General features: G+C 43.3%; 1 protein-coding gene across 3 annotated transcripts; it reads left to right on the forward strand.

The window, feature by feature from the left end:
- Positions 1-32,472: 32,472 nt before the first annotated feature.
- Positions 32,473-60,505, forward strand: LOC137325014 (DEP domain-containing protein 1B-like). Of its 3 annotated transcripts, none has more exons than XM_067989714.1 (12): positions 32,473-32,602; positions 36,463-36,728; positions 43,635-43,782; positions 44,733-44,854; positions 45,761-45,891; positions 47,171-47,218; positions 49,073-49,213; positions 49,545-50,624; positions 52,831-53,003; positions 57,940-58,116; positions 58,273-58,458; positions 59,603-60,505. In XM_067989714.1, exons 1-12 carry the CDS (start codon positions 32,555-32,557, stop codon positions 59,759-59,761), a joined length of 2,679 nt encoding a protein of 892 aa, XP_067845815.1. In that variant the 5' UTR covers positions 32,473-32,554; the 3' UTR covers positions 59,762-60,505. The 3 variants fall into 3 exon arrangements, with proteins under 3 accessions (XP_067845815.1, XP_067845816.1, XP_067845817.1); XM_067989715.1 differs by having other exon boundaries at positions 58,333-58,458; XM_067989716.1 differs by lacking the exon at positions 49,545-50,624.
- The last annotated feature ends 1,678 nt before the right edge of the window (positions 60,506-62,183 follow it).

Genomic DNA, 62,183 nt, shown 5'->3' on the forward strand with positions numbered 1-62,183 from the left:
CTCTGGAGTCCCAAAAGGATCTATAATTGGCCCCCTCCTATTTCTCACCTACATGCTGCCCCTCAGTGACCTCATCTGAAAATATGTCAGGTTCCACATGTATTCTGACGACACCCAGCTCTACCTCACCACCACCTCCCTTGACCCCTCCACTGTCTCACATTTATCACACTGCTTGTCCGATGAGCAAAAATTGCCCCCAACTAAATACTGGGAGGACTGAAGCCATTGTCTTCGTTCCCCACCACAAACTTCATTCCCTAGCTACCGACTCCATCCCTCTCCCTGGCCACTGACTGAGGCTGAGCCAGAGTGTTCGCAAACTTGGTATCTTAACTGACCCCGAGATGAGCTTCCGACCACATATCCGCTCCATTACTAAGACCGCCTACTTCCATCTCCGTAACATCATTCATCTCCGTCCCTGCCTCAGCTCATCTGCTGCTGAAACCCTCATCCATGCCTTTGTTACCCCGAGACTTGACTATTCCAATGCTCTCCTGGCCGGCCTCCCATCTTCCACCCTCCATAAACTTGAGCTCATCCAAAATTCTGCTGCCCTTATTCTAACTCGCATCAAATTCTGTTCACCCATCATCTCTGTGCTCACTGACCTACATTGGCTCCCGGTCTGGCAGCGCCTCGATTTTAAAATTCTCACCCTTGTTTTCAAATCCAGGGACTCCATAGCCTCGCCCCTTCCTACCTCTGTAACCCCCTCCAGCCCTACAACCGTCCGAGATCTCTGCATTCCTTCAATTCTTGCCTATCCCTGATTTTAATCGCTCCACCATTGGCAGCCTTGCCTTCAGCTGCCAAGGCCCTAAGCTCTGGAATTCCCTCCCTAAACCTCTCTGCCTTTCTCTCCTCCTTTAAAACGCTCCTTAAAACCTACCTCTTTGATCAAGCTTTTGGTCACCTTTCCTAATAGCTTATGTGGCTCGGTGTCAAATTTTGTTTGATAATGCTCCTGTGAAGCGCTTTGGGACGTTTTACAACATTAAAGGCGCTATATAAATGCAAGTTGTCGTTGTCACCTGGATGACCACATGGGTTCCATCATGAGAACCTATACTCTTGGGAAACAAGCCACCCAGAAAAAGTATTCTCTCATGATGTTGGCATTGAAAAAGTTATGAAATCATCTGCCCTGGCAAACACGGCATTTGTGACCTGATTCCTCATATGTGCTGAATTTGCAGATCTCAATCAAGTCAGCAGTAGGGATGTGGCGCCCCTGGGTAAGGGAAATGGAAAATTGTTCAAAATTCCGGCTCCTGATTGCTATATTGTAATTTGGAAGTGCACATCTGTAAATGTTAGATAATGACAGGATGACACTCGGATATGGTGCCATCCTTAGTCAAATATCCTGCCAACACTCGCTGTCAAGATTTGCACACAAAAATGGCCACTTAGATGCCAGTGCCATGGTTGTACTGAAACAGCTTGGCTGGGGAACAGTGGCTAGTTCTGCTGCACAGATCTTCTGTAATACAACCTACTGTCAGACAGACTTGGCTTTGTCTAGGTACAGATGTCAAAACTGGATACAATTCTTCACCTATGGTCTCAACAACACTTTATAATGTGCCAATACCAGTTACTGGGTATATTCTATGGATCTACTTATATACCCCCAACTTAACTTTCTTTAGCAACTACAGCTTTACATTGTGACTTTCAAAGTCTGGTAATTACTGCATCCAGATCATTTTCTGACACCTTATTTAATGACATACATTTAACTTTAAAATCATATTTGCTATTTTTAGTAGCAAATTGAATTACCTTATATCTAATTCCAAGTTGTAGAAGCCCCTGGTGGGAGCTTGATCCTTGGAAGACTGTGTGCAATATTAGTAGTTCCAAGAGCTCACTGTGAATCTTTAGTGAAATAAGTACATCCCCCACAGAAAGAGCAGAAAACGCAGTGTGTGTGGGTGGACAGACTAAACCGACCTGTAGTGCTAGAATATACATACATATGTAGTTAGTCCTCAAAAATCCCATTCCACATAAATTCACTGATGTTATTGCCACAATAAATCATGCACTGAAATGTATTTTTGATCTGGATTACTAGATAGGTAATTGGTATACGCTGTACATGTATAAGGTTAAAATTATAATCTGGGCAAATTGGGAATCACTGAAATTAACCTGAAGGAAAACACAACGATGAAAAGGAGAAAAAAAACCAAGAATATGTACCATGTTGCATTGGCATAACATTTCAGTAGCTGGCAAGAATATTTCACTACTTAAATTTGGCTACCACGGCCATATTTAAAATAAAGACTCGTATATATTTCCTACATATTAAATATTACTATAACATGTAAATCTATCCTTTTTCTTGTTTGAACATTTTCATTGGTCACACTCGTGTAAAATGTTAACACTAAAATTCAGCAAACCGATCAAAGGATTACAACAGTATCTCCTAATCCCGGACCCATAATCAGCTTTCTGACCACGATTTCTCCCGTAGTCTATTGATCACCCCGATTCTTTTATACATGATGCGCATATACCTGCACCCCCTATTGCTCATATAACATCTACAAAAAATTATGCAGATTTATATATCTAATGTTGGTAAGTAAAAAGCAATTTAAAATTAAACTTTTTGGGTTAAACCCACAATGAACATATTTTATAAATGCTAAACTAGATGAACCCACGTGGTTAATAATTTAAACTGCATCAAGCCTACCGTTTAGCGATGCTCTACATCTTTGTTGAGGCTGCTCCCAAGGTCGCTGCAGAGATGTGACTGACGTGCATTTCCCCCTCCATCCAAGATCATAACGAACCTGATTGAATTGCAATTTTTACTTGGCAATCATACACTTTTGCTACTAATGCTCATTTTATATACACAGCATAGAGCAGGTTTTCCATTTATTTTGCTGGATTTTAGCCTGCGATTAATTTGTTAACACATAAATGCGTTTTATAGGTGTGTTCTCAGGATTGCTGCGATATTATGCGGCTCGCGGGAAAAGATACAACGTTCAACCGGAGTTAGGCTGTCAATCAAGCCATTTATTTACCGAAGTCTTGCCCAACTCGTGCAACGATTGGCGATTTAAAAAAAGCGTCATTCCAATGGAACTCCTCTATGGCTACTTCTAGTGTCATTTGAATGAGTTTTCACATCGCTTCCTAAAATGTAGGGCTTAATGTTTGTACACTTTAGACTTGAATGTATTTAGTGTTGGTGGTGCATGTTTTATTTTTTTTAAGAAGACTTATCTGGATTCAGAACTGATGCCCTAAAGACACCTGTTGCTAAGTCTCACCTCTCGATGGAATTTCAACCAATTGAACGCGTGCAGTCGATTATTTCCTGCAGGATTCCATATATAGTGGTTGCCTTAGTCTTGCAAACATATATTTCTCAAATGGATCACAATTATTAAGAGGTCATTTTATGTTGTATCACAATGAAATAGCGCAATTAATTTGCATCCATCGAATTTTTGATGCTTTGTGTTCTCGCACGGTAACGTTTCCATTCTAGAATGGTTGTGAGGAACAACTTAATCTTGTAACACTTTTTTTGAAAAAAAATGAAAAGGTTGACTTTCTTACAATAGCAGCACTGTTGGCCTATTAAAAAGAACGAGTTTTAAAGAACGCACCTATGTATAAAATGCCTTGCCTTGCGAAGAGTGGAAAGGCGATTTCGGTCTATCTGGCCCTGGAGTTGAAAAACGGAATGCAAAGTTCACTACCTGTAATCCTTCAATTGATTGTCTTACCTATTATTTTTTAACGTTAATTTAATTGGTGGCACTACTACAAGTAAAATCTCTGTGGCCAATGGTCCACCAACGAAAATGTTTTAAATTTATTTCAAGCAGAGTAGCAGACGTGTTATCCTGTCAGGACTGAGTGAATACAGCTACACACTGCTGCCACCTGCAGCCGCACGTAGTTTCAGGGGCTGTTATAGTGAGAAATGTATCAGCGTTAGCTCATGAGTTAGCTCACTGCATGAGTGCTGATATTGTGATTCTGCCGGTTAAAAAATGCATTCCAAGGCATGTGGTTTCTTTAAAGTTGTATGGCCCCATAAATATATTTTATAGTTTAAACTTGCATCACTCCCCAAAAATTGAATAATGTAACTAGTTTGGGTTATTTTTTTAAATTAAGATTAAAAAGTCTGAACTATATGTTGTGTTTAGAAATGGTGATCTCTACTCTGCAGTACTAATTCCTGGGAAATCTAATTGGAATTAGATTTTTGGTGAACAATCCACTCTGATGCTAAACTTTAAAAGGATTAAAGGTCACGTGTGAGGTACATAACATGCCATTGGTTCAGGGAATAGGATGAAATGTAGGACAATACATTAGGCACTATAATGGTACAAGATATTGGTACTGCCAAAATGCTGTTGGTACATTGGAATGGTACAATCCGCAGTCAAAACCACAGTCAGGTTCCCCAATCTCAGTGATCTCACCAGCAGATTCTGAGGAGCAGATTTGGGCACTTAGGCATAAGAAAGGAGAGAAAGGAAAATAGACATCAACTTGGTAGAGTCTTGGTCAGAGCCTTCAGCAGCCCCCATCTGGGGTACTGCGTTCAATTTTGGGCATCGCAATTCAGGAAGGATATATTGGCCTTGCAGGGGTGCAGCGCATATGTTTTGTGACAGAAAGAAGTCAACACCATGATACATTATAGACAAAAATGCTTATTTTTTGTCGCAGCCTCTTGAACTCATGTATGCTATTCCCTTCACCAGCTTTCACTGGTAACTTATTCCACACCTCTACAGCATCAATTTACACTTATATAGTGTAGCTAGACTAATGACTGGGGCTTAGAGGGTTAAATTATGAAGACAGGTTGCATAAACTTGGTTTGTATTCTCTTGAGTACAGGAGATTGAGGTGTGATTTGATCAAAGTGTTTAAAATGTTCAAAGGATTCATTAGAGTAGAGACAGAGACACTATTTCCTCTGATAAGGGAATCAAGAATGAGGGGACGTGATTCTAAAATTAGAACTAGGTCATTTTGGAGGGAAATTAGGAAGCACTTTTTCACACAAAAGGTTGTAGAAATCTGGAATTCTGTTCCCCCTAAAGACTATGGATGCTGGGACAATTGGAGCTTTCAAGACTCAGATCGAAAGGAGCATAGGAACAAGAGTAGGCCATTTAGCCCCTCGAGCCTGTTCCGCCATTCAATGAGATCATGGCTGATCTGTGACCTAACTCTATATACCTGCCTTAGCCCCATATACCTTAATACCTTTGGTTAACAAAAAATCTATCAATCTCAGATTTAAAATTAACAACTGAGATAACATCAACTGCTGTTTGCAGGAGAGTTCCAAACTTCTACCACCCTTTGCGTGTAGAAGTGTTTCCTAGCTTCACTCCTGAAAGTCCTGGCTCTAATTTTTAGGCTATGTCCCCTAGTCCTAGACTCCCCAACCAGCGGAAAGAGTTTCTCTCTATCTACCTATCAGTTCCCCTTAATATCTTGAAAACTTCGATCAAATCACCCCTTAATCTTCTAAATTCCAGGGAATACAACCCTAGTTTGTGTAATCTCCCCTCATAATTTAACTCTTGGAGTCCAGGTATCATTCTAGTAAATCTACGCTGCAATCCCTCCAAGGCCAATATATCCTTCCTAAGGTGCGGTGCCCAGAACTGAACACAGTACTCCAGGTGTGGTCTAACCAAGGCTTTGTATAGCTGTAGCATAACTTCTACCCCCTTGTATTCTAGTCCTCTAGATATAAAAGCCAGCATTCCATTTGCCTTTTTGATTATTTTCTGTGCCTGTCCATGACATTTTAATGATTTATGTACATGGACCTCCAGTGTTTCCAGCTTTTCACCATTTAGAAAATACTCTGATCTATCTTTTTTAGGTCCAAACTGGATGACCTCACACTTGCCAACATTGAAATCCATTTGCCACAGTTTTTCCCATTCACTTAATCTATTATCTCTTTGCTTCCATCTACATAATGTGGAGATGCCGGTGATGGACTGGGGTTGACAATTGTAAACAATTTTACAACACCAAGTTATAGTCCAACAAATTTATTTTAAATTCCACAAGCTTTCGGAGGCTTCCTCCTTCGTCTGGTGAACGGTGTGGAAATGAGATTTTCGAATCCTTCGCATTTTAAAATCACAGAACAATGCCTGGTGATTACTGCCCGTTGCCAAGGCAATCACAGTGAGCAGACAGAAAGGTGTCACCTAAAAAGGCCACCGAATATACAAACCCCCAAAAAAAGAGAGAGAGAGAGAGAAGGAAGACAGTCAATGACCCGTTATATTAAAAACAGATAACATTTGTTCGCTGGTGGGGTTACGTGTAGTGTGACATGAACCCAAGATCCCGGTTGAGGCCGTCCTCATGGGTGCGGAACTTGGCTATCAATTTCTGCTCAACGATTTTGCGTTGTCGTGTGTCTCGAAGGCCGCCTTGGAGTATGCTTACCCGAAGGTCGGTGGCTGAATCCATCTACATAGCTTACAATGCTGCCTATCTTCGTGGCAAACTTGGACATGTGGCTCTCTATCCCATCATTTAAGTCACTAATAAATACAGTGAATAGTTGAGGCCCCAACACAGATACCTGTGGGAAACCACTAGTCACATCCTGCAAATTTGAGTACCTGCCATTATCCCTACTCTCTGTCACCTGCCGCTCAGCCAATTTCCTAACAAGGTCAATAATTTGCCCTCAATTCCATGAGCTTCAACTTTAGCTAACCGTCTCTTAAGAGGGACTTTATCGAATGCCTTCTGGAAGTCCATATAAACAACATCCATAGACATTCTCCTAACCACTACTTTAGTCACCTCTTCAAAAATTTCAATCAGGCTCGTCATCAGCATGACCTACCCTTTACAGATTCATGCTGGCTCTCTCTGATCAGCTGAAAATGTTTAAAGTGTTCAGTCATTCTATCCTTAATTATAGGCTCTAGTAATTTCCCGACAACAAATGTTTGGCTAACTGGTCTATAATTCCCTGGTTTCCCTCTCTCACCTTTCTTAAACAATGGAATGACATGTGCAATTTTCCAATCTAAAGGAATGGTTCCTGAATTGAGAGAACTTTGGAAGATTATAGTTAGGGCATCTGCAATGTTCTCACCAACTTCCTTTAAAATCCTGGGGTGGAAAGCATCTGGTCCTGGGGATTTGTCACTCTTTAGTGCCATTATTTTCTTCATTACTGTTAATAGATTTTTGTTAGGTAAGGGTTTCAAGGTGGGTAAATGGAGTTGAAGGACTGATCAGCCATGATCTAATTGAATTCACTTACTAAATTCCACACTCCCATCACCTTATCATCCCCAAGCTCCATTGGTTCCCAGTGCCCCAGCATGTCAATCTTTGCCTTGCATACAAATATCTTTGGTCTCACCACACCCTAATTTAGTGATCTCCTTCTGTCTTCACATGCACCCTCCTCTCTGAGCTTCTCTTCATTCCTGCTCTTTCTGGTCCATCATTGGCAGCTGCTCTTTTAGCCACCATGCTTCTGTACACTGGAACTCTCTAACCAGTTCTCTCTGCCTTGGGACCTCACTCCCTGATTTCAAAAACCTCTTGAAAACTCTTCTCTTCAATTGTGCTTTTGGATCCCTATCCTAGTCTCTCTTTCTTTTCCCCTTTTCCCATGTTTTGTGTCCACTAAATCATTTTCTTCCTTACTTTAAGCGATCTGAAATGCCTCCCTATAAGAGTAAATTGATGTAGAGGTGTGGAATAAGTTACCAGGGAAAGCTGGTGAAGGGAACATAAGAACATAAGAAATAGGAGCAGGAGTATGCCATATGGCCCCTCGAGCCTCCTCCGCTATTCAATAAGATCATGGCTGATCTTTGACCTCAACTCCACTTTCCCGCCCGATCCCCATATCCCTAGATTCCCTTAGAGTCCAAAAATCTATCTATCTCAGCCTTGAATATATTAATCCACTGAGCATCCACAGCCCTCTGGGGTTGAGAATTCCAAAGATTCACAAGCCACTGAGTGAAGAAATTCCTCCTCAACTCAGTCTTAAATGGCCGACCCCTTATCCTGAGACTATGCCTCCTAGTTCTAGACACTCCAGCCAAGGGAAACAACCTCTCAGCATCTACCCTGTCAAGCCATCTAGCCGTAAATGGTGGTGGACAATTAATCAACTAACGGGAGGAGGAAACTCCGTGAACATCCCCATCCTCAATGATGGCAGAGCCCAGCACGTGAGTGCAAAAGACAAGGCTGAAGCATTTGCAATTATCTTCAGCCAGAAATGACGGGTGGATGATTCATCTCGGCCTCCTCCCGAGATCCCCACCATCACAGAAGCCAGTCTTCAGCCAATTCGATTCACTCCACGTGATATCAAGAAAGAGCTGAGTGCACTGGATACAGCAAAGGGTATGGGCACCGACAATATCCTGGCTGTAGTACCGAAGACTTATGCTCCAGAACTAGTCGCGCCTCTAGCCAAACTGTTCCAGTACAGCTACAACACTGGCATCTACCCAACAAAGAGGAAAATTGCCCAGGTACGTCCTGTCCACAAAAAACAGGACAAATCCAATCCGGCTAATTACCACCCATCAGTCTACTCTCAATTATCAGCAAAGTGATGGAAGGTGTCGTCGACAGTGCTATCAAGCAACACTTACTCACCAATAACCTGCTCACCGATGCTCAGTTTGGGTTCCGCCAGGACCACTCGGCTCCAGACCTCATTACAGCCTTGGTCCAAACATGGACAAAAGAACTGAATTCAAGAGGTGAGGTGAGAGTGACTGCCCTTGACATCAAGGCAGCATTTGACCTAGTGTGGCATCAAGGAGCCCTAGTAAAATTGAATTCAATGGGAATCAGGGGGGAAACTCAAACACAAAGGAAGATGGTAATGGTTGTTGGAGGCCAATCATCTCAGCCCCAGGACATCGCTTTAGGAGTTCCTCAGGGCAGTGTCCTAGGACCAACCATCTTCAGCTGCTTCATCAATTACCTTACCTCCACCATAAGGTCAGAAGTGGGGATGTTTGCTGATGATTGCACGGTGTTCAGCTCCACCCGCAGTTCCTCAGATAATTAAGCATACATGCCCGCATACAGCAAGACCAGGATAACATCCGGGCTTGGGCTGATAAGTGGCAAGTAACAGTCACACCACACAAGTGCCAGGCAATGACCATCTCCAACAAGAACCACAGAAGAATCATAGAAAGGTTACAGCACGGAAGGAGGACATTCAGCCCATCGAGTCCGCGCCGGCTCTATGCAAGAGCAATCCAGCTAGTCCCACTCCCGCGTCCTATCCCCATAGCCCTGCAAATTTTTTACATTCAAGTACTTATCCAGTTCGCTTTTGAAGACCATGATTGAATCTGCTTCCACCACCCCCTCAGGCAATGCATTCCAGATCCTAACCACTCACTGTGTATCCATGTTGCTACTGCCCACTTCATTCCATGGGCCGCAATCTTGATGACAAGCCTACCATGCGGTACTTTATCAAAGGCCTTTTGAAAGTCCATATACACCACATCAACTGCATTGCCCTCATCTACCCTCTCTGTTACCTCATCAAAAAACTCTATCAAGTTAGTCAAACGCGATTTGCCTTTAACAAATCTATATTGGCTTTGCCTAATCAATCCACATTCGTCCAAGTGACTGTTAATTCTGTCCCGGATCATTGTTTCTAAAAGTTTCTCCACCAGTGAGGTTAAACTGACTGGCCTATAGTTTCCGTGTTTATACTTAAACCCTTTTTTGAACAAGGGAGTAACATTTGCAATTCTCCAGTCCTCTGGCAGAACTCCCGTATCTAAGGATGTTTGAAAGATTATGGCCATTACCTCCGCAATTTCCATACGACCATAAGAGATAGGAGCAGGAGTAGGCCATTCGGCCCCTCAAGCCTGATCCGCCATTTAATGAGATCACGGCTGATCTGATTTTTACCGCAACTCCACTTTCCCGCCCTTTCCCCATATCCTTTGCCTTGAATGTATTCAATGACTCAGCCTCCACAGCTTTTTGGGGTAAAGAATTCCAAAGATTCACTACCCTCTGAGAGGAGAAATTCCTCCTCATTTCCATCTTAAATGGGCAACCCCTTATTCTGAGACTTTGCCGCCTAGTTTTAGATTCCCCCATGAGGGGTAACATCCTCTCAGCATCTACCCTATTGAGTTCTCTCAGAATCTTGTATGTTTCAATAAGATCTCCTCTCTTTCTTCTAAACTCCAATGAGTATAGACCCAACCTGTTCAATCTTTCCTCATAAGACAACCCTTCCATACCCGGAATCAACCTAATGAACCTTCTATGAACTGCCTCCAATGCAAATATGTCCTTCCTTAAATAAGGGCACCAGAACTGTACGCAGTATTCCAGGTGTGATCTCAACAGCACCCTGTACAGTTGTAGCATGACTTCCCTGCTTTTATACTCCATCCCCCTAGAAATAAAGGCCAATATTCCATTTGCCTTCCGGATTACCTGCTGCACCTGTATGTTGACTTTTTGTGTTTCATGTACGAGGACACCCAGATCCCTCTGTATCGCAGCATTTTGTAGTACTTCTCCATTCAAATAATATTTTGCTTTATTATTTTTCCTCCCAAAGTGGATGACTTCACATTTTCCCACATTATATTGCATCTGCCAATTTTTTGCCCATTTGCTTAACCTGTCAATATCTCTTTGCAGACACTTTGTGTCCTCATCTCAACTTGCTTTTCCACATATCTTTGTATCATCAGCAAATTTGGCCACAAGACACTCTGTTCCTTCATCCAAGTCATTGATATATACTGTAAATAGTTGAGGCCCCAGCACTGATCCCTGCGGCACCCCACTAGTTACAGATTGCCATTTTGAAAATGACCCTTTTATCCCGACTCTTTGTTTTCTGATAGTTAGCCAATCCTCTACACATGCCAGTATATTATCCCGAACACCATGAGCTCTTATCTTGTGCAGTAATCTTTTATGTGGCGCCTTATCGAATGCCTTTTGGAAATCCAAATATACTGCATTCATTGGTTCCCCTCTATCCACCCTGCTTGTTACTTCCTCAAAGAACTCTAATAAATTTTCAGACATGATTTCCCCTTCATAAAACCATGTTAACTCTCCTTGATTGTATTATGAGTCTCCAAATGTCCTGCTACTACTTCCTTAAGAATGGATTCTAGCATTTTCCCAATGTCAGATGTTAGGCTAACTGGTCTATATTTCCCCCCATACTTCCCTCAGCAACCTAGGATGCATCCCATCTGGACCGGGTGACTTATCGACTTTAAGGACAGATAGCCTTTCTAGTACCTCTTCCTTATCAATTTTTAATGCATCCAGGATCTCAACTATATCTTCCCTTCCTGAGACTCTGGCAGCGTCTTCTTCCTTGGTAAAGATAGATGCAAAATACTCATTTAGTGCCTCGGCCATGCCCTCTGCCTCCATGAGTAGATCTTCGTTATGGTCCCTGATCGGCCCCACCCCTCCTCTTACTACCCGTTTATTATTTATATGCCTGTGGAAGACTTTTGGATTCACTTTTATGTTGGCCACCAGTCTATTCTCATAAGAGAGAGTCTAACCACCTCCCCTTGACAATCAACGGCATTACCATCACTGAATCCCCCACCACCAACATCCTGGGGGTCACCATTGACCAGAAACCTAACTGGACCAGCCACATAAATACTGTGGCTACAAGAGCAGGTCAGAGGCTGGGTATTCTGCAGCGAGTGACTCACCTCCTGATGCCCCAGAGCCTTTCCACCATCTACAAGGCACAAGACAGGCGTGAATTGGAATACTCTCCACTTGCCTGGATGAGTGCAGCTCCAACAACATTCAAGAAGCTCAATACCATCCATGACAAAGCAGCCTGCTTGATTGGCACCCTATCCACCACCTTAAACATTCACTCCCTCCACCACCGGCACACTGTGGCTGCAATGTGTACCATCGACAAGATGCACTGCAGCAACTCGCCAAGGCTTCTTGGACGGCACCTGCCAAACCCGCGACCTCTACCACCTAGAAGGACAAGGGCAGCAGGCACATGGGAACACCACCACTTTTCTTTATTCGTTCATAGGATGTGGGCGTCGCTGGCAAGGCCAGCATTTATTGCCCATCCCTAATTACTCTTGAGAAGGTGGTGGTGAGGCGCTGCAGTCCGCATGGTGAAGGGTCTCCCACAGTGCTGTTAGGTAGGGAGTTCCAGGATTTTGACCCAGCGATGATGAAGGAACGGCGACATATTTCCAGGTAGGGATGGTGTGTGACTTGGAGGGGAATGTGCAGGTGGTGTTGTTCCCATGTGCCTGCTGCCCTTGTCCTTCTAGGTGGTAGAGGTCGCGGGTTTGGGAGGTGCTGTCGAAGAAGCCTTGGCAGGTTGCAGCAGTGCACTGCAGCCAGGGTGCGCCAGTGATGAAGGGAGTGAATGTTTAGGGTGATGGATGGGGTGCCAATCAAGCGGGCTGCTTTGTCCTGGATGGTGTCGAGTTTCTTGAGTGTTATTGGACCTGCACTCATCCAGGCAAGTGGAAAGTATTCCATCACACTCCTGACTTGTGCCTTGTAGATGGTGGAAAGACTCTGGGGAGTCAGGAGGTGAGCCACTTGCCGTAGAATACCCAGCCTCTGACCTGCTCTTGTAGCCACAGTATTTATGTGGTTGGTCCAGTTAAGTTTCTGGTCAATGGTGACCCCCAGGATGTTGATGGTGGGGGATTCGGCAATGGTAATGCCGTTGAATGTCAAGGGGAGGTGGTTAGACTCTCTCTTGTTGGAGATGGTCATTGCCTGGCACTTTTCTGGCGCGAATGTTACTTGCCACTTATCAGCCCAAGCCTAGATGTTGTCCAGGTCTCGCTGCAGGCAGGCACGGACTGCTTCATTATCTGAGGGGTTGCGAATAGAACTGAACACTGTGGAATCATCAGCGAATATCCCCATTTCTGATCTTATGATGGAGGGAAGGTCATTGATGAAGCAGCTGAAGATGGTTGGGCCAAGGACACTGCCCTGAGGAACTCTTGCAGCAATATCCTGGGGCTGAGATGATTGGCCTCCAACAACCACTATCACCTTCCTTTGTGCTAGGTATGACTCCAGCCACTGTAGAGTTTTCCCCCTGATTCCCATTGACTTCAATTTTACTACGGCTCCTTGGTGCCACACTCGGTCAAATGCTGCCTTGATGTCAAGGGCAGTCACTCTCACCTCACCTCTGGAATTCAGCTCTTTTGTCCATGTTTGGACCAGGGCTGTAATGAGGTCTGGAGCTGAGTGGTCCTGGTGGAACCCAAACTGAGCATCGGTCAGCAGGTTATTGGTGAGTAAGTGCCGCTTGATAGCACTGTCGACGACACCTTCCATCACTTTGCTGATGATTGAGAGTAGACTGATGGGGCGGTAATTGGCTGGATTGGATTTGACCTGCTTTTTGTGAACTGGACATACCTGGGCAATTTTCCACATTGTCGGGTAGATGCCAATGCTGTAGCTGTACTGGAACTGTTTGGCTAGCAGTGCAGCTAGTTCTGGAGCACAAGTCTTCAGCACTACAGCCGGGATGTTGTCGGGGCCCATAGTCTTTGTTGTATCCAGTGCACTCAGCCGTTCCCCTCCAAGTCACACACCATACTGACTTGGAAATATATCGCCATTCCTTCATCATCACTTGCTCAAAATCCTGGAACTCCCTACCTAATAGCACTGTAGGAGTACCTTCACCACACAGGCTGCAGGTTCAAGAAGGCGGCTCACCACCACCTTCTCAAGGGCAATTAGGGATGGGCAATAAATGCTGGCCTTGCTAGCTCATTGAAACATATAAGATTCTGAGGGGGCTTTTTTTTTTATTCGTTCATGGGATGTGGGCATGGGATGCCCACATCCCATGAACGAATAAAAAAAAAAGCCCCCTCAGAATCTTATATGTTTCAATTAGATCATCTCTCATTCTTCTAAACTTCAAAGAGTATGGGCCCATTCTACTCAATCTCTCCTCACAGGACAACCCCCTCTCATCCCAGGAGTCAATCTAGTGAACCTTCATTGCACCGCCTCTAAGACAAGTATATCCTTCCTTAGATAAGGAGAACAAAACTGTACACGGTACTCCAAGTGTGGTTTCACCAAAGCCCTGTACAATTGTAGTAAGACTCCCTTACTCTTGTACTGCAAGCCCCTTGCAATAAAGGCTAACATGTCATTTGCCTTCCTAATTGCTTGCTGTACCTGCATGTTGACTTTCTGTGTTTCTTGTACTGGGACACCCAAATCTCTCTGAACGCCAACATTTAATAGTTTCTCACCATCTAAAAAATATTATGTTTTTCTATTCTTCCGACCAAAGTGACTAACTTCACAATTCCGCACATTATACACCATCTGCCACCCTTATCGAATGTCTTTTGAAAATCCAAATATACTATATCCACTGGTTCCCCTGTATCTACCCTGCTAGTTACATCCTCAAAAAACTCTAATAAATTTGTCAAACACGATTTCCCTTTCATAAAACCATGTTGACTCTGCCTAACCATATTGTGGAGATGCCGGTGATGGACTGGGGTTGACAATTGTAAACAATTTTACAACACCAAGTTATGGTCCAGCAATTTTATTTTAAATTCACAAGCTTTCGGAGGCTTCCTCCTTCCTCAGGTGAATGTTGTGGAAATATTATGATTTTCTAAGTGCCCTGTTACCACTTCCTTAATAATGGATTCCAGCATTTTCCTGATGACTGATAGCAGGCTAACTGGCCTGTAGTTCCCTGTTTTCTCTCTCCCTCCTTTCTTGAATAGCGGTGTTATATTTGCTACCTTCCAATCCACTGGGACGGTTCTAGAATCTGGGATGTAACCTATGCATCCATTATCTCTGCAGCCACCACTTTTAGAACCCTAGGATGTAGGCCATCAGGTCCAGGGGATTTGTTGGCTTTTAGTACCATTAGTTTCTCCAGTACTTTTTCTCTACTGATATTAATTACTTTAAGTTCCTCACTCTCATTAGACCCTTGGTTCCCCACTATTTCTGGTATGCTTTTTGCATCTTCTACTGTAAAGACAGATACAAAATATTTGTTTAACATCTCTGCCATTTCCTTATTTCCCATTATAATTTCTCTGTCTCAGCCTCTAAGGGACCAAAGTTTACTTTTGCTACTCTCTTCCGCTTTACATACTTGTAGAAGCTTTTACAGTCTGTTTTTATATTTCTTGTTAGTTTACTCCCATATTTAGAAGGCAGCTCACCACCACCTTCTCAAGGGCAATTAGGGATGGGCAATAAATGCTGGCCTTGCCAGCGACGCCCACATCCCATGAACGAATGAAAAAAAAATTCAATTTTCTCCCTCTTTATCAATTTTTTGGTCATCCTTTGCTGGTTTCTAAAACTCTCCCAATCCTCAGGCTTACTACTCTTCTTCGCAACATTATAAACCTCTTCTTTTAATCTATTATTATCTTTAACTTCTTTAGCTCGCCACGGATGTATCACTTTTCCCGTGGAGTTTTTATTTTTCAATGGAATGTATATTTGTTGAGAATTTTGAACTATTTCTTTAAATGTTGGCCATTGCTTATCTTTTAATCTAATTTCCTAATCTACCTTAGCCAACTCGCCCCTCATACCTATGTAATTGGCTTTATTTAAGTTTCAGACTCTAGTTTTGGACTTATGCATGTCACTCTCAAACTCATTGTGAAATTTTATCATATTATGATCACTCTTCCCCAGAGGATCCTTTACTATGAGATTACTAATTAACCTTGTCTCATTACACAATTCAAGATCTAAAATAGCCTGTTCTCTGGTTACTTCCATGACGTATTGTTCTAGGAAACGGTCTCGAATGCACTCCATGAACTCGTACTCCAGACTACCTTTGCCAATTTGATTCGTCCAGTCTATATGAAGATTAAAGTCCCCCACGATTATTGCATTACCTTTGTTACAAGCTCCTATTATTTGTTGATTAATACTCTGCCTAACAGTATAGCTATTGTCAGGGGGCTTATAAATTACTCCCACCAGTGTTTTCTGCCTCTTATTGTTTCTTCTCTCCACCCATACTGATTCTACCTCCTGATCTTCCGATCCAAATAGCATACATGCGTTCAAGAGGCTGTGAAAAAAATTAAGCATTTTTGTCTTTGATGTATCATGGTGCTGACTTCTTTTCTGTCACAGAACCTATGGGATTAAAAGTTCAGTTATAGAAAATATGCTAGTTTGTTTTGGACAGTAATTGCAAAATAGAGAAGTTGAGTCTGGCCAGGTGTCCCAGGGAACGGCCATACCAGCCCTAATAATTAACAGACAAAATGGGCATGAATAGGAGCACACCCAACATTCCCTTTATTTGTATTGGAGGGGAGAAAAACATAAGTAAGTGATAGCCTAAATAGAATTGTTGAGAATACAAGCTTTTCTAGGGAAAGGTCTGAGGATACGTCTCCAACTCTATTTGGTGCATCTTCCGTACTTTGAAATCTATAATGCACAGCCATTGCATTTTTTAGCTAAAAAGGAAAAGTTTGAAATTTGATCTAATACACCTTTTCATCTGTAGACACCCAGCCTTTTTTTTCCTTACTGGAATATACTTAAGTTGCACCCTTACCATCTCCTGTTTAAATATTTACCATTGTTGAAATATAGTTCTATTTACCAATTTGTTTTCCTTTATTTAATCTGGACAAGTCGCTTTTTATCTCATGATAATTTGCTTTTTTTCCCAATCATACGCCCTTGTCCTTGATTCTTCTTTTATTATTCTTACACTGGATCTAATTATATTCTGGTCACTGATTTCCAAAAGCTTCCTCCCTTTAGTTCACCTACTTGCTCCACTTCATTACAAAGAACCAGGTCAAGTGTTGCTTCCATCCCTGTTGAAATAGCAACACATTGACTGAGAAAACAGACCTGAACACACTGCAAAAAAATCTTCAGCTTTCTCACCACAAAGATTTTCCCTATCCCAGTCTATTTATGGATAATTGAGACCTCATACGATTATAACTCTATTGTCAGTACACTCTAATTTGTACACAAATTTCATTCTAAATTTACTTTCCACTGTTTGGTGGTTTATAATGTACTGCCAGCATGGGGACCAATCCCTTCCTATTCCTCAATTCAATCCAGAGATTCTATTTAAACAATTTCTCTATTTAAATCTTTATGCTCTAGCGCTACAATATTGTCTTTAATTAATATCATTACCCTCCCTCTATTTCTTCCTTTCCTGTCCCTCCTGAAAATGTTATACCCAGGAACATTTAATTGCCAATTCTGACTTAGCTACAGTTACTATTATAATGTCACAATTTTCTATATTCATCATTACTCTAGTTCCCCAATTTTGTTTGTTATACCATAAGCATTAATATACAGTTGACTCCTGTTAATTCAAGATAGTTTTGCTTGAAAAAAAATTGAATTATCCTGTAGTTTTAATCAATCACGAGCACCTTTATTTTTTCCCCACTGAAGGGAGCACAAACCAGGACAGTAATTCACTACTTAGCTTTTTTTGACCTTTTTCCTCCTGTAGAAGGATATGCAGATAGGTTAAATGAAGTAGGGTGGGACCATAAACACCGGTATAGACCTCTAAGCTGCACGCGTGTGCAGCTGCGCAGCAGTCTGTTGTGCACTTAAACATTCCGTCTGCGCACCAAACCAGTGCTTTTGGCCCCTCTCTCACACTGAACATTGCCCGGACCCCTGGCCCTTCTCCAGCTCTACCTCCCCAGTCCCCAGTGCTCCAGCCCCAGGCAGGCTGCTCTGCCTCTGGTGCTCGGGAGTGTCCGAGTGTCCGGAGGTCCGAGTGTCCGATCCCGTGGCGCCGGCCCCAGCCGCCGCATCGTTCACCACGTTGCTAGGAAATGCAGTCAACGAGCAGCTGATTGACTGCGCAGATACCAGACCAGGAAGTAAAATGAAACCGATGCGTTTGTCATAGAGACATAGAAAATAGGAGCAGGAGTAGGCCATTCGGCCCTTTGAGCCTGCTCCGCCATTCAATATGGTCATGGGCTGATCCTCTATCTCAATATCATATTCCCGCTCTCTCCCCATACCCCTTGGTGCCTTCTGTGTCTAGAAATCTATCTATCTCCTTCTTAAATATATTCAATGACTTGGCCTCCACAGCCTTCAGTGGTAGAGAATTCCACAGGTTCACCACCCTCTGAGTGAAGAAATTTCTCCTCATCTCAGTCCTAAATGTCCTACCCTGTATCCTGAGACTGTGACCTCTCGTTCTAGACCCCCCAGCCGGGGAAACATCCTCCCTGCATCCAGTCCGTCTAGCCCTGTCAGAATTTTATATGTTTCAATGAGATCCCCTCTCATTCTTCTGAACTCTGGTGAATACAGGCGACCCAATCTCTGCTCATACGACAGTCCTGCCATCCCAGGAATCAGTCTGGTGAACCTTTGCTGCACTCCCTCTATGGCAATTATATTCTTTGTTAGGTAAGGAGATCTAAACTGTACACAATACTCCTGGTGTGGTCTCACAAGGTCCTGTATAACTGCAGTAAGACATCCTTGCTCCTGTACTCAAAACCTCTTGCAATGAAGGCCAACATACCATTTGCCTTCCCAACTGCACCTGCATGTTTGTTTTCAGTGACTGGTGTACAAGGACACCCAGGTCCCTTTGCACATCAACATTTCCCAATCTATCACCATTTAAATAATACTCTGCCTTTCTGTTTTTCCTTCCGAAGTGGATAACTTCACATTTATCCACGTTATACTGCATCTGCCTTGTATTTGCCCACTCACTCAATTTGTCTAAATCGCCTTGAAGCCTCTTTGCATCCTCCTCACAACTCACAATCCCACCAAGTTTTGTGCCGTCAGCAAATTTGGAAATATTATATTTGGTTCCCTCATCCAAATCACTGATATATATTGTGAATAGCTGGGGCCCAAGCACTGATCCCTGCGGTACCCAACTAGTCACCGTCTGCCACCCCGAAAAAGACCCATTTATTCCTACTCTCTGTTTCCTGTCTGTTAACCAATTTTCAATCCATGCCAGTATATTACCCCCAATCTCATGTGCTTTAATTTTGCACACTAACCTCTTATGTCTTTATCAAAGGCCTTCTGCAAATCCAAATACACCACATCCACTGGTTCTCCCTTATCTATTCTACCAGTTATATCCTCAAAAAACTCCAGTAGATTTGTCAAACATGATTTTCCTTTCATAAATCCATGTTGACTTTGTCTAAACCCGTTATATTTTCGAAGTGTCCTGTTATCACATCCTTTAATATAGACTCTAGCATTTTCCCTACTACTGATGTTAGGCTAACTGGTCTGCAATTCCCTGTTTTCTCTCTCCCTCCTTTTTTAAATAGTGGGGTTACATTTGCCACCCTCCAATCTGCAGGAACTGTTCCATAATCTGTAGAATTTTGGAAGATGACAACCAATGCATCCACTATTTCCATGGCTACCTCTTTTAGTACTCTGGGATGCAAATTATCAGGCCTTGGGGATTTATCGGCTTTCAGTCCCATTAATTTCTCCAGCACTATTTTTTTACTAATACTAATTTCCTTTAATTCCTCCTTCTCACTAGACCTTTGCTTCCCTAGCATTTCTGGGAAGTTATTTGTGTCCTCCTCCGTGAAGACAGAGCCAAAGTATTTGTTTAATTGCTCTGCCATTTCCTTGTTCTCCATTATAAATTCTCCCATTTCTGACTGTAAGGGACCTACATTTGTCTTCACTAATCTTTTTCTTTTTACATACTTGTAGAAGCTTTTACAGTCCACTTTTATGTTCCTTGCAAGTTTACTCTCATACTCTATTTTTCTCCCCTTAATCAATCTCTTGGTCCTTTTTTGCTGAATTCTAAACTGCTCTCAATCCTCAGGCTTGCTACTTTTTCTGGCAACTTTATATGACTGCTCTTTGGATCTAATACTATCCTTAATTTCTTTTGTTAGTCATGGTTGGGCCGCTTCTCCTTTTGTGTTTTTGCGCCAGAAAGGAGTGTATAACTGTTGCAATTCATGCATTCGTTCCTTAAATGTTAGCCATTGCCTATCCACTGTCATGCCTTTTAATGAAGCTCCCCAATCCCCATAGTCAACTCACCCTTCATACCTTCGTAGTTTCCTTTGTTTAGATTTAGGACCCTAGTTTCGGATTGGACTTCTTCACTTTCCATCTTAATGAAGAATTCTATCATGTTATGGTCACTCTTCCCCAAAGGACCCCATGCAACAAGATTATTAATTAACCCCCTCTCATTGCACAATAACCAATCTAGGATAGCCTGTTCCCTAGATGGCTCCTCAACGTACTAGCCTAAAAAACCATCTCGTACCCACTCCAGGAATTCATCCTCCACTTGGAAATATATCGCCCTTCCTTCACCGTCACTGGGTCAAAATCCTGGAACTCCCTACCTGACAGCACTGTGGGAGAACCTTCACCACACAGACTGCAGCGGTTCAAGAAGGCAGCTCACCACCACCTTCTCAAGGGCAATTAGGGATGGGCAATAAATGCTGGCCTTGTCAGCGACATCCCATGAACGAATAAAAAAAAATGTAGATTAAAGTCACCCATGATTACTGTAGTACCCTTGTTACATGCATCTCTAATTTCCTGTTTGATGCCGTCCCCAAATTACCACTACTGTTTGGAGGCCCATAGACAACTCCCACCAGTGTTTTCTGCCCCTTGGTGCTTCTTAACTCCACCCAGACTGATTCTACATTTTGATTTTGTGAGCCAATATCCTTTCTCACTATTGCTCTGATTTCATCCTTTACGAACAACGCCACCCCATCTCCTTTTCCTTTTTGCATGTCCTCCCTAAATATTGAATACCCTTGAATATTCAGCTCCCAGTCTTGGTCAGCTTGCAGCTATGACTCCGTAATCACAATTATATCATATCCGCTTACATCTATTTGCGCTGTTAATTCGTCTACCTTATTACGAATGCTTCGTGCATTCAGATAGTGTCGTTAGATTTGTCTTTTTAACATTTTTAGACATCTTAACATTTTTTTGTACTCTGGCCCTATTTGTCTTATTACCATTTTTTCTTACCCGGACCCAGTGCCCAGTGGCCAATCACAGACCGGACCTATTCACCCAATTAGAGACTGGTCATCTCCACCCATCAGAGACCAGGCATCTCCACCCAATCAGAGACCAGGCATCTCCACCCATTCAGAAACCAGTCATCTCCACCCAATCACAGATGAGAGGCCCATGCATAGAGGCAGCCAAAACTAATGAGACCTGCAAGATGTACAATTGGAATGCAACAATTTGTTAAACCCTGCTGAGGGGTTGATGGAGGGGGAGAGGGGAGAGCTTTAATTAAACTGTTCCCTATCCCCAAATTCACACCGACTGACATTTGAGAGCGGTTTTGTATTTCTGACTCAATTTAAAAATTCTGATTGCACACGATTTATGCATACGTTTGAATCAGAGTCATTAAGCTGATTCAATAAAAAGCTGATTGGAATCGTTCCCATCAGATAATTTTTAACAAAATATAACGAGACTGCTCTGCTCAATCCTAGTGCAACTTAAGAAACCCATTTCATAAACTATATACATTTATCAGCCAATATAACATTAAATTATTACAATTATCCATTATTTTGTACATTTCTTCTGTTTACCCTGAATAATGTTTTCTAAAAAGATGTTCTATTAAAGTTGTGATTTTTTTTTACGATGGCGCACACAGCCTTTATATCGGTGCACGAACCCAAATTCAAATTCATTCCGCACATGGCCGAAAAAAATTAGAGGGAACCCTGCTGAATGGCCATTTTTCCGTGTTGTAAATTCGATGTATTTCTACAAACATGTTTTGTTCATGAAAGCTAGCATTCTGCTTGGTGCAGCTCTTAAAAATGGCCAGTTTCATCAGCATTAGAGATGTCTTTGAACTTATAACAAAATAAAATAACATTTCAGGAATTTTATCACGCACCCAGTTGTCGACGTTTTTTGATGGGAATGCCACTTGTCTCCCCATGTGTGCACCCGAACTTGTCTGAGTGGCAGATTTTGAAGCAGCTGATGCAGAAACAGAGTTGATTTAAAATTCTTCGGCGAATTCATTCACCTTTTTCTAACAAGACAAAATTGGATAGACTAGGAAGCTTAGCTTCTCTTTCCTGCTTGAACCAGGATGAATTCGAATAAGCAACAAATTTCATTAGTCAGGACCAATTTGCAGTGGGAATTTGAATTAACTATTAGTTCAAATTAAGCGGTTCAAATTAAGCAACATTTTCAACAGGAGGCATTTTTTGCACAATTTTCAGTTTGTGTTAACAGATAATTTCAATTAAGCAACTTCGAATTAAAAAGATCAGGCAGTACATAGATTTTAGTTTAGATTCACTTGGTTAGGCAGCTTTTCCTTTTTCCATTCTCATATCCTGATTTAATTTTCTTCTTTATTATTTTGCCCTGTTTAACGTTTTCGAACTTTTCCATTTCCCTATCATCTATACATCTACAGCTTATTTACATTTCCAAAGTACTTTCTTGCTTTCCCCTTCCGCCTGCCATATAAGTTTAAATCCTCCTCCACAGCTCCAGTTAAAGTCTCTAGGAAGATATTGACCATGGGGTCATTCCACTCAGGATTGTAAGCTGAAAATTTAGAATTATGTACACTCCTTCCCAATATTGCTTGCCACCCACCCCACACCAATTGGTGATGCATTTCTTGGGGGAGTGGGGGTATGCTCCCTTACAGAACTTTGAATTGTTACATTAAAAATGGTGCTCTCTGGTTAATTTTAAACACTTTAATACTTCACACTTGATGGATTTGTATCAAAGGAAAATACGAAGTAGCATTTGAGTTTTCAGTAGCTCAAAAGCTACCTCAAGTCAATTCTCCACCCCAACATCTTGCAATTATATAGCACCTTTAACATAGTAAAAGATCACAAGGCGCTTCACATGAGCGTAATCAGACAAAAAAATTGACACTCAGCTAAAGAAGGAGACATTATAACAGGTGACCAAAAGCTTGCTCAAAGAGGCAGGTTTTAAGCAGCATCTTAACGGAGGAGAGGTAGAGAGGCGGAAAGTCTTAGGGAGGGAACTCCAGACCTTAGGGCCTAGACAGTTGATGGCACAGCGGCCAATGGTGGAAGGAAGTCAGGGAAGCACAAAAGGCCAGAATTAGAGGAACACAGAGTTCTCAGAGCATTTTAGGGCTGGAGGGGGTAACACAGATAGGACAGGGCAAGGCTATGCAGGGATTTGAACACAAGGATAAATATTGGGTCGGGCTGCGCCGGCTCAGGTATCTCCTCGCTGGGCTCGATGGAATGGCGGTCGACTAGCGGTCCTGCTCCTTCTGTGCGATAGGGGTCGGTACTATGTTGCGCTAGGCTCTTGTCATGGAGATAGCCATAGCCAGCCTCAACATCAATGGCGGCAGAAACCCCCGCCGTAGATTTGACAAGTTCTCGGTCCTCCGGGTCAGGAAGTATGCGGTGTGCTTTCTGCAAGAAACCCACACTGTTCCGGGAGACGAGGCCACGTGGATCCTGGAATGGGGAGGGGAGGTCTACTTGAGTCACCTCGCCAGCACTTCGAGCGGGGTGGCCATCTTGTTGGCCCCGACCTTTCAGCCGGAGATCTTGGGGGTCAAGGAGCCGGTGCCAGGCCGCTTGCTCCATGTAGCCCTTCGCCACGGGGACGTGTTGCTTCACCTGGTGAACGTGTACGCCCCCCGTTCCGGAGCCGAGCAAGCGAGCTTCTTTCAAGAAGTATCCACTTACCTGAACTCCGTCGACGCTGGCGAGTGCATTGTCCTCGGGGGGGGATTTTAACCGTACCCTCGAGGCGAGGGACCGCTCCGTTCCCCTGCACTGCCGGTTGGCGGCAGAGAAGTTGAGGGACCTGGTCCGGTCCTTCGACTTGGTGGACGTCTGGCAGAATCTCCATCCCGATTCCAGCCAATTCACCTTTGTGAGGGCCGGAGGAGGGAGCTCCAGAATTGACCGCCTGTACGCCTCCTGCGTCCCGTCAGCCTCCATACGGCCGGTGTCGTGCTCGGACCACCACCTGGTGTGGATGGAGCTCGATCTGCTCCGCGCTCGGGCGGGGTCCGCGTACTGGCACTTTAACAACCAGCTGCTGGAGGACGCGTGGTTCCGGGACTCGTTCCATCGATTCTGGACCGACTGGAGAAGGAAGCATGGAGGCTTCTCCTCCTTGAGGCTATGGTGGGACGTGGGCAAGGCTCACGTCCATCTCTTCTGTCAAGATTACGCGAGGGGGTCGACCAAGAGGCAGGAGTCCAAGGTCAGGCGGTTGGAGCAGGAGGTGCTTGGCCTGGAGTCCCGTCTCGGTCAAGCCGCCGAGGATCCGGCCCTGCGGCGGGCATACGAAGAGAAGAAGGGCGCTCTGAAGGACCTGCAACTGGTCGGGTCCCAAGGAGCGTACATGAGGTCACGGTTCCAGCTCCTTCAGGACCTGGACCATGGCTCCCCCTTCTTCTGCTCGCTGGAAAAGAAGCGGGGGGTCCGTAAGCAGCTCCTTACGCTGCTGGCCGACGACGGGTCCCTCGACTCGGACCCGGAGGGAGTCAGAGCCTGGGCACAGTCCTGCTACGGGGCTCTGTTCTCTCCAGATCCGTCCAGCAAGGAAGCTCTCAGATATTTGTGGGAGGACCTGCCGAAGGTCGGCCCGGAGGGCGCCGACCGGCTGGACGCACTGCTAAGTCTGGCGGAGCTGATCGTGTCCTCCACCAGCTCTCTAGGGGAAAATCCCCGGGGCTGGACGGGCTGACCGTGGAGTTCCTCAAGGCCTTCTGGGATGTCCTGGGGGGCGACTACGCGCGGGTCCTGGGGGAAAGTCTGGCGACCGGGGAGATGCCCCTTTCGTGGCGCAGGACGGTCGTCGTCCTGCTGCCAAAGAAGGGGGATCTCCGTCACCTTAAAAACTGGCGCCCGGTCTCCCTCCTCAGCAGGAATTATAAGGTCTTCGCCAAGGCGATGTCTGCTCGCCTTGGCACCGTGCTGGCCCACATGATCCATCCCGACCAGTCCTACATGGTCCCGGGCCTGAGAATCCACAACAACATCCACCTGATCCGGGACCTGATCCACCATTCCCAGAGGGCTGGTCTGTCGGTCACCTTCCTTTCCCTGGATCAGGAGAAGGCGTTCGACAGGGTGGATCACGAGTACTTATTTGGGACTCTGCGCGCTTTTGGGTTCGGGTCGCATTTCAGCGCCCGGATCCGACTCCTGTACGCTGCCGCGGCGTGTCTGATTAAGGTTAACAGATCCTTGACGGCGCCCCTTCGTTTCGGGAGAGGAGTGCGTCAGGGATGCCTCATGTCCGGCCAATTATACACTGTCTGCGTGGAACCTTTCCTGCACCTCTTGCGGAAGAGGTTGTCGGGACTGGCTCTGCGCAAGCCGGGCGCCAACGACGTGCTCCTCATGGTCACGGATCCCGTTGACTTGCGGAGGATGTGCGAGTGCCAAAAGGTGTACTCTGCCGTGTACTCCGCAAGGATCAACTGGGAGAAATGTTCCGGACTCCTGGTGGGTCAGTGGCGGGCGGACTCCCTGCCGGAGGAGCTACGGCCTTTTGCCTGGAGCACCACGCACCTCCGGTACCTGGGAGTCTACCTTAGCCCTGCCGCGGAAGCCTAGCCGGCGAACTGGCAAGAGCTGGAGGCAGAAGTCACCGCTCGACTAGGGCGCTGGACAGGACTGCTCCGAGTGTTATCCTACGGGGGTCGAGTGCTGGTCATAAACCAGCTGGTGGCCGCAATGTTGTGATACCGGTTGGTCACTTTGATCCCTCCTCCTGAGTTTATCGCCAAGATTCAGAAGAAGCTCGTCGACTTCTTCTGGGCCAAAAGGATACACTGAGTTGCTGCTGCGGTCCTGAATCTCCCGCTTAGGGAGGGCAGTCAGGGGCTGGTGCGCATCCGCACCCAGGTGGCGACTTCCGCCTTCAGTCCCTGCAGCGATACCTGTACGTTGAGGATCCTCCTAGATGGTGTGCGCTGGCGACGTATTTCTTCCGCCGGCTGCACGACCTGAACTACGACACGCAGCTCCTGTTTATCATGTTGCCGGGCGGTTGCACGTCTGTGCGGGAGCTGCCTGTCTTTTACCAGGATCTGATCAGGGTCTCGAATATGGTTGCCTCCTGCCAGTACTCTCCCCCGTCGGGGGTGGCGGCCGTCCTGCATGAGCCGCTGCTCAGGAATCCGTTCCTCCGCGGTGTTGGCTTTGGCGGCTCACGGCTGATGGAGCAGATGGCCGTGGCTGGTGAGTAACCAGAGTCAGGGATGTCCTGGATGGCGGAGGGGCGGGCTGGTTGGCGCCATGGGCACTAGCCGCACGGATGTCCTCGTGGTGTGTCGGGGACGCGGCCGCGGCCATCCGGGCGTTGAAATCGGCGCTCGGCCCTGACTCCACTCGGGGTGTGGAGGCGGCTCAAGCGTGTGGAGCTATCCCGTCCGATCTGACTCCCGTTCGGACGGAATTCCTCGTCGGCGCCAGACCCCGAAACCTCCCTCGGGGGGCTGTGCCTCACAACTTGAGCCGTCTCTCGGAAATTCCCTCCGTGCCATTTCACTCTGCGCGGAGGGATTTCCTGTACGGGCTGCTTCTGCACACTCTCCACTTCCTCGCCCTCGTCTCTCACCCAGACACGCCCTGGCGTACCATCCTGCCGTCCGGCGGAGGCGGGGGTCCCCAGTGGAGGGCTCTCTACTCGGGGATCCTCCTGTGTTCCATTGGGGATCTGGGGTGGAGAGTGTTGCACGGAGCAGTCGCGTCCAATAGGTGATTATGCCACTTCACGGACTCCCGGGCCGCCTGCGATTTCTGCGGCCTGGATGAGTCCGTGTTTCATTTGTTCACTGGGTGCGGGAGACTGCAGCCCCTGTTTGATTATTTGGAGGGGCTGCTCCTCAAGTTCTGGCTGCACTTCAGTCCCATGCTCCTGATCTTTGGCCGCCCGGTGAGGAGGGGGGCGGGCAGGTCGGTGGACGTCCTCGTGGGCCTGCTCCTGGGCCTGACCAAGGTGGCCATCCACAGGTCCAGGTTAGGCGTGGCCTGTGGAGGCGGTCGCTCGGACTGTCTGCCTTTCTTCCGCGGAATTCTCCGCGCCCTGGTGGCCCTTGAGATGGAGCACGCGGTGTCTGCCGGTACGCTTGAGGCTTTCCGCGACCGGTGGGCACCACAGGGGCTGGAGTGCATCCTGGACCGGGATGATAAAATTATAATTTGAACTTGTTTTGGTTTTTCTTTTGGATTTTTTGCACATAAACACACCCTAAACCCCCCTTCTAATAAAAGGGGGGCCTAAAAACACAAAAAGAGAGAAAAAAGAAAAACACCCAACAATGTGAAAAATTGCCCAGGTATGTCCTGTCCACAAAAAGCAGGACAAATCCAATCTGGCCAATTACCGCCCCATCAGTCTACTCTTAATCATCAGCAAAGTGATGGAAGGTGTCGTCGACAGTGCTATCAAGCGGCACTTACTCACCAATAACCTGCTCACCGATGCTCAGTTTTGTTTTCCGCCAGGACCACTCGGCTCCAGACCTCATTACAGCCTTGGTCCAAACATGGACAAAAGAGCTGAATTCCAGAGGTGAGGTGAGAGTGACTGCCCTTGACATCAAGGCAGCATTTGATTGAGTGTGGCACCAAGGAGCCCGAGTAAAATTGAAGTCAATGGGAATCAGGGGGAAAACTCTCCAGTGGCTGGAGTCATACCTAGCACAAGGGAAGATTGTAGTGGTTGTTGGAGGCCAATCATCTCAGCCCCAGGACATTGCTGCAGGAGTTCCTCAGGGCAGTGTCCTTGGCCCAACCATCTTCAACTGCTTCATCAATGACCTTCCCTCCATCATGAGGTCAGAAATGAGGATGTTCGCTGATGATTGCAGTGTTCAGTTCCATTCGCAACCCCTCAAATAATGAAGCAGTCCAAGCCCACATGCAGCAAAACCTGGACAACATCCAGGCTTGGGCTCATAAGTGGCAAGTAATATTCGAGCCAGATAAGTGCCAGGCAATGACCATCTCCAACAAGAGTCTAACCACCTCCCCTTGACATTCAACGGCTTTACCATTGCCGAATCCCCCACCATCAACATCCTGGGGGTCACCAATGACCAGAAACTTAAATGGACCAGCCATATAAATACTGTGGCTACAAGAGCAGGTCAGAGGCTGGGTATTCTGTGGCAAGTGACTCACCTCCTGACTCCCCAAAGCCTCACCACCATCTACAAGGCACAAGTCAGGAGTGTGATGGAATACTCTCCACTTGCCTGGATGAGAGCAGCTCCAACAACATTCAAGAAGCTCGACACCATCCAGGACAAAGCAGCCCGCTTGATTGGTACCCCATCCACCACCCTTAACATTCACTCTCTTCACCAACGGCACACCCTGGCTGCAGTGTGTACCATCCACAGGATGCACTGCAGCAACTCGCCAAGGCTTCTTCGACAGCACCTCCCAAACCCGTGACCTCTACCACCTAGAAGGACAAGAGCAGCAGGCACATGGGAACAACACCACCTGCACGTTCCCCTCCAAGTCACACACCATCCCGACTTGGAAATATATCGCCGTTCCTTCATCGTCGCTGGGTCAAAATCCTGGAACTCCCTTCCTAACAGCACTGTTGGAGAACCTTCACCACACAGACTGCAACGGTTCAAGGTGGCGGCTCACCACCACCTTCTCAAGGGCAATTAGGGATGGGCAATAAATGCCGGCCTCGCCAGCGACGCCCACATCCCATAAACAAATAAAGAAAAAATATTATGATTTTGCTTAAATATATGCTTCTCTTAGTTTGATTAGACCTCATCTTCAGATTATTATATTAGTGGTACCTGCTCTGATGATGGGGCAATTGTAGAGCCGTTTTTCTGGTTAGTGACACTGAGGCAACCCAGTGCCACCTTTATTGAGCTAATAAAAAATAATAGTGAACAATTTTACAACACCAAGTTATAGTCCAACAATTTTATTTGAAAATCACAAGCTTTCGGAGGCTTCCTCTTTCCTCAGGTGAATATCAAGAAATCATCGAACCTTTCGCATTTATAAATCACAGAACAATACCTGGTGATTACAGAAAGTCTTTCCAACTGCCCGTTGCCAAGGCAATCAAAGTGTTCAGACAGAGAGGTGGTACCTATAGGGCCACCGAATATACAAACAACCAAAAAGAAAACAGAGAGAGAGAGGCAGAAACATAGAAACATCCGGAAGGAAGAGAAAGACAGCAAATGACCCATTATATTAAAAACAGATAACTTTTGTTCGCTGGTGGGGTTACGTGTAGCGTGACATGAACCCAAGATCCCGGTTGAGGCCGTCCTCATGGGTGCGGAACTTGGCTATCAATTTCTGCCCGACGATTTTGCGTTGTCGTGTGTCTCGAAGGCCGACCAAAGAACACACCCACCAGCTCAACAAACTGATCAAGACCTTCGATCCAGACCTTCAAAGCATCCTACGCGCTCTCATCCCACGTACTCCCCGCGTGGGAGACTTCTACTGCCTCCCAAAGATACATAAAGCCAACACACCCGGACGTCCTATCGTATCAGGCAACGGAACCCTGTGTGAGAACCTCTCTGGATACATCGAGGGCATCCTGAAACCCATCGTACAGGGAACCCCCAGCTTCTGTCGCGACACTACAGACTTCCTACAAAAACTCAGTACCCACGGACCAGTTGAACCAGGAACACTTCTCACCACGATGGACGTCTCGGCACTCTACCCCAGTATCCCCCACGATGACGGCATCGCTGCGACAGCATCAATACTCAACACCAACAACAGCCAATCTCCAGACGCCATCCTACAACTCATCCGCTTCATCCTGGATCACAATGTCTTCACCTTCAATAACCAGTTCTTTACCCAAACACACGGAACAGCCATGGGGACCAAATTCGCACCCCAATACGCCAACATTTTCATGCACAAGTTCGAGCAGGACTTCTTCACTGCACAGGACCTCCAACCAACACTATACACCAGATACATCAATGACATTTTCTTTCTATGGACCCACGGTGAGGAATCACTGAAGAGACTACACAATAACATCAACAAGTTCCATCCCACCATCAAGCTCACCATGGACTACTCCTCAGAATCAGTTTCTTTCTTGGACACACGAATCTCCATCAAAGACGGGCACCTCAGCACCTCACTCTACCACAAGCCCACGGACAACCTCACGATGCTCCACTTTTCCAGCTTCCACCCTAACCACGTCAAAGAGGCCATCCCCTATGGACAGGCCCTGCGAATACACAGGGTCTGCTCAGACGAGGAGGAACGCGATGGACACCTACAGACGCTGAAAGACGCCCTAGTAAGAATGGGATATGACGTTCGACTCATCGATCGACAGTTCTGACGGGCCACAGCGAAAAATCGCATGGACCTCCTCAGAAGACTAACACGGGACGCAACCAACATAGTACCCTTCGTCGTCCAGTACTTCCCCGGAGCGGAGAAACTATGCCATGTTCTCTGCAGCCTTCAACATGTCATCAATGACGACGAACACCTCGCTATGGCCATCCCCACACCTCCACTACTCGCCTTTAAACAGCCACCCAACCTCAAACAGACCATCGTTCGCAGCAAATTACCCAGCTTTCAGGAGAACAGCGTCCACGACACCACACAACCCTGCCACAGTAACCTCTGCAAGACATGCCAGATCATCGACACAGATACCACCATCACACAAGAGGACACCACCCACCAGGTACATGGTTCATACTCCAGTGACTCGGCCAACGTTGTCTACCTCATACGTTGCAGGAAAGGATGCCCCAGAGCATGGTACATTGGCGAGACCATGCAGACGCTGCGACAACGGATGAACGGACACCGCGCAACAATCGCCAGACAGGAGGGTTCCCTCCCAGTCGGGGAACACTTCAGCAGTCAAGGACATTCAGCCACCGACCTTCAGGTAAGCGTACTCCAAGGCGGCCTTCGAGACACACGACAACGCAAAATCGTTGAGCAGAAATTGATAGCCAAGTTCCGCACCCATGAGGATGGCCTCAACCGGGATCTTGGGTTCATGTCACGCTACACGTAACCCCACCAGCGAACAAAAGTTATCTGTTTTTAATATAACGGGTCATTTGCTGTCTTTCTCTTCCTTCTGGATGTTTCTATGTTTCTGCCTCTCTCTCTCTCTCTCTCTGTTTTTTTTTGGTTGTTTGTATATTCGGTGGCCCTGTAGGTAACACCTCTCTGTCTGAACACTTTGATTGCCTTGGCAACGGGCAGTTGGAAAGACTTTTTGTAATCACCAGGTATTGTTTTGTGATTTATAAATGCGAAAGGTTCGAGGATTTCTTGACATTCACCTGAGGAAGGAGGAAGCCTCCGAAAGCTTGTGATTTTCAAATAAAATTGTTGGACTATAACTTGGTGTTGTAAAATTGTTTACAATTGTCAACCCCAGTCCATCACCGGCATCTCCACATCATAATAAAAAATAGGCAGCTAGTGTAATTCTGGTGCTGCATACTACTGGAAGCTTCCGTGAAGGTGGGCACCGCAGGGACTGGGGTGTATACTGGACACTGGTAAAAACATTATTTATATTTATTTTATTATATTTATGTTTATAAGTTTCCTTTTTTATGTTTAAGTTCTTTATTAGTTGTGCCTCTTTAAAAGGGGGGCACTTTTGTTTGGTTTTCGGTTGATGAAACTGGGACAACCCATGGTCTCTTTATTGGTTATCTTAGGAAAGGCATACTATCGGAAGTAATTCCTGAGCTTGCAGTGCCTGGACTCTGGTGAACAGCGGTGGTCGGATGGGAAAAAGTGGAAAGGCAAGTGTTATTTTCATCCACAAACACAGACCACGCCCCCAAAACGCCAATGTTCACATCAAATGCAAATAGTTGGCAAATATGCACTGGATAATAATCAGGAGCGGGAACCCTATCATTTTTCATCTTTCTAGCCCAGGGGTACTGAGACCAATTGTAACAGCTCTGCTGCTCCCTAGCTGAGATAAACTCTGTATAAACAAGTAGTCTTCCACTTACTTGAAAGCAATAAATATTTCCACAAGTGGCTACCTCGACTTGCTCTCTATAAAAAAGTTATTCCCAGAAAATGTAAGTAAAGTACTTACGTTTAGATAATATGTAACTAAAGTATTCGCATTGATTAATAAGTAACATCCGACTTTAGGTCCTTCTGGACCTATCCTACACAGAGAGAAAAAAAACTGTTGATTTCCATATTAGGAGACATCACGTGGTGTTTTCGACCAATGAGCCACAGCGGGGCGCTCGAGCTCGGGATTCAAATTTGCAGCGATGGCGGGGGCTCAGACGTTAGTGACAGAAAGATGGCAGCAGTTTGATTACTAATCAGCAGGAAAGCTTATTTAAAGCTGGAAAATCATGGAAAACCGTATTATCACACCAGGCCCTTACAGGGCTACAAAACTTGTAAGTTATTTTACGTTGGTAGTCGTTTAACCTTGTTCGCAGGAAGGAGATTTTTGAGCTAAGGAAGTCGAATACTAGGAGCTATCAGCTTTTTTTTTGGAGAGGAATGGGGGAGATGAATGTAGATCAGTCTCTTTTAGCTTTGTAGAAAAGGGATGGTGACTCTATAGCAATCATTTTTAAACTTTCCTGTATGGTGAACCTTACAAATGTTGACATATAGTCCCACTGCTAAAAAAATAACGCTCAGGACATATGACCAAATTGGCCGAAGTTTGCAGAGGCCAGTTCCATCTTTAGCTGGCCAGAGTGTCGCTCCTGACATTTCGAGACAGATTTCAACAACAGCTTGCATTTATATAGTGCGTTTAATATAGAAAAATGTCTCCAGGAACTTCATTGAGGCGTAATCAGAAAAATTGGATGCTGAGCCAAAGGAGGAGATATCAGGATGGGTAACCAAAATCTTGGTCAAAGAGATGATTATTAAGGAGGTAGAGAGGTTTAAGGAGGGAATTCAAGAACAAGGGGGCTGGTGAAGGTAGGGCAAAGTGTGTGGGGATGCACAAGAGGCCAAAGTCAGATGAAGAGAGAGTTTATTTAGGCAGTATGGTTGTAGTGCAGGATGAGGTTATGGAGATGGGAAGGCCATGAAGGGATGTAATCATAACGATGAGAATTTTTTAATTGGAGGTGTTGGGAAACGAGAGCTGATGTAGGTTAGCAAGGATAGGGGTAATATGTAGCGGAGGTGGTAGTAGGTGGTCTTTGTGACGGAGAGCTTATGGGATTGAAAGCTCAGCTCTTTGCCGAATAGGATGCTAAGATTGCAAACAATCTGGTTCAGCCTGAGACAGTGACCAGGGAGTCGGGTGGAATTGGTGGTGAGGATACAAAGTTTGTGATGGGGACCAGAGATGATGGCTTTGGTCTTCCCAATTTTTAATGGGAGGCAATTGCAGCTCATCTGTGACTGGATATCAGGTGTCTGACAACACAGAGGTGATGGAGATGTAGAACTGGGTGTTATCAGTGTTGACATGTGGAAGCTGACCCCATGTCTGATGATGTTTCTAAGGGGCAAATGTAGGTAAGGACGAGGAGAAGGCCAAGGATAGATCCTCGAGGGGACTCTGGACATAATGGGGTGGGAATAGAAGCCATTGCTTGAGATGCTCTAGCTAAAATGGGATAGGTAAGCGTTGAACTAAATGAGGACAATGCCACTGAACTGGAAAACAGAGGAAAGATGTTGGAGAATGGTGTGGCAGAGAAGACAAGGCAGAACAATGCACCACAGTCAGAGGGTGTCATTTGTGACTTTGAGTAGGGCTGTTTCGGTGCTTTCATAGAGACGGAAACCTGATCGGAGAGATTCAAACATGGAGTTGTCGGAAAGATGGACACAGATTTGGGAAGCAATAGCATGTTTAAGAACTTTGGAGAGGAAAGGAAGATTGCAGATAGGGACAATAGTTTGTAAGGACAGAGGGGCTGAGGGTAGGTTTTTGAATAGGGGTGTGATGATGGCACTTTTGAATGGGAGGGGAACAGTAGATGAGAACGAATTGTTTACAATGTCTGCTAGCACGGAGGTCAGGAAAAAAGTTGTGGTCAGCAGTTTAGTGGGAATGGGGTCAAGGCAGCAAACGGTGGTCTTGTGGACAAGTTGAGCTTGGAGAGGATATATGGGGCGATAGGCGCGAAAGTAGAGAACGGTGCAGGATCAGCATTGGGTGGGCAAACCTCAGATGAGGTTTGGCTTGGTGGGGAAGCAGCAGAGGCTGCTGACAGACAAGAAATCATGATCTCCAGAAATATGGTTTTGAAAATTTTGTTGCACTATACATTAGTAAAAATTGTGTAAGTTTTGCATCTAGTGTGCAACTGTGGAATGTAGAGGGAAAGTTACTAAATTTTTCTGTGTGCTGCTGCTTCTATGTGAGCCTTTTCTCTCTGATCATTTTCTTACTCTGAGCTTCATCATGAATGGATATGTGCTCCATTTTATGTTGGTTTTTTTTGCTTTTGTTATTGCATAATTTCAGTGTTTTAGGTTTTTATTTACTCTTTCCTTTGTACTTCAATCTTCATTTTTGCTGTTATCTATTACATGGTATAAGTTCCTGTTATAAAACATTGCATCTTCTGACACATGTGATCGACCCATTTTTTAAAAAACAACTTGATAATAGCAACATAAAATCGTTTGAGTCGGCTCAGGCTGGGAACAAGTAATGATGATTGACAGCTCGTGAACCCCAGGAGCAAAAGCATGCCATGGTAATGCAATCGTTGAGCATGAGAGCTGTTCTACGTACCTACGTGCACCTCTACTGCAACTTTCTTGTCTTTCATTTTGAAATGATGCTCTACCCCTTGCTACTGTCCAATTGATTAATGTTTGTAAAGAGCAAGAGTGAGCAAAAGCGAGGTTAAGAGCATTGAATGTAGTTAGCAGAAAATCTGTTCAACTCTTTGAATTCCTATTCAAAATGTTGAAAATATTGGCCAATGATTTCAATGCATGTGAACCCCTAGGATCCCTTTGTGAACTCCCAAGAGTCATGGATCTCGGTTCGAAAACCATTGTTCTGTAGTAATTCGGAAGCAATAGAAATTAAGATAAAATTAAGATATCTACATAATTTGCTGAGTACTCGGGGCAGTGGTATTGGGTTGGAAACTGCATGTTTGCCTGAAGTTGTGACCATCATTGCTTTCAATGGGGTCACTCCAAACATCTGTCATGGAGCAGCCTGGCAGTGAGGAGGAGACCTGAACTGGTGGGTCTCTATTCAGGTGAATCATAGAAATTTACGGCACAGAAGGAGGCTATTCGGCCCATTGTGTCTGTGCCAGCCGAAAAAGAGCTATCATGCCGAATCCCACTTTCCAGCACTTGGTCCGTAGCCTTGTAGGTTACGGCACTTCAAGTGCATAGCCAAGTACTTTTTAAATGTGATGAGGGTTTCTGCCTATACCACCCTTTCAGGCAGTGAGTTCCAGACCCCTACCACCCTCTGGGTGAAAAAAATTCTCCTCAGCTCCCCTCCAATCCTTTTACCAATTACTTTAAATCTATGCCCCCTGGTTATTGACTTCTCTGCTAAGGGAAATAGGTCCTTCCTATCCACTCTATCTAGACCCCTCATAATTGTATATACCTCAATTAAATTGCCCCTCAGCCTCCTTTGTTCCAAAGAAAACAACCCTAGCCTATCCAATCTTTCCTCAGAGCAAAAATTCTCCAGTCCTGGCAACATCCTCGTAAATCTTCTCTGTACCTCTCTAGTGCAATTACATCTTTCCTGTAATGTGGTGACCAGAACTGTACGCAGTACTCATGCTGTGGCCTAACTAGTGTTTTATACAGTTATAGCATAACCTCCTTGCTCTTATATTCTATGCCTCGGCTAATCAAGGAAAGTATCCTGTATACCTTCTTAACCACCTTATCTACCTGTCCTGCTACCTTCAGGGATATGTGGACATGCACTCCAAGGATACCTCTGTTCCTCTACACCTCTTGATATCCTCCCGTTTATTGTGTATTCCCTTGCCTTGTTTGCCCTCCCCAAATACATTACCTCTCCCTTCTCCGGATTGAATTCTGTTAGTTTTCTTTAATGCATTTAATTTTTATGAAGGTACTTCTTGTGAACTAGATGTACTTCCCCTGGCTTGTCTTTCCTTTTCTTTGATGTTGTGCTTGTCCTGAGGTATTACAAGTGTGTTGCAATGAATAAGTGACCTTTTTGTAATGCCTTGGACTGTATTCTAAAACTACAACTTCAGTCCTGTTGTGTCAAATGTTGCAGAACTGTAATGAAAGAGATTTCTTAATATTTTTTCCCCAGTGGAATGAATTGACCAAACTTTTTAGGGCAGGGATGCCTCTGAGAAAACATAGACTGCACTTGAAAAAATATAGTAACTGTTTCACTGCTTCTGAGGCAGTGGACTGGCTGCATGAACTGCTGAGAAATAACAGTAATTTTGGGCCAGATGTGACTAGACAACAGACCTTACAACTGCTAAGAAAGTTCTTGAAGAATCATGTAATTGAGGATATAAAAGGAAGATGGGGAGCAGAGAACTTGGATGATAACAGTCAGCTGTGCAGGTAAGAAAAGAGGGGGGAGCTTGCATTTATATATTGCTTTATTGCATTTCTTGGGACTTCCCAAAGTGCTTTACAAACAATGAATTACTTTGTAATGTTGTGCAGTCATTATTGATATGTAGGCAAATGCACTAACTATTTTGCATACAGCAAAATCCCACAAATAGCATTGAGATGAATGTCTTGTTAATCTGGTGATATATGGTACATGTTGTGGTTTAATTCTTGGCTTGATTGGATAAAGTAGGGATAAACATAGAAAATAGGAGCAAGAGTAGGCCATTCAGCCCTTCGGGCCTGCTCCGTCATTCAAAATGATCATGGCTGATCGTCTAACTCAGTACCCTGTTCCCACTTTTTCCCCATATCCCTTGATCCCTTTAGAATTAAGAAATATATCTATCTCCTTCTTGAATACATCTAATGACTTGGCCTCCACTGTCTTCTGTGGTAGAGAATTCCACAGGTTCACCACCCTCTGAGTGAAGAAATTTCTCCTCATCTCGGTTCTAAATGACATACCCCGTATCCTGAGACTGTGACCCCTGGTTCTGGATGCCCCAGCCATGGGGAACATCCTGCATCTAGTCTGTCTAGTCCTGTTAGAATTTTATATGTTTCGATGAGATCACCTCTCATTCTTCTAAACTCTAGTGAATATGGGCCTAGTCGACCCAATCTTTCCTCGTACATCAGTCCTGCCATCCCAGGAATCAGTCTGGTAAACCTTCGTTGCACTCCCTCCATGGCAAGGACATCCTTCCTCACACAAGGAGACCAAAACTGCACACAATACTCCAGATGTGGTCTCACCAAATGTACTTCAATAACAACTTGCATTTATATAGCGCCTTTAACGTAGTAAAACGTCCAAAGGCACTTCGGGAGTGATTTTCAAACAAAATTTGACCCCAAGCCACATAAGATATTAGGACAGGTGACCAAAAGCTTGGTCAAAGAGGTAGGTTTTAAGGAGCACCCTAGAAGAAGGGAGAGAGGTAGAGGTGCTTCAGGAGGGAATTCCAGAGTTTAGGGCCTAGGCAGCTGAAGGCACAGCCATCAATGGTGGAGTGATTAAAATCAGGGATGGGCAAGAGGCAAGAATTGGAGGAGCACAGAGATCTCAGAGTTGTAGGACTGGAGGAGGTTATGGAGATAGGGAGGGATGAAGCCATGGAGGGGATTTGAAAACAAGGAAGTGAATTTTAAAATCGAGGCGTTCCTGGATCGGGAGCCAATGTAGATCAGCGAGCACAGGAGTGATGGGTGAACGAGACTTGTGAGTTAGGATACGGGCAACAGAGTTTTGGATGAGCTCAGTTTTATGGAGGGTGGCAGATGGGAGGCTGGCCAGGAGAACATTGGAATAGTCAAGTCTAAAGGTAACAAAGCCATGGATAAAGGGTTCAGCAGCAGATGAGCTGAGGCAGGGGTGGCGACAGGCAATGTTATGGAGGTGGAAGTAGGCAGTCTTGGTAATGGAGCGGATATGTGATCGGAAGCTCATCTCAAGGTCAAATAGGATTCCAAGGATGCGAACGGTCTGGTTCAGCCTCGGACAGTGGCTAGGGAACGGAGTTTGTGGCAGGGACCGAAGACAATGGCTGGCAACGACAGTGGAGGGGTTGAGGGAGGTGATGGTGAAATAGAGCTGGGAGCAAGAAGAGAAGCCATTGCAGCTGATTCTTCTGGCTACGACTGGATAGATGAGAATGGAACCAGGTAATTGCTGTCCCACCCAGCTGGACAACAGAGGAGAGGCGTTGGAGGAGGATGGTGTGGTCAACCTTGTCAAAGGCTGCAGACAGGTCGAGAAGGATGAAGAAGGATAGTTTACCACGGTCACAGTCACACAGGACGTCATTTGTGAATTTGATACTGGCCGTTTCAGTAGTGGGGTGAAAACCTGATTGGAGGGATTCATACATGGAGTTGCGAGAAAGATGGGCTCAGATTTGGGAAGCAACAACACGTTCAGGGGAGGTTGTAGATGGGGCGGTAGTTTGCAAGGACAGAGGGGGTCAAGGGTGGAATTTTTGAGGAGGGGGGTGATGACAGCTGATTTGATGGGGAGGAGTCGGTACCTGAGGAGGGGGAATGGTTAATAATATCAGCTAGCATGGGGGCCAGTGTTGCTATGCTATAATTGCTTGATCTCTTATGTTGATTAAAAGCAGTGGCCTCAGATGAGTCCTTTTTCTTCCATTGGCAATAGTGTTCTACAGTAGCAAAAGTTACCCAGTCTTCTATGGGAATTTGTTGTTTTGCTTTTACAGCCACAACTTTTGTCAATCAATCTGAGGTTCATTCTTCATTCTGGTGCCCACCCAACCATCGGCACAACAGGGCCATCTTTTGTTTAGTTTTGAATGATGCGAAAACCAAATCTTGTCTCAGTCCATGCATGCAAGTTGTGAATCTCCTGATGGTCACTAACATCTTTACTAAGGCATGACTTCATGGAGTGAAAAGAATCTTTTCTCAAGAAGGTCAATTAAACAGAAAACTAACATCTTAAGAAGACAAAATCCTGAGCATCCATTGATCCCTATGTATCCTGTGGGAGGCCTTAGACTTCAGCCACAAGCACAATCCTAAGAAGCCCTAGTACTACAGATTAGCATAGGATTGTATCACAGCTGGTTATGGGACTGATTACATGACAAATGCAACAATTGAAACAGATTCTGCCTTGTCCCATACAGTCACTCAGGAGGCACTGGGCTTTTCTCGAGCTTCACAATTGCATGTGCAGTTCTTAAATCATGTGTTGTTGAAGCAACCATTTTGAAGTGCTGTAAGCCAAAGTAATGACAGTCATCTCTAGTTCAATCTTGGGTTGTACTTGCAGGCACCATGATGAGAAAGGTATTTCTATATATGCACTTCAGATCACACATTGTCTAGCTTTGTGTGAAGCATGGCTATGTAATTAAGGTACTGCAGTATTGCTAGTGCTGTGGAATCCAAGCATGATTTACTTATTGTTGCCTTCAGGATAGGAGAAAAGTGTTAAATTGTCAACAACAGTTTTTATGTAGAAAATGTCCCATGACATTTTACAGGTGGCTGGGGGGAAGGGGTGGGGTGGGGAGGAGGAGAAATTAAATAGTAGATAAGGCAATGGATGTTGAGCCATGAAGGGAGAGATTAGGAGGGGTACTAAAAGGTTGGGCAAAAATTTGATGGGAAGAGATGGGGCAGGGAGGTTTAGGCAAGGAGTACTCAAGAGTAGAACCAAAGTTGCTAAAATCCCTGCTACCAATGGAGCAGCAATGGAAGGGGGTGGGGAATGCAGAAACAGCCATTCAGAGGACTGAAGAGTGCTGGATGAGATACAAGGTTGGAGGAGGTTGCAGAGATATGGTGGGGAAAGGCCATGGAGGGATTTAAAATGAGCACATGGGTTTTGATTTTAATGTATTGGTGGACTGGAAGCCAGTGTAGGTCATTGTGGATGGAAGTGATGGTTGTGTGGGATTTGGTATGTGACCAAATATAGATGGCAGTATTTTAGGCCAGTTAGAGTTTATGGAGAATGGAAGGCCTGCAAGGAAAGCATTAGAAAAATCAAGGTTAGTGGTGACAAAAGCATTTATAAGGGTTTTGGCAGCATTGGAGGAGAAGTGGAAAGTGTTGCAGAGTTTCCCAAACATGTCATTGCCTCCCTGATCTGTGTCCATTGTCCCAAAATTCACTTTCCCCAAATCCCTCCAGTCCAGCTCCTGTCCTGTTTGCAGCTGAGTCTACCCTGGTCAAAACCATAAAATATATCCTCTGTGACTGTGACCTGTGTTATCTGCCCCTGTCTTCCTCTACCTTCCCACAGTGCTTGTTACATCTGATTACGCCATCTTTTTCATCTGCCTGTTGCAGAGGTGGAAGTAGGCATTCCTGGGGATAAGTGAAATGTGGGGTTTGAAGCTCCATGACTTGATGTCAGATAGTCCTACATCACCTGCAGGCATTGGGGCAGCTTCCATATGTATGTTATTGATGGCCAGTTCTACCTCTCCAGCAATTCCCTTGACTCCATGACCACCTCTGTGCTGTGGGACTCTATCTGACCTTGTCATGGATGAGTTCAAATTTCCTCCAACTGAACATTGGGAAGACTGAAGCTATTGTTTATGCCTCCACCATAATATCTGTTCCCTTGCCACTGACTAACACCCTCTCTGGCCACTTGCTCAGGCTGACCAGACAGTGTGAAACCATGGCATCCTATTCGACCCAGATCTGAGCTTCAACCTCACAATTGCCACAAACTTTGTATTCATTTGTACCTATCAGGCAAATGTGAGGAAAAGCAGTCAGTTAAACTTCCAATGAAATAATTACTAATGACTTATGAAAACAACCAATCCTGAATGACCAGTCAAAATTCCTTGCCAATAAGTGTGGGAGACAAACCCAATCAAATCAATCAAAACACTTTTTGCCTGTACCCTCTGAAGAAAATTAACTAAGTCAAATAACTTCTGCATTTGGTGAGAAAATAGAGGGAGTCTCTTGCATATGAAAATTAGAGCATAGAAATTGCAAGCTATTTCTTTTCTATTACAAATGAGGAGCTAGTTGAGTTTAACAATACTAAAAAAATGTAATGTTACTGCTGCTATTTGTTTGTGCTTTTACTGTCCAATACTGTTCAATAAATTTATTTGACTGTTAGCCTAAAATAGTGTGGTGTTATTCTGCTGCCTTTCAAGGATCCTCTGTTTCCTGGGCCACTATAAATTTTATGTAGAAAGCTACACAAGTTAAAGCACTGTCTAGAATGTAGGAATCTAGAGCTACTTATGAGAGTAATCTGCAGCACCAAGCCAAAGCCTATTCTAGAGTGGAAAGAGGGGTAAAAGAAACCCAAAAACATAACTAGTGCATCCCAAGTTTTGGTTTACTGGGGCTCAGCAGGGCATGGTCCTCCTGTATTGTAGAATTCAAATGTTACAATTGCAAATGTTACAATTGCAATTGTCTTTTTGCCCCCTCACCTTTCTATTACTCTTATCCTCCTTCCCAAAATAGCATAATACATTGAATGCATAATTTCTGTCTCGTATTTTAAAATTTTTGAGGAACCCATGGATAGAGGGAGCCTCTGACCGCTGAACAGGATATCTTTGCAGTTATAATGAAACTGTCTTTAAAGTTGTGACCAGAAATCTAAATGTGCATGCCTGAATAAGTTATAAATCTTTCACTATTACTAGTTGATCGCCCAGAGTGTTGCACAAGTAGTCAAGATCAATTTGAATTTTTTAAGTCAAGCAGGGTTAAATGTTGGGGAATAATCATACCACTGTGGAGGAGGAGGGATGGAAGAGAATGGGGAGCTGGAGAAGGGCATGGAGTGAAGGAAGGGCATGGAGTAGGGAAGGGAATGGACAAGCAGAAGGAGGAGGAAAGTGAGAATGGGGGAGGGGGGAATGGTTGGGAGGGAGTGGGGCATAGGAGGAGGTGGTGCTCAATGTACTGCATCTGTTTGGGAAATCCTTTCTGAGGGGAGAGGCAAGAGTACTGAGGAAGGGAATTTATGTCCACGAGGGAAGGGGGATTAAAGCATGGGTCAGCTAGCCAGTGGCAAGGAGAGCCGTGCTGTGGTTGGGAAATGCAGTCTTAGAGGGAAAGGTTATTGTTAATGGAGATAGGAAGCGGATTAGGGGTAGCCTCCGAGAGCGAACTGCAGCCAGTTGGGTAGGAAAAGGGATTGGCAGCCAGTGGGTGGGATGGAACAGGGAGATGCAGCCGGCAATGAACAAATGAGAATTTGAGCCAGCAATGCAGGAGCGATCATGAGTGCAATGCACAATTTTGGGGAAGCCTATTTCAGAAAGGGAGGTCCAAGTATTGTGGATGAAGTTTCTTGCTCGTTTGAATCCAATACTGACAAGTCCACTGCTGCTTCAGGGTTTCAGTGTTTAACATAATGGCGAACTGCTTGGACTCACTGGGTACCAAGACAAATTTATGCCCCCAGCCATTGTTTACCATAAACAATGTCTTCTAGCCATTGTTTATCATAAATTCTGATGGCACTTCTTCATTTTGTGTGAGGGAGGGTCAGGATGGGGGCTGAAAACGAGCTTGGGGGTGGGGGTGGTGTACGGGTCCTGAAAACTTCCTCAGTTGGGGAGGAGAGGGACGGGAGCGAAGAACTTGCTTGGAGGGGGTGGGTGCAGGGCTGGCAGCCAAATACTTGCTCAGCACTTGGAGATTTGAAGCTCCACCATTTCAAGAGTGCATCCTACTGTAGTTGCGTAGCTTTTGAGATGTTTCTTCAGGCCTCTGCTGCTTTCAGCCCACCAACATTAGGCATTTATTTTCAAATTAAATATTTCATTTTTTTCCCCCTGCTGAGGTTTTACTTCAAGGCTCCATATGTGTTTTTGATTCACATTAAATCTCTGATTTTTCACTAATTTCTTCCATCTGTTACCATCCATATTGGATTGCTTACTTTTCCAATTTAAAAATGGGTTTCTGTTGATTTGTTTGAAGATTCATTTGGGCTGCCTCGTAACGTTTAGGAGGTTCCCTATTGTTTCCAATTTTTCAGGTAAGATTATGTTGATGTGACACCTAAAAGTGTAGTACCTTTTTGGAATTCTGTGATCACTCATGTTTTTTTAATATATTATTAATGTGGTGGTCTTTATTGATGTGAATTGTTGGATACTAATTATGATTCATTTCCATAGAGATGTAATGATTAGTTTTCACACATGTATACTCTCTTTTAATCTTAAGTTCCCACAGCAAACAAAGATGATTTTGGATGTCTTTTTTTAATGTATTTTTTGGGTATGCTTTGCATTAAAACAGCTTGTTGTTTTAGTTAGCATGTGTAATTTTGTTGTAGTTAGTTGAGCAAAATAGTATATTAATGTACCTTTTGAACAGATTTCCTACTACATCCCCACTGAAAGTTGTTCCTAGTCGTCCTCTGTTTTACAAAAAAAATGCCACAGGAGTAAGTACCAGGGAGAAAGGTGGCTTTTGTCAATTCCCCAAGAAAACACCCAAGAAGGATGAAATTCTACAATTGCAGGTATTATTGTATTGGCTTTCTTGATATAGAAATTAATGAATAAATTTAGACTGTACTTCATTGCTTGATTATTTCCATTTCCACAAATTTGTCCTTTGGAAAAAGTACAACTGGTCATTTTGTTACAACAATGTGATTTTAAACTACAGATTCTTGCCACTGGATGTTGCTAATGTTCTTTGTGATGTGGTGCTTGAGTATTTACAAGTGCACTAATGAAAGGGTACAGCCGTTCATAATTTCACCTATTTAGTTTGGGATTTTCTAGGATTTCTAGGCCTGCAGATGCCATCCCTGAATTTTCAAAGTAGATTATGCCCCATGTCTTTGTACAGCAGCACTTTATTCTAGGCAACTAGACTTGATTCCACAAAAGTATGTTGATGTCTGTAAATGGTCGCAGCTGCTCAATTGATCTCGTGCTTGACCAAGCAAGTGCCAAACCTCTGTGAATATTGTTGCACTCTCCATGTTAAAAAGCTTACAATGTGGACCTGGATCTTTTTGACCAAATATGCAATGGCCAATTATCAGTTATTACTGCTTCTCCACCTTAAGTGCCTACTTACAGGATCTTGCCTGTCTGATGGAAAATAGATTGGCATTCACCAAGTGTGAGATGGCACATGATGAATTGGTCTCCTTGGTTGACTTATTCAGTGGACCAGATTTTTGGGGGTCAGTCAGTGATCTGATATGCATGAAATCCATTACCAAGCTCAATGATCTCCAAACCAAGCTACTATCTAAAGTAGCTATTTGGTTCTTCCTGCCACTACACTTGAGTATAGCAAATCACTTTTCCTCCCGTTTGCTTGGGTCTAGATAAGTAGACAATCCCTTTATTTATCCTGTGCTAACATTTTGAAAATTAAGAACTAGTTCATAACTTTTGATGAAATTATAAATCGTTTTTTTATTTCGTATGAAATTTGTATAATTCTTGCAAGGTGAATGCAGAGGAATCGGATAAGGATGTGCCTGGGGTCACGTCTGAAGAACAATCAATACATGTTAGACAAGTTACACAAACTGACATTGAAGAAGCTTGGAGAGAAATTGTACTTAATCAGTAAGTCATTACAAATGATGTAACATCGCAGAGAAAGTCTGGAATGACAGCCTATTGCAAAAGGGATGGAAGGCTTTAAACTTCCCAAATGGGATTGTTCACCCTGATACAATTCTCTAATCCTGTGCTTCCAGCAACCACTAGGCTGGTGTTTGAGACATCTTGTTATAATTGCCTTTGGCTGTGCCCAGTTATGTCAACGTACAAGAAACTTGGCACTTGATAAATTTGCAATGACTCTCACCATTCTTAATATTTTTCAAAGTAGTCATTGTATCAATGATATGGAGAGCCTCAGTTGTTAAACATCTGTCATCATTATCAATGCTGCTAAAACAAAATGTAATAAAACAGAGTAAACCACTCTTATCAACTTTCAACTCATGGTTGGTTTGTACTAGGAATTGAGGATAAGGAGATGGATTTGAAAGATGTCTGTAGGTACAGCCCTTAAATTGTCCTACCTTTAATTCCCAAGTACAATACAAGTGGACTATTACCACTTGATCATATTTTACACAGTATTCAGAAATTTATCTTTATCTAGTGTCCATTTTTTGTGATCTTTTGTATTAGTAGGACTGTTTGGGAAAGTTTAGAATTTTTGAACCTTTTAATAGATACGAAAACTCCACATAACTGGAAGGATGGGTGCTTGATATAGTCACTTATTTTATATTTGTTGAGAATATCTTTTAGTAATTTTGAATAGTTATCAGCCATTTAAAATCAGAATATGATCAAACAAGAAAATATACTTGGAAGCAATTATAACTCTCTTCCCTCACAATCAGTGAAGACTAGAAACTAATTACGGCTTGTTCTTATACTTTGTGATGTCAACAAAATGGCTTGTAATAGTTCCTGAGTATCCATTATTCTGTATTGTAATGTGTTTTGTTCCAGCTTGCAGAAAATCTTAGGCTTAGCTTCATTAGAAGATGTCCTGGATTTCTCGCAAGTCATCCCTCAGCACATTCTATACAATGTGCATAATGTCAGTAAACATGGAGTTGTAATATTGCAAGACAAATCAGGTGAGGCTACTTTTCTTTCAGGTCCCTAATAGCATACACTATTTCCCAATCCTAATGGCATACACTATTTCCCAATCCTAATGGCATACACTATTTCCCAATTGAGGCAGGCTACTCATGACACAGCATAATGGCTGTTGTTTGCCCTTTATGTGGGAACCATCTAGTCTACATTGATTTATTACTGCTCACTGAACTTTGTGGTGGATATGTTGTTTTGATTACTTTTTAAATTTGGAATATTACCCACAACATTGCTCTCATTACAATATAATTTCTTAGCTGCTGTTATCAAATTATTGTACAGGTGCTTAAATCAAAACCTCACTAACCTTACAAAAATGTCGACCTATTTGTATAGTGGCTGGAGCATGTCCAAAATTAACAATATCCACTTGCATTTATGCATCATCTTTAATGTCCAAAAAAATGTCTCAAGACACTTCAGAGGTGTGAGGAACACAGGTACCAAACCAAAGCAGCAGTGATTGGGAGAGGTGACAAAAAGCTTGTTTGGTACAATTATAATATGGAGGTTAGTAGCATTGAATATTTGATACTATGGACTTTCCATTATAACTAGGTGAAAATATATACCTTCCAACTAATTGGGAGCAATTTACTTTTTACCTTTTGGTAAGCTGAAAATAATACTCCGCAAATCATCAATTTGCAAGTAATAGCTGTACTTTTCCCATCTCCAATTCTATTTGCATTTTCTGCCTTTTCCTGTATTTAGTAATTTGTAACCTGCTTCAACTCTTTCATACTCCAATGATTGCTCTCCTATACCAAGATGTCTTTGAATATTCATCCATGTGTGCTTTATTTTTAAAAAGTGGGAAATAGAGCTTTGGTAGAAATATTTTGTCAATTTAAATTCCACCTTGCTTGGCTCTGAATATGTGGTAAAAACCAATCAAGCATTTGGACAGGGTTCCCATGCATTTTGGCAGTTTTGACATCCATAAGTAAGGGAAAATGATATTACTGCAATTAAGATTGAGGCGAGTGTTCACAAATGGATAATATTGTAAGTGCAGTTTTTAAAAACCTCATGTAATTCCTGCATTCACCTGGTGGTGTACCACCATTATCTGGTTTTCACATAAGGAAAAAACACATTTTGTAAATTAGCAAATTTAATTTTAATATTTTTGACATGCCAAACTATACTGGGTGGTAGAAGCCAATACAATGATGTAAGCTTTCTAAAGTGTTGATGCTTTCTGAGTATGTAGATAAAATTTGCTTCTCAAATGTTTTTCTTTCTTTGCAGAGGACCTGCCTCATTGGGTGTTGTCTGCTATGAAGTGTCTAGCAAACTGTAAGTTAACAATTTGCAATTGTAAAAAATGGCTAATGGGTTCAAACAATAAAAATTAGCACAAAGTTGAATTTTTTGGCTATGTATGTGAGTACACTTTATTTTTCTTTGACCTGCTTAGAGTAGGGTGGAAAGGGAAGGGTAGAGAGGGAGGGGAAGGTAGTTGGAGAGCATGGAAAGGGGCATAGAAGGAATGGGGAGGGAGTGCATAGCATGAGGTAGGAAGGGAGTATGTAGCGGGAAGGAGATGGTGTGTAGAGGGGGAATGGAAGGGAATGGAATGAAAGAGGGTGTGTAGCGAGGGAGTGAGCATGCGGGGCGAAGAAGGGGGCATGTATAGAGAAAGGGGGTAGTGAGTGTATCAAGGGGAGGCTTATGTAGAGCAAGGGAAATGTTAGTGGACAGGATATGTAGGGGAGTGAGAGTGAGTGCACAGATATTTGAGCAGATGTGGGAAAATGACATTGGATGGCGATTGGATGTGTTGAGAGAGGGTAGGAAGAGGGAAGGTGACAACGCAGTGTGTGGAGAGGTAGAGGGTATGTAGACTGGGAAGGAGGAGGAGACTAGAGAGAGGCAGGGGCAGTGGATGGGTTAGGAATGGGAGTGGGGTGCATAGAGGAAGAGGATGTGGAGAGATGTGTGGGGTGAGATGGAATGTAAATGGGTGTGTGAAGAGAAAGAGGGAGGTGAGTGGCTATGTAGAGGGAGAAGGGAAAGAGGGCATGTTAAGGGTGATGAGAGGGGGGAAAGAGGGTTTTTTGAAGGTGAAGGGCAGGAAGTATGGAAAGGGAGAAAGTGTGTGGAGGGTACAGAACAGTAGAGGGAGGGAGGCGTGAGGATAGAGATTAGGGAGGGGTAGAGTGAGTGGGGACGAAAGAAGGGGAAGTGGAGAATTAAGGTATCTAACTTTCTATGGGGGCAGAGGGGACACAGGTTTATATCCTGGTACTGGTTGGGGAGAATGATCTGACCCCCACCCTTCCCTTTGGCCTTGTCTTTTCACCGGACTTTCTGAACACAGATGTGCCCCCAGCTTGACAAAGCTATGCAAATAGGGTGGGGACAAGGCTCGACGCATCTCAATGTTTGCAGAGATAGATCGCCCCACAAATATTCTCCCCCCTTACCCCCCACCCCAGATCACCCCATAAATATTCACCCCCATCCCCCATAATCTACCTCCAGTTGTCCACCTTGCATACCCTATTGCTGTACATTCTCAGCATTAAAACTAATGATGAATAAAAATTAACTACATGGGTAAAGGAATCTATATAAAATATAACACTCACTTACATTTTCACAAAATAATGGATCGATTTGTGAAATTCAATCCCCAAAGCACCAGTAAAAATCCCAGAATGCATTTTAATGAAGATGGAATTTGACTTATCAGTCGCTTTAAATCAGTGACTGAGATGTTAACTTCTATATGGCATATATCAACATTTTCCATTATAAATGTGGATATAGGAATGTATATCAGAAACTGCCTTGTCATGTTGTTACAACCCCTCTGGTGGAAGAGCTGCATTGAAGTGTCACCTTAATCTATATGCTCAAATCCTGTAGTGAGGCCTGAACCCACAACCTGCAGATTCGAGTGAGAATAATATCAGTGGGACATCCCGAGGTGGTGAAATCTGCAAAAAAATATAAATGCAATTGAGCCTACTTTTTTTTTAATCCTCCATTAGAAATTGATTTGACTTTTAAAAATTTGAACTTGACCTGTAAATCTTGTTGCTTTTAGTTTTTTTTTAACAAGTCCTCTGGGAATTGATTTAACTTCATTGTTGCCACCCTGATTTGTATTTCTGTTAATATTTATGATGCTTTTATTTTATTCAGGGCCCCGGAACAATGACCCGAGCCAGCCAACATATCCTGGTTTTGAGCGAGATGTATTTAAAACGGTTGCAGATTACTTTCTAAATCTTCCTGAGCCACTGCTTACGTTTGAACATTATGAACTCTTTGTGAATATACTGGGTAGGTACATGAAAACAAAAATAACCAAAATTGTAACATGGATTTTTACACTTGTAATGCCTCGTTATGAAAGGTTTATTGTATTTAATTCTTCTTTTGACCCGTGATTTTACAAATGTTTTTGAGGGATAGTTACACCACTTAAAGTAAGTTGTACCCCTTTTGTAATTGTTTCTGTCTGTATTTTTCAGTCTGCTTTGTGCTTTCTATGTTACTAACACATATTTTGCAATGAGTTATGTATTTTGTCTTTTTTGCTGCACTCATTACTAATGTTTTGTGTTTATTTGCAATCCACTGTGTACCTAAATCTCTTTTGGTTTTCTGCTAGTTTTTTGTGGTTACATCATGATCTCAAACAGACAGCATGGAAAGCGTAAGAATTTGGATGAACTCAGCTGTCCACAGCCAGCAAAATCACAGCATTTGAATAGCCATATAAACTCTTTCAAATCAACAGAGTGCCTGTTACTAAGCTTAATTCGCAAAGACATTTCAGAAGAAAACAACCCTCTGTTTGAACCAGAACAGCAACAGGAGGAAATGGAATGTGCATCTGAGCAAATTCTAATTCGAAACGAGCATAGTCTTCAAAAAGGATGTGCTAGACGTCTAAACCAGTATGTGAAAAGCTGCAGGAAAGCTAATGTCAAAGAGCAGCTAATAGGAGGCAGCTGCCAGAATCTGACTAATTTAAAGAATAATCACATACAGCACTGTTCAGTCAAGACTAGGTGCTACTCAGTAGGATATATTGAGAATCTTTCAAGTGGAGAGAAACTACACAACCCCCTGTGCCATGATGACCTAGATGTGGGAAGACATCAAGATGGCAATCAACGCTACCATAATCGGGGCTTTGCATACTGTAGACCAAAAGCAGAATCCATGTCAAATCTTTGTTTGGAAAGTGGCAGACAACAAATTTTTAATTCTAGCTCTAGGTGTAGCTCAGCATGGACTTTGACTGAATACAGTAAAGAACCTTGGACTAATTACACAAATAAAGAATTGCCCAATAGAGAGTCAACCAATGCAGCGAACCAAAAGTCAGTTCGGGTTCAGGACCAGCAGAATCTGGATTTACAGACTCAAAGATTGCACCATTTTTCGAAAATGAACTGCCATGAGTTAAATACAGCCAGTAACTGTAAAATATCCAAAGACATAGGCAGCTACTTTAATATAAATGCTCCAGTTGCTGAAGTCACTATGAAACCTGATTGTTCAGCTCAGCTAGGACTGAGAAGACCAAGCACATTCAGTTTAGCTACTACAATGGGCAGTGGATATCCAGCTTCAGATGGGGCACTTGTGTTCCAATGTTACAAATGCGCTGTGGATGGATCTGAAAACCTCCCTTCAACTGGTTGCCACTCAACATTTGTAGGATGTTTAAATGGCACGCAAAGTAAGATTAATGCTGAATACTGCATGCATTGCTTGGTGTTTTTGTCTGAGCTTGTGTATTTTTGCCCATGTGTATTTGGAAAAGACCAATTAAATATAGCTAAATTTTAAAATTTAATGGGGTAATATGTTTTAATTAATATAAGTAGAACCATTGGTGCAATCACAGTATTCGTGTACTATAAAATAATTGGATTTTAAAGACTTTAAGCCAGGTATCGCTAATAGATTGTAGCTTTGTGTTAGCTACCAGCAGCCTGATGGTGACCGCTATGATGGACTCCCAATCCACAATCTGTACTTCACTCAGACTGGGTGGAGAGAGATTTGATGTTTGTGGGTTAGGAGTTACATAGAAACTACAGCACAGAAATAGGCCATTTGCCCAACTAGTCTATGCCAGCAGTTATGCTCCACACGAGCTTTCTCCCTCCCTCCTTACTTCATTTAACCCTATCAGCATGCCCTTCTATTCCTTTCTCCCTCGTGTGCTTATCTAGCTTCCCCTTAAATGCATCTATGCTATTTGCCTCAACTCCTCCTTGTGGTAGTGCATTCCACATTCTTACCACTCTTTGGGTAAAGAAGTTTCTCCTGAATTCCCTATTGGATTTATTATTTTTATATTTATGACCTCTAGTTTTGGACTCCCCTACAAGTGGAAACATTTTCTCTACGTCTACCCTATCAAACTCATTCATTATCTTAAAGACCTCTATCGGGTCACCCCTCAGCCTTCTCTTTTCTAGAGAAATGAGCCCAGCCTGTTCAGCCATTCCTGATAAGGATATCCTCTTAGTTCTGGTATCACCCTTGTGAATCTTTTTTGCACCTCTCCAATGCCTCTACATCCTTTCTATAACATGGTGACCAGAACTGTGCATAGTACTCCAAGTGTGGTCTAACCAAGATTCTGATACAAATTTAACATAACTTCTGTGCTTTTCAATTCTATCTCTAGAAATGAACCCCAATGCTTGGTTTGCCTTTTTTATGGCCCCATTAACCTGGTGCGCTACTTTTAGTGATTTGTGTATCTGTACCCCTCGATCCCTTTGCTCCTCTATCCCATTTAGACTCTTATTACCAGACAGCATGTGGCCTCCTTATTCTTCCTACCAAAATGCACCACCTTATGCTTATCGATATTGAAATTCATTTGCCAATTACACACCTATTCTGCAAGTTTATTAATATCCACTTGCATTTTGAAGCATTCTTCCTTTGTATTAACTACATCCCCCGCCCCCACCCCCAATTATTTGGTGTCATCCACAAATTTTGAAATTGTACTTCCGATTCCCGAATCCAAATCATTAATCTAAATTCTGAACACTGGACCAAGCACCGATCCCTGTGGAACACCACTTCCCACCTTTTGCCAGTCTGAGTAGTTATCCTTAACCCCTACTCTCTGTTTTCTGTTTTGTAGCCAATTTTCTATCCATTCTTCTACCTGTCCCCTGACTCCACATGCTCTGACCTTAGTCGTGAGTCTACAATGCGGACCTTTTCAAAGGCCTTTTGAAAATCCAAATATTTTACATCATCTGCATTACCATTGTCTGCTATTTTTGTTACTACTTCATAGAATTCAATAAGGTTGGTCAAGCATGACTTTCCTTTCTGAAATCCGTGCTGACTACTCTTTATTGTATTTTCGTTCTCTAGATGTCTTTCTATTCTATCTTTGAGTGAAGATCCATTATCTTTCCTACTACTGACATTAAGCTAACTGGTCTATCTCCCTTTTTAAATATAGGAATAACATTAGCTGTCTGCCAGTCTTCTGGCACTATTCCTTTTTATATATATGTAATAGTGCCTCTGCTATCTCCTCCATAACTTCTTTTAATATTCGTGGATGCAATCCACCCGGACCAGGGGTTTTATCCTCAAGTTTGATTAGTTTATCAATTATCTCCCCCCTTTCTATCTTAAATATTTATTTTGATCTCTTCTAATGTCATGCCCACCTTGTTAGTCTCCCTGGTAAATACTGAGTATACTAATGCAATTATTTTAACAAATTATTCTCTAGTACTTCGTTTTAAGAAAATCTAATTTTTGTACATTGAAATGTTCAGATTTAAATTTGGAAGGAATTAGCCACCCATGCATTAATTTATTAAATATTTATTTTTATGTATGTATTAAATGAAGATCAGGAAGAATATAGTAAAACCTGATTCATACTCACACTGCAGGTTTGCTACAGCCTCAGCTGGAGAAAGTTGCCATAGAAGCCCTTCAGATATGTTGCCTCTTCTTGCCTCCACCGAATCGTAGAAAACTGCAACTACTTATGCGCATGGTATCTCGCATCAGTCAGAATGTTGATATGCCACAGCTTCATGATGCCATGGGGACAAGAATGTTGGTATGTGGCTACCTTAATTCCACATTGAACTGATATGGTGAAATGTCACATGTCTTGGTGCCAAGCTAAATTTGTATGAATTCTGTTATTCTTTTTACCTCCGATTTGTCATGCTGTATGTCCGACATCCGGTACTGAATGTGCAGAAATTTCCTCCAACTAAATGTTGGGAAGACTGAAGCCATTGTCATCGGTCCCTGCCACAAACTCCATTCCCTAGCCACCGACTCCATCCATCTCCCTGGCTACTGCCTGAGGCTCAACCAGATCGTTCGCAATGTTGGCATCCTACTTGACCCTGAGATGAGCTTCCGACCTCCTATCCGCTCCAGCACCAAGACCATCTACTTCCACCTCTGTAACATCGTCTGTCTCCACTCCTGCCTTAGCTCATCTGCTGAAACCCTCATCCATGCCATTGTTACCTCCAGACTTGACTATTCCAATGCTCTCCTGGCCGTCCTCTCGTCTTCCACCCTCCATAAACTTGAGCTCATCCTAAACTCTGCCTGCACTAAGTCCCATTCACCTATCACCCCTGTGCTTGCTGACCTACATTGGCTCCCGGGCCAGCAATGCCTTGATTTTAAAATTCTCATCCTTGTTTTCAAATCCCTCCATAGCCTCTCCTCTCCCTATCTCTGTAACCTTCTCCAGCCCTACAATCCTACAAGATCTCCGTGCTCCTCCAATTCTGGCCTCTTGCGCATCCCCGATTTTAATCACTCCACCATTGGCGACCGTGCCTTCAGCTGCCAAGGCCCTAAGCTCTGGCATTCCCTCCCTAAACCTATCCACCTCTCTACTGCTCTCTCCTCCTTTACAATGCTCCTTAAAACCTACCTCTTTGACCAAGCTTTAGGTCACTTGTCCTAATATCTCCTTACATGGCTCGGTGTCAAATTTTGTTTGATAACGCTCCTGTGAAGCGCACTGGGACGTTTTACAACGTTAAAGGTGCTACATAAATGCAAGTTGTTAAATGTAGAGCAGGTGGTAACTTGAAAAAATGGGATTTTTCTACTCAAGGATAGGAACAGTCTTGGCAACAAGCAATTTCAGATCAGATACAGCCAGCCAACTGCAGAATAAAGTTCTTTTTGCTGATTGCTGATAATGTGCCTCACCCTACCCACAGAAATAGTAGCCCCTATTGCACCATTGTGATTAGTTTCATTTCCCACACCAGCCATTTTTGTGGCCTCTAAGTGAAATGACCAATTTAGTGCCACATTTGAGGCCGATATGTATCATTGGTGCACTAGGAACTGGATTAAAATTGTTCAAACTCATTTCATGTAAGACTTTTGCAGAACACTTTAATGGGCAGACAAGTGTGTGTTGGTGAGAAAAAGAGCAGAAAACCCCAGCCTATGTGTTTTATCATTACATGACTGGGTATTTTTGTCTCAAATATGGCATTTTGCATAATCTTTAGGATGGTGGTCACATCTTTTGAGTTTTACACTAGATATTGGGCCGGAAATTGCTCTGAGCGGCTAACTCACCCACAAACTTTTCACTGGCTTCTGGGCGCCAACTTGCTTTAATTGAGACCTGCAAGAAGTATAGAGTCCTTTCCCGGGCTTCTTTGAGCTGTGAGAGGAGGAAAGGAGCTCTGGTGGAGGGGACAATCAGCTTGAAGCAAGCCACGCTGTGAGAACCAGGAAGTGAATCTCATTCACAAACCACGCAGAGTAAGAACCAGGAAGTGTCAGATAAGATCAGTAAATGTACTATGAAATCAGATAGAGAAAGCGAAATAAAGAGGCTAAGATTAAAAGACTGAAATCAAAGAGACAAAGAAAAAGTAAAAACATTTAAACATTTTAATTTTTAATTTTTTTAAAATTGTCCAATAACTATTAAAATAAGGAGTAATGAGACTCCACATTGTTTGGCAGTCACTAATATTTACCACGCTGTTAAAAGTTAGTTTACTCCTGATATAACTCAGCGTACCTTTTTTCTGGCGAGATTAGTTAGTTTCCAGCTGGGCAGGAGAGCAAATTCGGCTGGTCCATTGATTCCTGCCTGTGATAGCTCTAACGTGAAGCTGTCAGATCAGCAGGGTATCAGGAAGAGCAAGTTCCGGATTTTTGCGTTTGTGCATGTGTGGTTGCCGGAATTTGCTCTTTGATTTGCCCACTAATAGCGTTGAGTGCTGTTAGGCTCAGCGTTATTTTACGACCAATTTCTGGCCCATTTTTTTGGATTTAGCGATGCTGGTCACTCTTGTAAGTAGATCTCAAGTTTTATACAATCCCGGATTGAATTAGATTGTGCAACTTTGGCAATAGTTTTCTGTTTTAAAAAATGTATGTATGTTCTTTGAAACCTTTGATAGTCAATTCAGTTCTCTTTGCCATTGCCAATATCAGTCATAAGCATTGGATATCCATTACAATGGAAATCTTGCAATAAGAAGTCGTCAGTTTGCAATTTTCTATAAGCCACATGCTATTAAGGTATGACATACCAACTGAAATTTATGATTGACATTTTTTTTACTTAATGCGGTCACTACAAGGAAACCTTTCCTATCTCTTGCTGTGTATGCAGTGTCTCTGCCAAACTAATTATTTTATGGTTTCTGAATTCTGCAAAACATTTTGGTAAAAAAACTTAACTTAAGAAATAGGAGCAAGAGTAGGCCATACAGTCCATCAAGCCTGCTCCGCCATTCAATCAGATCATGGCTGATCTTCGACCTCAACTCCACTTTCCTGCCTGATCCCCATATCCCTTGATTCCCCTAGAGTCCAAAAGGTGACTTGGACCAATGAGGAACTTCCAGCCAATTGGAAAATCCTACTTTGTACTTTTGAGTGAAAACTGCTGCTATGGGGTGTCCCACTCAGGCAATGGTCATTGTCTCAGTCTGGCACTCATATCAAGTCAGAACTTGATGCTAAACTTGAGTCAGATGCTAAATCAAGAGTATGGTGTGCAGTTTTGTACCCTACCTCAACGGATATAGATGCAATTGAAAGGGTTCAGAGAAGAGCAGCCAGAATGATTCCAGACCTTGGGTTTGGGGGGGGGAGGGGTGGGTGGAAACTAAAGAACAGGTTGACCAAACTTTCCTTCACTGGAGAAGGGACTGAGACAGAATACAAATATTGTAAATCTTTTTAAAACAATCAAAATTATAGATAATGTTGAAGTATTGTGTTCTCGTTGAAACTGAAGGTATAACTTGCTCAATGGCTCTGCTGGTTAAGTCAATAAGTAGGCAATTCATACATGTAACAGACAAGGAAGATCCCAGATCTGACCTCAGTCTGCACTGAACTAGCTGATCACAACCAATTTGTCAGTAGTTGTGCTACAATTGGCCTCTGGGCCTGGGTTGGAAATACCTGCTCTTGATTGCAAGACAGTGACTGCAGCTGGAAGTAACCACAGAATCTGGTTTGCATGTGATGTCCTCCAAAGTTAGATAGTTTACCAACACTTGCTATTGAAGCTCACTCATGAATAATTGCCCCTTAGGCAAGATACTGAAGGGTGACCAGTACCTATGAAAATGTTGTAAGTGATTTTTTTTAAATCCTGAAACTTCATCTACCCTTTAATGGAACTCGTTTGTTTGGTGGTGCGGTCTGAAATGAGAATGAAATAGTGTGTGTGAATGAAACCTTGAGTCCCAGACATGAAGACCAAGGTACTATATCGTAACTTCAGATTTGGAACAATTGTACCGGACCTCAATGCCCAACCCAATTGAGTCAGTGCCTATTAGGCTGGAGAAAAGGAAAGGGATGTTGTCCTCTCACCACTGTTCCTGAATTACTTATCCGTTTTGGATAATATGTACAGTTAGACTTACAAGTCAGTTCAAAACGTGCTTTCCCTAAACTTCTAGTGCAGCCTTTCTGTGGAAAAAATAATCTCTCTGTACTACATTTCCTGCCATCCTTGTGTTTCTTACTTTATTGAAATAACATTAAAATTAAATTTAAAAGTAAGTAGTAGGTGTCCAAAATCAAAACTATTTTGTGTAAATGTGATCTACAAAAATAATCAAGCAGTAAACTGGGCAAAGCTTGCAGCAAACCATTTATAAAGGGGGGAATAAAAGGGAGGAAAGCTTTCTTCTCCTTGCCCCATAGTTCAGTGGGTAAACAATGGTACTCCTCCATATAAGTTAGCAGTATGCCAATTTTGAAGTTTGGTCTCTGCGTTAGCTTATCTCAGCTACGATAGAAGCAAGGATACTTTGTTCACTTATGGAAATTTTCCTCCATTCAAGAGTGTTTTTTTCAAAATGCTTGTTCCATATTAAAAATATCTAAATTCCAGCTGTTTTCACCATGCTTTTATTTAATATTTTTCAGCTTCAGTAGCTGCTTCTAATGAATTCCATATTCTAATAGTTCTTTGTGTGAAAGTTGTTCTAAAATCCTCATGTTTCTAGTGCTAATCCTGATTCACCTACCAGTGGAAATAGTCTTTCGTTATTTACCCCTTCAAAATTTTGATTTCCCCCAACCTTCTCTGTTCTGGTGAATAGGCCAATTTTTTTTTCCTCAAGTCTCATCATAAAGGTGAAGAGTTGAACACTTTTTAAAATTTTTGTCATGTAAAGGAAAAATCAGCCAGAGATTATGCTCATGATTACTATCAAGTGACCCCCGCTGGGAACTGTGTGTGTATGGACATCAGATGAGAACTGTATCAGGCCTGAGTGCAAGGCCTATCCCAACACTACCACCTTCAGGGTCAAATAGCCTGCTGACATTCATTGTATAGGCATAGTCGTGAAGAATGGCTAGTTGAGTGAGGTACAGGTGAGCTGTCACACTGTATACCAGTATGAGTTTCTGCATTCAGGAGAGGATGGAAGAAGAACTATTAGGGGAAAAGGAGAAAATAGTGAAAAATGAGAATTAGCATCCTGTTCCTTGACTACATATCTTGGTTTACTTCACAGGTGGTTCAAACTTTTTCACGTTGTATATTACGTTGTGAAAAGGAAGTTGACCTTGACGAATTACTAGGTACACGACTTGTTTCCTTTATATTGGACCACCACCAAGAGATTCTGCAGGTACCACCCTATCTGCAGAATGCTGTTGAGGATCACATCAATCATCTCCAAAAAGTCCAGGTATACTATAATTCTGTTAGTAATACATGATTTTGAAAGGATGTGTTAGTGGATGTTTTTTTAACTTCATGCAACACAGCAGTAATATGAATCTCAGTCAAACATACTTTTGGCACTTTGAGTTCTGTGTATTAACTTATGCTTATTGGTTTCCAGATTAAATATCCATGCACAGACATAAATGCTGCAGTCCCAATGTATACATTCTGCCAACAGATAAGTACCAAAGAATTTGAAGAGCAAAAGGTTTCTGTGTCTCAGGTTGCCATAGCGGAGTTGTTGGAAAATATTGTGGAAGACAAGAAACTGTCAATTAAGGACAAGAGGAAAAAGCTGAAACAAGTAAGCAAAGGAAGTACCTTTGTGGTGTGTTTTTTTTTGGTCACATCTATTGCCACCAACAGGATGTGGGAGGACCATACTCACCCAACCTCTACAATGCGCATGCGTGGCCCAACACACGCCAGGCCCAAGTGCACATGGTCATCGATAACAGAAGCAGTTAGCCCCTGGTGCTAGCCACAACAAAGAAAATGAGCTGTACCATCCTTTTGCAGAAAAGAGCACCGTTCCTTAGACTCAACAGGTCTTGAAATGTTCCTTAGGCTTTGTTCTATTGCATAAATGTTTGAAATAATTTCTGTAAGGGAGTTATAACTTCAAATTTATCTAGTCTTGGTTCCAGGGCTATTTAAAATTGTTTGCATTACAGAACCACTTCAAGAAAATGTGATTCTGTAATATCTTGTTTCCTGGTGTGTAATCTCCCACATTTCATTCCACTAGTTACAACAAACTTGAACAAATGTATATATCTGAAAATCATGACTTCAGTGTGCTGAGTTGTACTTTGTCCATATGCATTACCTAGGAAATGATAGTGTACTGTATCTCTATAATAAATTATTCTTGCATTCACAAAGGGAATTAGATAAATACTTGCAGGGAAAACATTTACAGGGCTCTGGGGAAAAATCAAGGGAATGGGACTAATTGGATAGCTCTTTCGAAGAACCGGCACTGACACGATGAGCCATATGACCTTCTATGCTGAACCTACTATGATACAACCTGAATGTCTATCTCTCAGTCTGCACAGGTTGCTTGCCATGCAGTCTTTCAGGAAATTTTAATTGATTATCCTATTGTAAAAATAGTTGTTCAAATAGTTGGTTGAGTGCATCCTCTTGTTCTAACCAATAAAAAAAATCTTTGTTTTTCATCCCCTAATATAAGGTCAAGATACAAGAGTCAACTTGCTATATTGGACATGAATTTCTTAGTGCAATTGAATGTGTTCCCTGATGTGAATATAGCAATATCATGTTTATATGTGGAACCTGAACAACTGCCAATGTTAAATTGCTTACCTTAGGTAGAATCTTACTCAAATATTTTGTTCTCTTAAAAAGCAAACTAGGAATAACTCTTGGGAATAGAAATCTCTATCAATTCTATTTTTCTAAAAATGTTAATTTTCCTTCAGTTCCAAAAAGAATATCCAGAAATCTATCAAAACCGCTTCCCCACGAACGAAAGTGAGGCCAAGCTCTTCCAGGATAAACCCAAGATCAAGCCACCGATGCTGATTACAATGAAGAAACCACTTAAAAGCCTTCAGAAAAAGCAGAGTTTGAGATACTGAATAAAACAAATAACATCAGAATTTTAATGCTATTTGCATAAATCTTCAAGTAACTTCCATGGTCTAGTTATATGAAGTGAAGCCTTCTGGAAAGGTTTCTGATAAGTCATTTCTGTAGGATAGAGAAACAAAAACAGAAGAATGGAAATGCACAACAGATCAGTCAGCATCTGTAAATGGATGTCAAGACAATATTTGGGTGAAACCCTGTCTGATTATCTATCTCTTCCCTTTACAGATGCTGACTGACCTATTAAGTACTTCCATCTGTTTCAGATTTCCAGCAGTTGCAGATTCTACTCTTGCAAAATTAACCTCTATCCTACAGTATATTATGAAGTAGCTTTCAAGTATGACATTACACCAGTGCATTGACCTATCTTCTGTCTTGCAGACAATAATTATGGATCTGCTTTAAGTCTCGCTGAAGCTGCCTGACAGAAATGGGACTTCTGAGTTGTTAATCAATCCATGTATAAAAGTGTTTTTGTAATGCATTGAATTGTTAATGTATGATGCAAATGTTATTCAAAATGTTACTGTTGACAGTATCATGCTACTGAAGTAATAGAACTATTCACTTGATGAGGAAAAGGTTGACTTTGGTCTTTCTAGTTTAAATGTCAAGCAATTTAATGCCATAACTATGCGACAAGCCAATAGCACCAAATGTTGAAATGCTTCTGCTTTTTTAAAAAAATAATTATTTTTAACCTTGCTGATGGAGATTTAGAAACTTACAATATTGCCTCTTGATAAATTACCTTTATTTGTTGTTGTGTAGTTGACTAGTTAATTCTAACTAGTTCTTGCTTATTAGAAGGGATTGTGAGATTATTCAGGTTTGTTTCAAGCAGAAGTTTACTATATGAACCTCTTCACTATTAGCTTAAAAATGCTTTCTGAACAGTAGACCAATTAGGGGCTGATTTTCATTTTCACATGCAAATCTGCTCCATGTGGTTTAGCACTGTTTTAACATCTGTCTGAAACTCAAGTGCAGACAGTATTCAATTCTCTGATTTAAGCTCATTTGTATAATTGTTCACAAACCCAGATGCAAGCTCAGAAGGGTCTAGAGAGGACACAAATGATAAAAGAAAATTGCATAGTGTAAGTGAAATTTAATAGGATGGGGTTCAATTAAAGGGAGTGTCACATTGGGGAATAAAAATTCAGACAGCCCAGGGCATCTTAACCCATCAACAGACATTGCTAAAGCTAATGGAGCAGGAATTAAGAAATAGCAGGCCAAAATGAAGGAAAATGCAATACAGTGCAGGCATAAGTCGACAGACAACCCCTCCTTGGCTGCTATAGAAAGATGGTGCTGCTTGCGAGGCGATGTTGCCTTCTGTGCTCCTCCAAGGCACCCTCTCCTAGGTCAGCATTGTGGTATGTGGCAACGGTTGTGCAACCAAGTTTTAGGCTGCAGCTGACAGTCACTGTTACTGCATGTGCTAGCTCTGTGCTGCATGGTAGCTGCAAATAGCCTTGCAGCAGATGTCACACCACTGCATCTTCCTCTCTCGAGTGGGCCTTAGAGTCATAGAGTTATACAGCACGGATAGAGGCCCTTCGGCCCATCGTGTCCGCGCCGGCCATCAAGCCCTGTCTACTCTAATCCCATATTCCAGCATTTGGTCCGTAGCCTTGTATGCTATGGCATTTCAAGTGCTCATCCAAATGCTTCTTGAATGTTGTGAGGGTTCCTGCCTCCACAACCCTTTCAGGCAGTGAGTTCCAGACTCCAACCACCCTCTGGGTGAAAAAGTTCTTTCTCAAATCCCCTCTAAACCTCCCGCCTTTTACCTTGAATTTATGTCCCCTTGTTATAGAACCCTCAACGAAGGGAAAAAGCTCCTTAGTATCCATCCTATCTGTGCCCCTCATAATTTTGTACACCTCAATCATGTCCCCCCTCAGCCTCCTCTGCTCCAAGCAAAACAAACCCAATCTTCCCAGTCTCTCTTCATAGCTGAAGCGCTCCAGCCCTGGTAACATCCTGGTGAATCTCCACTGCACCCTCTCCAAAGCGATCACATCCTTCCTGTAGTGTGGCGACCAGAACTGCACACAGTACTCCAGCTGTGGCCTAACCAGTGTTTTATACAGCTCCATCATAACCTCCTTGCTCTTATATTCTATGCCTCGGCTAATAAAGGCAAGTATCCCATATGCCTTCTTTACCACCTTATCTACCTGTTCCGCCGCCTTCAGGGATCTGTGAACTTGCACACCAAGATCCCTCTGACCCTCTGTCTTGCCTAGGGTCCTCCCATTCATTGTGTATTCCCTTGCCTTGTTAGTCCCTCCAAAGTGCATCACCTCGCACTTTTCCGGGTTAAATTCCATTTGCCACTGTTCCGCCCATCTGACCAACCCATCTATATCGTCCTGCAGACTGAGGCTATCCTCCTCG

Source organism: Heptranchias perlo, chromosome 9 (genome assembly GCF_035084215.1).
Source record: "Heptranchias perlo isolate sHepPer1 chromosome 9, sHepPer1.hap1, whole genome shotgun sequence".
Classification (NCBI taxonomy): Eukaryota; Metazoa; Chordata; class Chondrichthyes; order Hexanchiformes; family Hexanchidae; genus Heptranchias; species Heptranchias perlo.

Excerpts from the sequence above, each read along its gene's own strand:
- LOC137325014 (XM_067989714.1), top strand. The coding sequence starts at position 32,555 with ATGGAAAACCGTATTATCACACCAGGCCCTTACAGGGCTACAAAACTT. Across the intron at positions 36,729-43,634 it reads GATAACAGTCAGCTGTGCAG|ATTTCCTACTACATCCCCAC; the intron begins GTAAGAAAAGAG and ends CCTTTTGAACAG. Across the intron at positions 49,214-49,544 it reads ACTCTTTGTGAATATACTGG|TTTTTTGTGGTTACATCATG; the intron begins GTAGGTACATGA and ends GTTTTCTGCTAG.